Source organism: Triticum urartu, chromosome 7 (assembly GCF_003073215.2).
Source record: "Triticum urartu cultivar G1812 chromosome 7, Tu2.1, whole genome shotgun sequence".
NCBI lineage: Eukaryota > Viridiplantae > Streptophyta > Magnoliopsida > Poales > Poaceae > Triticum > Triticum urartu.
The window spans coordinates 111,770,107-111,841,754 of record NC_053028.1 but is presented as its reverse complement, the minus strand read 5'-3'; the positions used below and the strand labels follow the sequence as shown (position 1 = coordinate 111,841,754).

The window sequence follows — 71,648 nt, the reverse complement described above, 5'->3', positions numbered from 1 at the left end:
CCAACCCCCGCCCCTGCGCCCTCGACCGCTTGCAGGCGCGCCTTCCAGCGGCCCACTAGGCCTACTGAAATCGGCCCACCTTGCCAGTCAACACGCAGCGCCGCGAGAGGCCGCTCGCACGCGCGCCTTACAGCGGCCCACAGAAAATCAGCCCACCTAGGCGGTCCACGCGCAGCACCGTGACTGGCGAGCTCTACCTTTAGTCCCACCTCGTCTGCCGGAGCTCGCCCGCACCAGCTTAAATAGCGCGCCCCGCCCTACACCGACGTGATCCGAAGAAATAGACCGCCTACTTTCTTTCTACGCCGCCTGGTTGGGCCGGTGGGCCTTGCAGGGCCGAAAAGTGTTCCCTTTCGCCGATCGGCTTGATCAGGAGCGACTTACTAAGCCTCGCTCGACTGCGGGGAGGCGTTCTTTTTTAAAAAAAAATCTTCTAACTTGTTTTGCGAATATTATGTCAATTTTTTATTGTTTGGTTTTATATTTACTTTTCTAGTTTTCATAGGTTTTTTTCAATTCAAGTTTAATTCTTTTCTGTTTTTTATTTTTTACAATACAATTTTTCTTTTAAAAAAATCTTCTAACTTGTTTTGCGAATATTATGTCAATTTTTTATTGTTTGGTTTTATATTTACTTTTCTAGTTTTCATAGGTTTTTTCAATTCAAGTTTAATTCTTTTCTGATTTTTTATTTTTTACAATACAATTTTTCTTTTAAAAAAATCTTCTAACTTGTTTTGCGAATATTATGTCAATTTTTTATTGTTTGGTTTTATATTTACTTTTCTAGTTTCCATAGGTTTTTTTTCAATTCAAGTTTAATTCTTTTCTAATTTTTTATTTTTTACAATACAACTCTTTTTAAAACTAAAAATAACAGTATCGATTCAAACACTTGATTCTTCAACAACATTTAAAAACCAACCATTCAAACACTCGATATTTCATTATAGTTTTCATAGATATTTTACATAGTACTAGAAATAAAACTTAACTAAAGAACATTACGAAAATAATTAAACATTACTAAACGACATTTTAAAAGTAACCCTAAACTACTCGTCCTCCACGCCGCCGAAGTCTGCCTCGTCATAGAGCCCGTCGCCGTTGTCACTGTCGTCGCTGCTGCTGCTGTCGCCGAGGGGCACCACAGGCACGGCCGGCACAGCCATCGAGTCCTCGAGCGCGGCGTGATACCCGGGAAAGTCCTCCGGGTGGACGGCGCCCGGGGCGACCTGAATGTACTCCTGAACGAGCGGCGGCGGCTGCGGCATGTTCTCCGACTCCCGGAGCGCCGTCAGGTAGCCCGGCATGTCCTCCGGGTCGCCGGCCTCCGCCGCCAGCCGCCTGTACTCCGCCACCAATGCCGGCTCTGGCTGCTGCTGCGGCTCGGGCGGAGGGGCGCGGCTGGACCCGGTGCCGTTCCTGCCCGTGGTACGGCTGGACCCGGCGCCGTTCCTGCCCGCCGTACGGCGATCGCCGGGGCCGAGGCGGACATCGTCGCAGTCACTGCCTGGGCCTCCGCGGGGCGCGGGCGGGTGCATGGCGCCGAAGTCGACACGGGCGGGTCGAGCGCGCCTCGCCGCGGCGGTACAGCTCAAACCATACCCCGGTGGAGCTGGCACGGCGCCGGCGACCGCCTGCGCGCGGTACGGCGCGACCACCTCCTCGAAGGTGCGCCCATCCCAGAGCTGATGCCGCCGCGCGCGGTTGTGCTTCGTGGGCGGGCGCGGGCCGGCGTAGGCGTGGAGGCGGCGCAGGTGATCGTCGGCGAGGCGGTCCGCCCAGCCGGGGTTGTTGGGGGCGTACTGGGGGTCGGCCAGCTCCTCCGGCGACAGGCGAGCCCTGTACAGGCCGACGGCGCGGGCGAAGAGGTGGGTGCCGACCTCGGGCACCGGCGCCACAGGAATGCCGTCGACGCTCAGGCGCCACCTCGCCGGCAGGCGCACGTCGGGCGCGGCGGGGATGACGAAGTGGGCGAGCTCCTCCGCCTCCTCAAGCGTCAAGTTGGGGCATGCCATCGCCGGCGAGAGGGAAAGGTACGGCGCGCGAGGGGGGAAGGGCGCAAGAGGGCGACGCCGGCGACAGGGGGAGAAGGAGAGGCGAGGCGAGAGTGGTGTGCGAGCCGACGGAGGGCGCGAGGCGCTCTTTATAGGGCTTAGTGGTGGGTGGGTGGGGTGCCGGCGATCAATGCCCGGGGGCAGCCGAGCGGGCGGTCAAGGGCGCAGAATGGCAGGCGGCGGCGTGTGAATCGGCGCCGGCGATTAATGCCTGGTACGCGAGGGGGCGGCGTGCGCGGGCGGTCAAGCGGTGGCGTGCGCAGGCGCGCGGCAGGCTGCGGCGTGTGAATCCACGCCGCCCGCGGACCGACGCCGGCGACGGGACGTCTCACTACGCCGGTGTTAATGGATTCGCCTAATCCGCGCCGAATTAATGGATTAGGGTTTAGTACGTGTGGGCCCGCCCTCCTCCTCATGCGGCGTACACCGCCCATGTACAGGCGTACAGCGGGCCGTACGGACACGCGCCTCGCTACGCCGCGGTACGCCTCCCCCACCTGAATTTCCCATCCTACCCCTACTCACTTATTCTCATGAAAGGGTATCTTTTAATCTGGATCGTTAATGTGTTCAGGGGAGGTTGTACCAAAGAAGAAGTGATCCGCGTTATGATTGGTGCCAATTACATACATAAGGCAGGCTGTGGCAACTACTATGCATCAGATCTTCGTCTCAGTTTGCCTCTCCTGAGCAGAGCAGAGCAGAGGACGGTGTGGAGAAGCGGAGACAGTGGTGGAACCACCGGGTGTGCCGTGGCACACCCAGAAAATCTGGGATTTTTTTTTATATATAGAAATTTTGGCTGTTGACTATTGAGCCCAGGCGGCCAGGCCCACCTCATCTTCTCGGGCTCCACTGTGAGCGAGCGAGAGAGAGGCACAGGCGCAGGCGCACGACCGCATCTCGCTCGGCCGCCGCCGCCGCTCCCCGCCTCCGCCCAGTCGCTCCCCGCTCGCGCTCGGCCACCGCCGCTGGGCTCTCGCGCGTGGCGGCCGCCGCTGGAGCTCCTTCGGTCCTTCCCGTCGCGGCCATCGACCGTCGCGCCTCCCCTGCCGAGGCGCCGTCGAGCCGACCCGGACCAGACGGCCGCCGCCGCTCCGGTCTCCGGAGGATCTGCTCCCGCCTCCCGACGCTCTCCGCTCCTCCGGACCTTCCCGCTCCACCGCTCCCTGCCCCGGTCGTGGCCTCGTGGGTGAGTTTTGACGGCGGCCTCCCCTACAGCTCTGAACATATGCTCAATTTTTGTCTGAACAACAAGCATAGTGCGCTCTGAACAACAAGCATACTAGCATAGTGCGCTCGGCGGCCTCCCCTACAGCTCTCTCAAATTGAATCTTGCATATATAGCAAACTGATGCTTGATTGCTTCTGCTCTGAACATATGCTTGTTGAAAATCTTATATAGCAAACTGATGCTTGCTTCTGCTCTAAAGTCTGAACATATGCTTGCTGAAAATCATATGTTTGCAAACTGATGTATTTCGGATGCTGCTCTGAAACATATGCTTGTTATTGCTCTGAATCGTATGCATACAAACTGATGCTTTTCTGAAACAAATGTATGTTTGAAAACTGGGACGTGTGCCATTTTTTGTTCTGTTGTCTTGCTGTCTTGCTGACATTATGTTCTAATTGTAGAACTGAAGATGAAGAGGAATGGGGACATTAAGTCTTTTTTCCGGAATTATGAGGCAAAAACAAGAAAGGTTGCAGCCGAAGAGCAACCTGAACCTGATATTGATCCACCTCCAGTCCATTCAGATGCAGAGATTGGCATTGATATTGATCCACCTCCAGTCTATTCCGATGCAGAGATTGACATTGATATTGATGATGAAGCGCCATGGCAACCATCACCCCAACATCCACATGCAAGGTCCTATAATATTCAAAGGCTTCCACCTGATCCAGGGGAAAGGATTCCTATTTCAGATTATGATGTTAATGATCAAGACGAAGTTCGGAGACGGTACATTGCAAAGAATGCAGTCCAACCATATGCACACAACTTTGAAGTCAAGAAAATGTATGGTAAAAATCGACACTTCAACTTTGTTTGGTTTGAGAACTACAAATGGCTAGAATATAGTGTCAAATATGAGGCTGCATTTTGCTTTGTGTGTTATTTGTTCAAAGGCAAATCGAATGGGGGGCCTAAGGGTGATGCATTTGTTAAAGGTGGTTGGAAAAATTGGTATAAGCCTGATGCATTAGACAAACATGAGGGTGGTATTAACAGCATTCACAACAAAGCTCAAGAGAAGTACAATTTATTTGTGGCACCCCAACCATCAATTGATAACATTATGGTGAGGGTTCTCATTTTAAAACCATTATGCACATTGTTAGCATGTATTCCACAATCCTTGAAGTACTTGATGCTATTGGAAAAGATCCTTCACAAAAACGTGAGTGGACAAGAATACGTGGAGTTGCTCAAGCCATTGAATCATTTGACTTTGTTTTCAATCTTCACTTGATGCTTGTTATTCTTGGCTATACAAATGAGTTGTCCAAATCTTTGCAAAAGAGAGATCAAGATATTGTTAATGCAATGGCACTTGTTAGTTTGGCAAAGAGTAGAATGCAGCACTTGAGGTCTCATGGTTGGGAAGAATTTCTTGCAAAGCTAACCTTATTTTGCAACAAACATGACATTCAAGTTCCTTTGTGGGAGGATACTTATGAGCATTATGGAAGATCACGTCGGTATTATGAAGTACAAACAAATGATGATCGTTATAGAAGAGAGGTATATCTTGGTGTCATTGACCAAACCATTCAAGAGCTTGACAATCGGTTTGATGAGGTTAATACGGAGTTGCTTATTTGCATGTCGGCTTTGAATCCAATCAACTCATTTGCTTCTTATGATGCACTCAAGGTAATGAGACTTGCTGAATTCTATCCCATGGACATGTCAAGCACAGATTTGATAAGGCTAGAATTTCAACTTACTACTTTCATTGATGATATGAGACAAGATGATAGGTTTAGAAATGCAAGTAATATTGGTGAGCTCTCTATTATGCTTGTTGCAACAAAGAAGCATGTTCTTTATGATTTGGTCTACTTACTCATCAAATTGATATTGATTTTACCGGTGGCGACGGCGAGTGTTGAAAGAGTATTTTCAGCAATGAATCTAGTGAAAAGTAAGTTGAGGACTACTATGAGTGATGATCGCTTGAATGATTGCTTGGTGACATTTATTGAACGAGATGTGTTCATGAAAGTAAGTGAGGATGACATAGTTGATGCTTTCATGGCAATGCAAAAACGTAGAGTTACCTAGTGATGTAATTTTCTACTTGTGCTTCTTTTGTGTAAGACTATTCGTATTGTAATTTCGCATATTTGAGATATATTTTGTGAACTAAATTGTTGTGAAATTTGAATTGAGCTATTCATGTTATTATTTTGCCATATTTTGTCTGACACTTGGATTAGTAGAATTTTTTTTTAGAGTGTGCACACCCTTCATTTCATTGCTGGGTACGCCACTGAGCGGAGACTCATCACTTCCAGCGAAGCAGTTAGTATGCAGACGTTCGATGAAGATCTGACAGCAGGAGCGAAGCTGGAGTTGGCGCGAAGCGTTTTTCTTCAGAAACGGAACAGTAAAATGGTCCATATCTTGAGGTTGCTGCCATGGCGCCACCCCGTCCCTGAGCTATAAGTGTGTGGAGGCACTCTCGCAGCTTGGTCTATAAGTGTTGGATCCGTAGCTACAAGCTAGGGTTGACTGTGATTGTCAACCAAGCTATCTTGAGGGGGAGGCAGCTTCTCCATCCGCCATTAGTGATCAGAAGGAGAAACATTGTCTTTCACGCCCCAAATCGAGTTGACCTGACGCGGGCTCAAAGCTCAAGCTACAGCCAAATGTTCAGAGTCCAGAAAACAGAGCAAAACCAGAGGAAGCTATTACAGGCAAATATTCAGACTTCAGAAGGCAGAGCAAAGCAGAGCAGAGCAGAGCTACAGGAAAGCACAATTGCAGTCTGTATCAGTTCTGATTGTCCACTGCCTTTTGCCTTCACAAAGATGAAGTCACTGGAGCATCGAGTTTGCAATGCATGCCCTGCGCCCACGAGATAGACCGAATTAACGGCATCATCGTCAAGGGATCTCCTCCTCTAGGTAAGCCTCACAACCAGGCACGAGAACAACAAGAGGGACAAGTAGCAACATGTTACTGATCGCCTGAAATGACAGGAGGAAGCCAGAAACATGTATGCAGAATATATCTGTAGTACAACTAAGATGGCAGCAGCACAGGATTATGTATCCAATCAAACTATATGGTAAATTCGCAAATTACTATCTACTACTCCCTCCGTTCCAAAATAGATGATCCAACTTTATACTAACTTTGTACTAAGGTTAGTATAATGTTGGGTCATCTATTTTGAAATGGAGGGACTATTTAACAAAGACAAAAAGCACTCATGACAGTATAGCATTTATTGCCTCATCAGCCAAACACAAATCAAACTCAGTTTACATTTGGTTCATCAATCTCTCTCACACACACCACGCAAGGTTTACAAATCTTGGCTGATGCACAGCCCGGCACAAGCAACCATTTAATTACAAAGGACCCAGCTTGATCGATCATGAACACCACCTACACCAAGCTGGAGCTTAACAAACCAAGCAAACAAGCAATCCAGTGTTGCTAGCTTGACACACCAATAAATACACAATAAAGAGTTTTTCATGCACAATGAATAATTTTTCATGCGTGATGAACATTTTTTAGATACACCATGCACATTTTTAAAATAAATGTTGAACATTTATTAATACACAGTCAATCTTTTATACGTACATGATGAGCATTTTATAATACACCTTGAATATTTATAAAATACATGATTAATATTTATGAATTAGTATGAACCCTTTTTAAGCACACGATGACATTTTTAAAAGACGCATTGAATTTTTTTTTCACATACACATTGTTTTTTTTTGATATATTATGAACATTTTTACATACAATGTTATATATTTTGAAAATCACGGATAACTGTTTTTAAATTACACACACATATTTTACATTCATGGAATTTTTTTGGGCATACGAGAACATTTTTTGTAAACTACAAGAATACATACTTTTAATTTGATAACTTTGTTGTTGTACAAAAATAATTTCCCAAAAGGACATCAACATTTTTTTATTCGTGAATACTTTTCGAAATACATGGATATTTGTTTTTGACAGAGTACAATCGAAGTTCCTCACATACACGAGCATACACTCACCTCAATAAACGCACACACATCCACCCTGCCCCTATGAGCACTTTCGAGAGACTGCGTCGATTCATCATCTTGAGATTGATGAAGTCGCCATGGATGCCTTTGTACTTGACGGAAATGTCTTCCTCCATTGAACATACATTGTCAAAAGGCCTGAAATAAATTAGAAAAACGCGAGCACTAGTGTTCAAGTCTGAGATTTGAACTCTGATGGGCCGAGGATATCACTATCCTCCTAACCATACAACCACAAATTGGTTTGCACATGATTATTTTATTTTTAAAACAGGTGATATTTGTGTTATTTACCCCGAAAAAATATATAAAATCAAAACAAAATGTAATAAAAGAAGAAGAGTAGACTAGCGACTCCCCCCGCTGCCGCCGCCCTCGGCTGCTTTGCCCCGGTCTCCCACGCCCGCTGTTACAGAGGCGAGAAGCGGAGGCGGATATGGGAGGAGGTGGAGGGCAGAGGCGAGAAGCGAAGGCGGATGTGGGAGGAGGGAGGGCAGAGGCGAGAAGCAGAGGCAGAGGTGGGAGGAGGGAGGGCAGAGCCGAGAAGCGGAGGAGGAGGTGGGAGGAGGTGGAGGGCAGAGGCGTTGGTGGAGGGCAGAGCCGAGAAGCGGAGGAGGAGGTGGAGGGTAGAGGCGTTGGTGGAGGGCAGAGCCGAGAAACGGAGGAGTTGGGAGGAGGTGGAGGGCAGGGGTGAGAAAGTGGAGGCGGAGGTGGGGGGCGGGAGGTATGAGATGATCTGGGAGGGATTCAAACTAAGAGTTATTACATCATTTGTGTGCCTTTTCACCTGGTCGGAAAAAATCTTCAGCATCATATATTTCGACATGGAGGGAGTATATGGATATTTTATTTTTAAGACACCGTGATTTTTGTGTAATTTACATCAAAAATATATTTATTATAATATCTTTTTTAAGTTTGAAATATATACTATATATTAATCTCTCCCTAATTATATATATACTAGCAAAAAGGCCCGTGCGTTGCAACGGGTGAAAATCAATATCAAACATCCCTTTCCTTTTCGTACCTTATCCTCTTCCCCGCGCTTGTCTGAGATAGTTGTGATGTCTATGAGATCACAATGCACCCAAATGTGATCAATCTCAAGATGATGAGCTGATCCACAACATATAACACACTGTCTATGTAGGCTAGCATTAACTGACAAGCTCATGTGGAATCAGTTATCATACACGAACATCATTAATAGCTAATGAATAACATATGACAAGGTTAAAAATATCACCCTAAGGCCGGCTCCAATGCAAGAGCGTTTAAAATCTTGAGCAAATTACCATGCACAATCATACAGCCCTAGCAACTACATTGTGTATACTTTTTTTAGTGTTCGACTCTAGGTTATGTGTCAAGGCCGAAAGTAGCCGGGACGATGCAAAAGCTGCCAGGATTTTATTCCTAGCGCCCGCATTGTACGTGCCCTAACCAAGTTTTAGGTGACAAAAAACACTTTTAGTTTTTTAAAAAAATGAGATGTTTTTTCTAACTCTTCTTGATCATCTACTCCCTCCGTTTGGAATTACTTCTCGCGGAAATGAATGTATCTAGACGTATTTTAGTTCTAGATACATCCATTTCCGAGACAAGTAATTTCGAACGGAGGGAGTACATCCATATGGCAGAGGGCCTCCCAAAGCTCACAAGCAAAAGAGCAATTGCGGCGAGGCAACTTTCATTGTGGACATTTTATTGTGGAGATGAAGAAGCTCCTCGATCTGCATGGGTTGGTTCCATTCAAAATTGAGTGTAATAAAAATAAAGTTGCTCAGCTAATATTGATTGCTAGATAGCACCGCTAGTTGGTTGCGCCAGTTTCAACCAGCGTATCTAAGTTTGTATTAGCATCCCACGAATAAATTTGTTTCATATATGGAAGGCCTAATCCCCCGTTTACTTAGGAAATTAACATGATGATTATGTCACCCCATCTACAACGTGCAAGCATTGTTGCACGTATTATGCGGAGCGCATGTAGCGTGTATTGAAATCTCTCTTAATTTCCCCCGTTTAATTGCCCACCATATTTCTTGGAAATCCTTTTATTATGTAGCACGCATGCAAGCGTCAATAGTACTGAAGAAGCTCACAAGCAAAAGAGCAATTGCGGCGAGGCAACTTTCATTGTGGACATTTTATTGTGGAGATGAAGAAGCTCCTCGATCTGCATGGGTTGGTTCCATTCAAAATTGAGTGTAATAAAAATAAAGTTGCTCAGCTAATATTGATTGCTAGATAGCACCGCTAGTTGGTTGCGCCAGTTTCAACCAGCGTATCTAAGTTTGTATTAGCATCCCACGAATAAATTTGTTTCATATATGGAAGGCCTAATCCCCCGTTTACTTAGGAAATTAACATGATGATTATGTCACCCCATCTACAACGTGCAAGCATTGTTGCACGTATTATGCGGAGCGCATGTAGCGTGTATTGAAATCTCTCTTAATTTCCCCCGTTTAATTGCCCACCATATTTCTTGGAAATCCTTTTATTATGTAGCACGCATGCAAGCGTCAATAGTACTGAAGAAGCTCACAAGCAAAAGAGCAATTGCGGCGAGGCAACTTTCATTGTGGACATTTTATTGTGGAGATGAAGAAGCTCCTCGATCTGCATGGGTTGGTTCCATTCAAAATTGAGTGTAATAAAAATAAAGTTGCTCAGCTAATATTGATTGCTAGATAGCACCGCTAGTTGGTTGCGCCAGTTTCAACCAGCGTATCTAAGTTTGTATTAGCATCCCACGAATAAATTTGTTTCATATATGGAAGGCCTAATCCCCCGTTTACTTAGGAAATTAACATGATGATTATGTCACCCCATCTACAACGTGCAAGCATTGTTGCACGTATTATGCGGAGCGCATGTAGCGTGTATTGAAATCTCTCTTAATTTCCCCCGTTTAATTGCCCACCATATTTCTTGGAAATCCTTTTATTATGTAGCACGCATGCAAGCGTCAATAGTACTGATTCCTTTTTGCCCCCATCCGATGGCCCACAATTCCTTTCCTTTCTTTCTCGAGAATCCTTAGTTCCTTCAAATATTTCTTCCGTACACAATCCCCCGTTTACTTAGGAAATTAACATGATGATTATGTCACCCCATCTACAACGTGCAAGCATTGTTGCACGTATTATGCGGAGCGCATGTAGCGTGTATTGAAATCTCTCTTAATTTCCCCCGTTTAATTGCCCACCATATTTCTTGGAAATCCTTTTATTATGTAGCACGCATGCAAGCGTCAATAGTACTGATTCCTTTTTGCCCCCATCCGATGGCCCACAATTCCTTTCCTTTCTTTCTCGAGAATCCTTAGTTCCTTCAAATATTTCTTCCGTACACAATCCATCCTTTCCTTTTCTCGAGAATCCTTTCCTTCTTTTTTGGGCATCAAACTCCTCACCCTCCGATCACCAATTTTCGAGCCGGCTTATTAAGGTGATTGATGATAGGTAATTTGAACACGTATATAAGTTGATGGTTGTGCCTTTCAGAGGGCGAGGTGGTACTATTTGATAAGAATACTAACCGCAACCAATTAATGTAGGTTGGCCTAGTTCAGTTGGCTGGCATCCATCCTATGCGGTGGAAGGTCGCGAGTTCGATCATGCCGCATGTTTTTTTTCCTTCCTGTGTTACCTTTTTTTTTCCTTCCCGTGTTACCCTGAAGCTGGGCCTTTTTCCTTCCCTTGTTACCCTGAAGCTGGGCCAACGAGCCAGCCTGCAGGCCCAAGTCGGTAGGAACGCCTGCAGGCCCTCAGTCGAGTAGATAATATTGCAGAGCCAAAATTTAGTACCACCTTGAATATGTTTTAAATTCAAATTAAAAGCGTAAAATCACGGGAAGAAAGCGTATTGTGACGGTGAACCCACGGAGTCAATCCGTGCTTTATTATTAAGGATAGGCTCCGTGGGTTCACCGTCACAATACACTTTCTTCCCGTGATTTTAGCTTTCAATTTGAATTTAAAACATATACATGAGGTGGTACTAAAACCGTTTTGTTCGCGGGTGACAATTGTTTCCGAACGTAGTGATGTTGGGCTGGTATTGGTTCGCTTCTGTTTAGGGCCTCCGCCCGGGCCACGATACTGTCACTGCTGGGACTCCTCCCCCGTTCTGGTTTTCTTGGTTGGTTTCCAACTTTTTTTCACGTGTAGGTCATGTGTATAAGCTACGGAATCCTCGATTAGCCACGCTGACTTACAACTCTCGCTAATAAAAACAGAGCCAACGATATCGACTCAATCCGTCTCCAGGTTTGATGCAAGAAACCCTAAACTTAGCGACATCGTTGCCAAAGACGGGAGCAACATCCGTGCCGTCTGCCGTGATCGAAGTTGAAGCAACTGCGGCAATGGGAACAAGCTGCACAGCTATGGTGGCAACGGCAACATCAGCGACAAGAACAATCTCACGGGAGTAGGGCTACCTTCACGTAGGGCGCGGCCCCGCGTCGCTAACCGTGATGGGCGCCGGCATCATTCTTCTCGCCACCCGCGTCGTCGTCGTTGGGGCTGCTCTAACCGTGGTGGGCGCCGCCGCGCCGGCATCATTCTTCTCGCCACCCCGCGTCGTGGTCGTTGGGGCTGCTCTAACCGTGGTGGGCACCTCCGCGCTGGCATCATTCTCCTCGCCACCATTGTTGCGACCAGTGTCGTCGGTGCATGTGTTGCAGCCTTGCAGGCCGCTGTCGTGGATGGTTGGCTGCTGGAGGTTATGATCGGGGGAGACAACGAGCAGAAGGAGATTGGGAAAGAGAGGGCGGAGGAGAAGACAACGAGATCATAATCGATCGCAGAGATTGTGTGGCACGTCCGGTGTGTCGCGAGCCCGCGTCTACGAGTGGCCGTCGTCAAGTGCGTACTTGAGGAATACAGAGAGGGAAGGCGATCAGCTAACATGGTGCCGGAGTTCCTCCAAGATTTCGTTTTGCACACTTAGGACGGCCATAGCACTAGGCAGATTTCCCTTTTTCAAAAAATAGCACTAGGCAGATGCGGCACCAAATCATAGTCCTAGACTCCTAATGCACCTTCTAGCACATATAGGCGGTGCTTCTTAAGTACGTACTAATTCTGATTTGTATGGATAGTCTTCTCCTACACACAACTAGAGAACTGATAGGTTATTTCCTTTCCTAGCATGGCCTGCACCGCACTGCTTGCAGCAGTGGTGCCAAAAATTACTGCCCATACGTACTCATGTGCCAATTAATTCTCTAGGTGTCGTTGCTTCCTGGTACGTACTTAGTCTCATCATGTTTTGTTTGATATATGTTGGTGATTTTCCCAATGGATTTCCTAATAGTAGAGAGCATGCAGACTAGGATCTTTGTCAGGCCACCTCAAGGTTGCCGGCAGCAGCTACAAGTGTCCAGAAAAACTCTGCTATCCTCGAGTGCCACTTATTAGTGTAAACTACTAATGTTTTCTTACTATATTTTTGAGCATTTGTGTTCCAGACAATTATTCTTAGTCATGATATGCTGACATGAAGTTCCTCTTCTAGGACAAGCATGGGGGTGTGCCTTATTGCATAGTTGAAACAAGAGATGTATAATATTCCCTTTCTTTTTACAGTATTGACAGACAGTTCTTCACATTAAGTTGTCATTTGGTTTCACAAGTTTTTACACTAATTCAGTCTCATTGTTTTAGTAGGTTTTCCAAAAACATGTTACCCTGCTCCTCCCGTCCATAAATATCCCTCAAGGGTATCATGTTTGTTTTTTAGTTATCCAATTAATATTGTCTAGACTCACTGAAGCCTGTATTTTTCTGTCCTAAGGGGTATTGTTCCATTGATTCTTTTTGTTGGATTCGGCTGTAGTTCTCAGTCTTTGGCTCTTTGCAGACGGTGATCAATATTACAAGTGATTACATTTTCTTAATCGTATTTGTCATGATTATTTCCTTTCTTACTAGATTACTGTTGGTATACTTATGATTTCCTTCATGCATGCATCAACATTATCATAGTTCCCAGTAGAAGTTGATTGAAAGGTTTCTAATACACAATATTCACTAGCAAGTTCATCGATGGACTGCCCACCTAAGCTATATAGCAGAGGGTTTGCGTAATGCATGACATCTTTAATCTTATGGTTACTTCAGTAATAGTAAAGAATAGTCCTATATTTGCAACCAACTTTCCCTCCATGATACAATAGTCCAGTTTGTACATTTTTATTTTTACACAAGTCTTACCGGTTGACGGACTCTTTGCTTATTCTGAAAGTCGGAAGTCACATATAAAATGGTCTCCCTCAATTGTAACCCAAACCGAATCGCAAGTTCTTGTGCACGAATTGCACCGCCTCAAGCATCCATCTCATTAACTTCGCGAGAACTTTGCCTGTCTATGCTCCACCCATGGTACGCCGTTTATGCGCCTAAAAGTGTTGAATGACATAATCCATTCATTCATTATGTCGGCTCATCGAGGAGCTTGAGCAGAAGCATAGGGAGGCCCTCCAAGCCCAGGCAGTGGAGCATGCCGGAAAGCTCAAAGAGGCCCTCGATGTCATCAATGCCGCTGACACCGCCAGGGTGACATTGGAATCCAAGGTGGAGGAACTTGAAGACGATGCGATGTTTTTTTTTCTTTCTCAATTTTAATATCACTCTTTATGCATTCATGGTCGTGTGTGTGTATGTGTGTGTGTGTGTGTGTGTGGCCTGTGGGCTGGGGGGGGGGGGGCACATGTCAAACGGCGGTGATGTTCTTATTAGATGCTGCCCCGCACGTTGTTGCGGAAATATTTTGGAAGATATTTTAATGTGATTAGTTGTAAAATGTTTGAAGTAATAATATAAAAAGCTAAAACTAAAAATGCATAAAATTTATTATGTTTGATTACTATATAGTTGTAAAATGTTTATTAAATATATATAGGATAATAGAATGAAAATTCTCATGTATGTTTGCATGTACAGATGGGTCGGCAACAAAAAAGGGATTACAAGTTTACGAAACAACAAGTCAATGCAGGATGCGATTGATCACATTCCTCGAATAGGTGGACAACATGATAGCGATGGTGGTGAAGAGAAGTGGCATAAAGGACGAGCCGCTTGGGGCGTGCGAGGATCTATTTCCCGATCTGGTCTTCCTTGAGGCTGTGATGTTGGTGTCAAGGGAAGCATGGCTGCGTTGATGCAGTCGGTTTGCTCCTACTGTTGACGACAATGTTAACAAAAGAGCACCAATCATTGTAAACTCTTTATTTTCTAACCGGCCATCTTATCTTTGAAGTGGGCAAGTATAAAATATGAATTCATATTAAGACAATGAAGAATTTAACGGACTGAGAGATATAGCTCAATATTTCCCCACGACGGATAAACTCCTCAATATCACGTGAACTTTGAGATTTACTTTATACCCGTTGCAACGTACGAGCTCTTTTGCTAGTACTAGCAAAAGAGCCCGTGCGATGCTACGGGATGGAGGGGCAGTGGTTGGAGAGAGGGTGGTGCACGGAAGACTTCTGTCTAGTGCATTTTTTCGACTTTGAAGCACGTTCTTCAAGAGTTTAGTTACTAATTCAAAGGATTTTTGAAGTAAGAGCACACATCATGTTTTTCATCTGACTTCAATATGATGTTGTAGATTAGACCGTCAATATACAGTGACAACACATATCTCACCAGTAGATTAACCATCGTCCTGATGATAAAAAAATTATAATCTTAACACTTATGTTGAGTTACTGGTATCACCCAATAAAAATGTCCTATATTTCGCCTAGTGTCCAAGCATGTTGTGTGTGTGGTAACCATGAAGTCCTTGTCATATAGATGTATAACTTCCTATTCCGTCACGATATATGCAGGATTCTACATCGTAATTGAATCTTTGCTTAGTGTGGTGCGCCTCAATTCACGGTTAATTGTAATTTGCTCTATTCTAGCTTTCTTTTGTTCTGATTGCTTAAATAAATATGCAATTACTTATAAATAAATCTAATTACGCTGGACATAAGCATCAAAATATATGTGTTGTTTGCATGCTAGAGCATCATGTTTATTCCTTGAAGCAATTTAGATTACAGAAAAATGATATTAAAGCAAGAGCATTGTTATATACATCATGTTTTCCGTCTAAGTTCACAACGACATTGTAGATCAGTCTGTCAATGCCTAGTCACGAAGCATACCACACCAGCAAATTAACCATTGCACTAACATCAGCCAATAAAAATGTCGTATATGCAACACTTCTAAAGTAATTTTACCTGGATGAAATTGTTCTTGTTTCTCCATAGCATCAATATTTGTGTCAAAATGATGTATAAGGTGGTTGCCGCATTCCTCCGATGTAAATCCAATTTCAAAAAGAAAAAGAAAAAATGTATAAACAAACCTGGCAAGTGTGTGCATGTGGATTCGGAGGAGAAAATGCACAGCAAAAATCAAGCGATTTGATAGGTAAAACCGTAAAAGAGCGTGTCCCTCGTTATTTGTTCTTTCTTTAATCTACCGAGCTAATCTAATCCCTATTCGGTGAGTGCTCTGTGTCCAGCCCGCTCGGGTGTGCAAGTAAACTTATTCGTTTGTAAACAACGATTCCACGAGTCGTCTCGCGCGGGCGGTCCGTGTCGTCTGACACCATAAGCACCGCTGTCTTCTTGTCTCTTCCTTCTTCCCACATTCCTGATTCCCTTTCCTCTCCTCTCTCCTATTCTCTTCCCTTCTCTCTGTCCAGCACTCCAGTCCCTCAACGGCCACCGCTGCTTCAAGGCCTCCCCCGCAGATGTGGATCGAGGCCACTACCGAGTCTCCCTCGAGCGCCTCCTTCTTCCTCCCCCTTATCATTTTTCGTCTCTTCATCCTTTCCATGCCTTTGAGTTCCTTTTTTTCCCTTGGCCATGACGAGCAGGGAAGCCTCGCCACTGCCGCCGCCACCAGCACCACGGACGTCGTCACACCATCGCCGCCTCTGAGTTCGTCGGCCGCCGGCGCCCGTCCTCCTGTACGACCGGCGCAGCGCCACTCTCTGCCTCAAACCAGGACTCCTCTTTGCATTCGTTTTTAATCTCATCTCTGCATCACCTCGAATATGTTTTAAATTCAAACTGAAAGCGCAAAATCGCGGGAAGAAATGTATTGTGACGGTGTGCTTTATTATTAGATATATATATATACGATTGAGTCTTCGAGTTTACCGTCGTAGCCTTTTTTCAAAAAAAAAACCTTTTGCTTTTCAGTATTTGAACCCGCAATCCCTCTTTTACTGGATGTCAAAAAACATTTCGTTTAAAAAAAAAGACCCACGCCTCTTATCCAGATGTATCCGCTTCCTTTTTCCAGCTGCGGCGGAGCGGAAGAAGAGGGGCGGGCCGGGCAGGAGAAGTTGAGGGGTGGCGCCCTTGCCGGCGGACGGCTACAGCCGCGGCGGGGAGGCGAGGCCCTATGCGTCGGACGCGCGCGCTCGCCCGGAGTTAACGCCGACGCAGCGGCCGTCCATGGCGGAGTTATTTACCAGCAACCACCACATTATGGGTTAGGGTAACAAATCGGTACCACAATTGAGGCAGGGCACACAAAACCACCAACAATGGGGCTAATCTGTAATGCGGAGCACTGACGCTGCGTTTTAGCCCAGAAAACAGCGAATCCGACAGGTGGGTCCCGCCTGTCGGGCTGACGTGGCGCTTGTTGACGGACGCCGTTAGACGGCGAGAGACGGCCGTTTCGGCACGCCCGTTCAAGTGGCCCGTACCGGTCGGTGTTCGAACCAGACCAGCCATTTCCTCACTCTCTCTGTCCTCTCTCTCGACCCCGACCACCGCCGGCGCCGCCACTGTCGACTCGCCGCCTTTCGCCGCTCCGCCATGGTTTCTTGGAGCGACCAGTCCTCGAGCTCTTCTTCGGACGGCGAAGAATTCACTAGCCAGGTATGCGTGTTTGCCTCTCGCCTCCCCCACGGATTAGGGTTCATCCCGCTAGGGTTAGGGTTCATCATTTGGGGATTTTTTACCAGGCCGCTGATTTGTGCAATTTGTGTGCTGGTTAGCTTCCTAGGACTATCTCTTGCTATGAATGGAGTGGCATTGCTCACGACCTCTCGTCTCGTTGTCTGCATCAAGCACCTTGCGTCAGGCTTGTTGCATTTGAATCTGTGGACACAGGCAGACGTTTTCTTGCGTGTGCTGAGGAGAAGGTATGTTGCTTCTGTTGCTTCTGTTGATGTAATAGTTGTTGCCCATAATCTATGCATATACAATCTTATAGATGGAAAAAATTATATATGCTTTTATAATTGGTTCTGCCCATAATTTGTGCATACAATTTTGACAATATATCTATTAATTAAGAGTGATGTAATATTTGATTTAGGCACCAATTGATGCATAGAATATAATTCAGTGGATAGAACTAAACTAAAATTCAGTGGATATAACTGAACTACAATTCAGTGGATAGAACAAAGTAGAGAGTGTACAGAGTATTATAGAATTTGTGCACATTTCATACAATTTCTTATTGAGAACATATTTATTTAATTGTAGGTAGAACTAAAGTGCAATTATCTGGAGTGGATAGACCCAGAGTGGTCAGTGGCTATGCAGTTCACCCTCACTGAATTGTGGAGCATGTATAACAAAGAAATCGATGACAGGCTGAAAGAAAATGTTGAGCTTGGTGAAAGAAATTACAAACTAGTTGGAGAAAAGAGGAAGATGGAGGAAGATCTGAGGTTTTTCAAACTGGACTTTGCAAAAATGGTTGCTGACAAGGAGGATGCTATCACAGAGCTGGGCAATGTTAGGTTGGTTCTAAGTGATCTCAAAGAGGAGATGGAGAAGAAGAAGCTGGCAGACCATGGTTGTACCAATCTTCATCAGGTACTTAGGGCAAAGGCAGAGAAAGAGAGGGACCAGCTAGTGGCAGAGAGAGACCAAGTTGTGACAGAGAGGGACCAACTAAAACAAGAGAAGAAAAAACTGGAGTACATGATTGCAGATCTGCTCAAACAGAAACATGGGTACAAGGACAAGATCAAGAAGTTGAAGGACATATGTGATGATTTTTAAGTATGTATTGTGGTGTGGTTTAGGGTAGCACTGTAGTTGATATGAATGTGCTCTTATGCACTTCCAAAGCTGTGATGCTTTATGTATCTTTATGTCCAATACTTGTGTTGTGTACTCCGAAGACTTGTGTTGTGTACTCCCAAGAACTAATTAATGTTCTACTTATTATCAATGTATCCTTGGATCAATGGCCTACTTATTAATGTATTTTGTTTGTATCAAATGAAATGTTTGTAGTTGTCCATACTATTTGCACAGAACATATATTGCACAGATCTTTTTTGCTCAAAATTTATTTTGCACACAACATATATTTGCACAAAACATATATTGCACAGATCTTTTTTGCTCAAAATTTATTTTGCACAGAACATATATTGCAAAGATCTTTTTTGCTCAAAATTTATTTTGCACACAACATATATTTGCACAGAACATATATTGCACAGATCTTTTTTGCTCAAAATTTATTTTGCACACAACATATATTTGCACAGAACATATATTGCACAGATCTTTTTTGCTCAAAATTTATTTTACACACAACATATATTTGCACAGAACATCTATTTGCATAGAATTTTAACAGCAGGAGATAAACATAGGTAACTTCAAAGTGCCATACATAGGTTCACAACTCCATACATAGGTTTTAACAAACATAGGTTCTGAGTGCCATACATAGGTTCATAATGTCATAAATAAAGTGATGTAATGCCTGATTTAGCACACAAGAGGTGTATTTTTGCACGATGATATATGGATAAGGGATTTTTTTTATGCTCAGAAGGTATTTTGCACACATATTAGGATCTGCCCGAACATATATTGCCAGATCTTTGCATCAAATTTTTTCTGCACACAATATGTGCACGACGAATATTTTGCGAGAGGAAGATTTTGTTTTGCTCCAAATTGTTTTTGCAGCACAAATTGTGTTCTCTAGAATGATATGGCCACTGCTTTTTTGATGCCAGGAATGATATTTGGGATCGCTCAATATATTTGAGACGAGATATTTGTATAGATTTTATATAGGATAAACATAGTGACTTAAAGGCCATATATAAGGTTTCTTATACATAGTTTTAAAAATTCCATAGTCTGAGTGCGGTAATTCATGAGTATATGTCATAACTAAGTGATGTATATGCGATGATGTGGCACAACTTATTAGCGTTGAACTTCAAATTTGAGGGGGGGTTTAGTTTTGGGGCATAGAAGTCCCTCCTTGCCTCTTGCTCCCTTTACTTGTTCTTTGGAGCGTGAGGCTGGTCTAGTAAGTAGTTATGCAGGAATTCTGTCTTGGAGGGTTGAAATTTGGCAGACCGCTCCACAGAAAGTGGGAAGGATCTTGCCTATCCGACAGCAGTTAGCAGATAGAAAAAGCACTGTGTGCCAGCAGCAGGAGTGTAGCAGTGGCTTGCTCCGTCCAGAGCAGCAGGGGAGATAGCAGAGCCTTGCCCCTTTTCCGAGCAGTTCAGGGAGTTGGGTCGTTGCGGTCTCCTTCCAGGGTATCTAGCTAGGAGGAGGGAGGTTTTGTAGTGAGTGGTGTGAAGATGGTGTGCAGTCCCCGTGAGCACTGTCCATGAGGGTGATGGATGCTGCAGTAGATGGTGGTCATTTTTGGGTAAATGTTGGTTGGTGAAAGTGAAAAGATTGACGACTGTTATAAAGATTGGCTGGGGGCAGTTCATAGAAGAATATTCAGGGTGATTTCAAGAGAATGCCATGGTTCTTGTGGTCTTGCGTGTGGCGAGCATGCGCTCATGGCTATGGAACCAACTTGTTGTATTGTGTCTTGCGGCTGTGCAGTTCCACTTGTATGATATCTGGTAGCAGTCTAGGATGTTTCTTGGTTATGCTTGATGTGGTCAAACTTTTCTTTCCTTCTCTTCTGCGGCCTCCTTCTTGTGTATCTTTGAACTGTGGTGGTTCAATGTCAGGTGTTGGAGTTTTCACCCAGCTATCTGGACCAGGAACAGGGTAAATCACTGGCTTATATGCCTCCAAGTACATAGATTTCTTGAAAAACACATTGATATGATCCTCTGGCAGCTGTTTAGACCTATAGATGGCAGAACAAGCATGGTTGCAAGGAACTCCAGTGATGTCCCATTTCTTGCACCCACATGTCTGTAGGTTTGTGTCAACACCATAGGTCTTGTCTCCACTAGTGACTTGGAAAAGTCCTTGGCCAGCTATCAGTGCTTTGCAATCCCTTGCATACTTCTTGTTCATCTCCAACCTCTCTGCATAGGTTGGTGCAATCTCCCATCTAGCACATTTTCCACCCTCTCTCTTCTGGTGGAACCTCACTAGAACTTGTCCTTGATCCCATTGATCATTGTGACAATTGGCTTGTTCCTTACATCTAGAATGTACTTATTAAAAACTTCACTTAAGTTATTCACCACTAAATCAGTTTTGCAATTAGTGTCCATTGCATGCCTAGACCAAGCTTTCAGGAATTCTTGACATCCACTCCCAAGCAGCAGTGCACTCAGCCTTCATGCTTTCCATGGCCAAATTGAAGTCATGTTCAGTGTAAGCATAGGCAGCTGCATCCATGCATCTCTTCAAATCCTCTCCTCCAAATCCTGCTCTCTGAAAGTTTGCATAGATGTGCCTCAAACAGTACCTATGATGGCAGTTTGGGAATACTGATGTCACTGCATTGAGTAGACCCTGCATGAAAGTGAATTGAAATGATTTTAAATGATTTTAAATGATTTTAATTTTATTTTAATATGATTTATATGATTTTAATTGATTAATATGATTTTATATTGATTTAAAATATTTGTATATGAGTTAATATGGGTTAATATGATTTTATATGAGTTAATATGATGTATATGGGTTATTATGATTTGAAATATGGGTTAATATCATTGTGATAGTGAGTTATATATGATTTATAGATGAATTATTGATGAGTGTAAATGATTGCATTATGGATTTCATATAGTTAATTGTTGTAATGGATTATATGATTTTTTTATGGAGTTAGTTGAGTTAGATGATTTTATATTGGAGTTTAAGTTAAGTGTTTAAAATGTGATTTTATAGTGGGGTTCATCTAGATTCACCTAAGGCTTCTATGATAAGTGGTCGATAAGAGAAGGGTTATACGACTCGATAGTGCTGTCGTGTTTCACCAATATCATGGATGGATGTGCTACTCTGATGATGGGAATAGTGTGTTATGTTTGATTCAATGGGTCACCGCTAGCTATCTATGCTATAGTGTCGTAGCAAGTGTAAGGGTTTCGACTGACGTCTATGGCTCACTAGTAGGATCGGCGATGGATACTTTGTATGTTATGGATAGTCTTGTTCACATGGGTCCTAGGCTTAGTTGTTGCTAAGTAGGTATGGGTCAGTATGGGTTATAGATCGGACACCGGGATTTTTACTACTAGTATATGCATGATTGTTGATTGGGATGGGTTTTTGATACTCAAGTGGGGAGCGCATACCGGAGGCGAGTATGAGCTAGGGGGCGGCAAAAGGGTTAGTAGTACCAGACACTATGAAGTAGTCATGAACAGTAAATGTAACTAAATGAGCATTGTAAATGGCAAGTAGATGAACTAAGTGAACAACCTAAATGAACAAATGAACTAACCTTCTGTCTATCAGACATGAATGTGTACTTTCCAAATTTGCCCTCTTCACTTCCTCCTAGAGCATACTTGAGTTGTGTCAAGAACCAGGACAGTTCACTGTATCTTCAACTCCAACCACTCCAAATGCAATGGGGTACATATTGTTGTTTGCATCCCTTCCAGTAGCTGCTAGTATCTGTGCACCACTTGTCAATTTGATGAAGCAGCCATCTAGACCTATGAATGGCCTACATCCATTCAAGAAGCCCTCACAACATGCATTCAACTGAAAAATAGACCATGGAACCTTGGTCCAGCAGTAGGATTTTCTCTGGTCCACTAACAGTAGTGACAATGCACCTAGATCCAGGATTTGTAAGCTTCACAGTCTCCAAATAGTCTCTCAGCCTCTTATATTGCTTCTTGTGATCACCAAGCACAATCTCCTTTGCTTTCTTCTTAGCCCTCCATGCCATCATCCTAGGAATCTCAAGCCCAAATTGCCTCTTTGCCTTGTCAACAATAGCAGGTACAGTAGTGTTGGGATCTGATCTGATGTTCAAGCATTTTGTTGCCAAGCCACCTTGAACTAATCCTAGTTTTCTCAGACTGGGTGGGACATGTGTGCTCCAACCTCATCTTCTTAATGCAGAAAGTGGGCTCATTTCTTATCTGTGCTGCTACCATGTAGAACTGACATCCATCTCCATCACAGCAAACTATTATCCTATCACTGCAGTTTCTGTGATATTTGTATCTTCTAAGTTGTTTCACATGCAAGTTGCAAGGGCCTCTCTGAATTGGTAAACATCTTTGAAACAGAGCTTCAGCTGAATTGTTGTTCTGGATGCATCCTGTCCTCATCATACCAGACCCTAGGTGGTCTTTTCTTAGCTCTACTCCTTCTGCCAGAGCTGATAACAAAGGACATTGGTTCATTCATCATCATCTGCTTCAAAGTCTGTATCTTCCTCTTCTGAAGATGGAAACCAATCAGGATTAATGCTTGACCAGCACTAGGGACCTACTAGTAGGACCTGGCCTCTTTGCCTTCTTCTTAACAGGCTCAGGAACTGGATCTCGGGCCTCCTCATCATCTTCTCCTCCTCCATGTCATATATATCTTGATCTGTGTCCCGCTAACAGTGTGTACGATATATATAGCTCTCTCTGATGGAAGAAAGGAGTTTCATCTGTTTCAGTGTCTTCCTCCTCTTTGCACTCTGTTCTTCCACATACTGCACTGAATCTGAGTCATCTTCTTCTTCTCTGCATGCCTAAGAGGTCCACATCAACTACAAATTCTTCATCACTGCTTGAATCACATCTGAGTCATCTTCTTCTTCTCCTACAGGAATTTCTTCCTCACTAACTGCATTGTCCTCCTCATCTGAATCAAACTGAAAATCAGCATAATTGACACTTACTTCAGTGTTAAGCTGTGTCCCAAGATGTAACTGACAGTTAGGAGGAACTGATTTGAGTGGCAAAAAATTTACACTTTCCTGTGTCCCAAGATGTAACTGACAGTTAGGAGGAACTGATTTGTGCACAACACCTGATTCAGCAACAGCAAAAGACAACAGGTCTCTTCTTCTATTTGCTGTGCATGTTGATCTTCTCCAACTGTGGTTCAATAACTACCTTTCCCTTTCTAACTGTCAGTGACAATGTCTGGGTGCTCTCAAATTCTCTCAGCATGCGAACTACTTCAATGTTGCCTTTAATGACACAAACACCTTGCAGCCCTATATCTTCCTCTTTCAAGTAGCAAAGACTGTCATCCTTACAGTATCCATTGGTGACCATTACATTGACCAAACTACCATAAGTGATTTCTCTTTCAGACATCTTAACAACAGCATACTTCTTCCCAGGAAACTGGAAATAGATTGACCATAAATCTTCAGGCCTAAAATAGACATACAAATGAATATTAACAAGTCAATTGTATAAACATAACTGACCATTATATCTGACAATTAATGCACTATTAAATTATACTAACAGTTACAGTACTAACATTACTATCAGTGTAAGCAAAATTTTTAAATTACAGTAACATGACAATGCAGTGTAAGCAATTCAGGCCTAAAATAGACATATATTAACAAGACAATATCTACAAGCCTAATATAGCTCAGACTGGTTACAATGCAGTGTAAAGCATTACAATGCAGTGTATGCATAAGTGTAGGTGCAATAGCATAAGATGAACTACAGTGTGGATTTTCTCAAAAATTCAAGACCAGTACAGTACGGACGAGGATATGAACCTCAATAAAGAGTGTGGTGTCGGCGAAGGAATACCAGGACTACAATCATTCATAATGAATATCCATAAATGGATTAAAGATGCTGAGTAGCGGAGAATGATTGAAGCCCGGGGACAGGGAGAAATCGGTAGTCGATAAACATGGCCAAATGATCCTGCAGTAAGAACAGATTTTGAAAGATTCAGATTACCTAGCTGAAGATGGGACGAACGGGAGCACATCCGCGGGACCAATCTGCGAAGCTGCTTCCTCGGTACCATGCTCCGGCGACAGGCCCGCCGCCGCGGCAGACTCTGGATCTAGGTCGCAGCCGCCATCGGTGTGGGGGCCGATGACCCCGCATTGCGAGCGCAACAGCTTCTGCCCTGAAGTAGTACCAAGGCCCTCGCCGCTGAGTGCGGCGTCACCGCTTCCGTCGACTCCGTGTGCGCCGTCGCCGCCGGAGCTGGTCGCCATCGGAGCGGAGCGGGGAAGGACTGAATCGACTGGATTGAATCGAGCGGGGGAAGGGAACGGCTTGACCTCGTAGACGGGCGCGCCGAAACGGCCGTCTCTCGCCGTCTAACGGCGTCCGTCAACACGCGCCACGTCAGCCCGACATGCGGGACCAACCTGTCGGATTCGCTGTTTTCGGGGCTAAAACGCAGCGTCAGTGCTCCGCGTTACAAATTAGACCCAGTGTTGGTTTGTGTGACCTGCCTGAAATGTGGTACCGATCTGTTACCCTAGCCCATAATGTGGTGGTTTTGGGTAAATAACTCTCCATCGGATTCGGCCGATCAGCCGAGGACGAGGGCAAGGGCTGCGCGAGGGCCGGCACGGGAATGGAGGTGGAGGCGGGTGGATCTGGCGATTCCGAGGGAGCTGCGGCGACGAGCGGCTCCGTGGGCGGACCTGCGAGGTTCAAGCGACGGCTGCCATGAAGGTTGGCGGCGGTCTGCTTCCATATGTTCCTAGTGTTTACAACTCTCAGTTCTGATACATGGCACTCGCAGGCGCACCCTGGCCGGTTTTACTGTTCACGGCCCTGCCGTTTGCTCTTGCCTGCATTGATGGCGCCTTAGCTGTGCTGGGTCGGCGTTGCCCGAGGACGACTCATGGCGTCGATTCTGAGTTCCCGGCGCCGGTGCGAGCCGAGCACTTGCTCGCACCAGCCTTGCCTCAGCCTGCTTCCGACGCATACATGCTAAAAGTCCATGCGGGACGCAGCGCTCGGTCTCTAGCCGCAGTCGGCGTCGCCGATGTAATGGTTGGCTCGCTCGGCGAGCACACTAAATGAGCGGCTGTATGTGCGTTTGTAGGGCAGGCCGCTCTTGCATGAAGTCACATTAGTTGAAGAATGCTAGACATGGCAGTTGCTTACAGACGACGACGAGCGTTTGGTTCGTGCATTTTTTGCTGGTCTCCGAATACAGTGGATCCTGATTACGTAACTAGCTGTTTTTTTGCCAGGCGTTCGGTTTCAGCTTCCGTGTAATCGTAAACGGTGCTTGTTGTCCCAATCGAAAAACACGAGTACAGCGTCTGGTGATGGAATAATGACGCCGTTTCTGGATCGTTTCTTCGCTGTGAGGAACAGGGTAAGTCAGGATTGCGTACCACTGCCGGGATTAATTATGCTGCTGAGCGTTGCGATTCCAGGTCAGCTCGCTCGCTGACGCGACGATCTCATCAGTCGGCTCCACCGCAGCGCCGCGAGTCTCGCGTCAGGTTTCCTGGCTGGTGGTCGCTCGTGGATGTCTCCAGTTCGCGAAGGTCTGTCGTTGGGTAGCCGCGCGTTGATCTCGTCTGTCGAGCCTGATGTCATGGGCATGCCTCGCTGAGTGTCGTTCGCATGCGGTGAGCAGCGTTGCGTTGTTCTGAACGGGCTGGTGTTATTTTCGCAATCAAGGGCCAGCCGCACCGTCCGGTACGCCGGTCTGGTCCTTCCTCGTGTATAGTCTCAAGGGAGAGCGGAGCGGTAAGTTCATCCACGGTCTTCCTTATTATTTGCGTGGAACGATAACACATTCATGTATGATGGAGTAGGATTCCAATTCTATGACAGTTAGTTCAGTATACAGTGAATACATGCCTGGAGCTCAACCATAACGCGTCGTTAAGGTGGTAGAGGGATCGAATCGCCCAGTGGCTACTTATTTTTTGCTTCTGCGTTTTTTTGCGTTCGCCGGTTGTGTCAAGTAGGCAAATTTTTATTTGATGCAAAGTACCCAGAAGTATTGATAATACAAGAAGTATAAACCAATAACTATCACAGGATTCGGCTGGGGATCAACGTGAAGAAACTCACTTTTCTGATTTGGTCGCCGCAAGACAACCCTTTTTATGAATCGTGGCGATTATAAAACGTACATGTGTGAAAACTGCGTTGAGTCGCTTTGTCGGTAGAACCCGAATGTGACTACGCGAGGCTCCACATATAAGCGGGCGAAAGAGTCAATGGGTGCCCTAGTTGGTCTTCAAAGCAAATCGTTGGCATAGCCTGCACCGTCCTCCAGTACAAGCTCGGCTTTTCGAGCGACTACAGAGACGGGGCGCCGTCGTCGTGGGACCTGGGGCACGCCGAGCGGGCCTTCTCGGCAGTCCTCTCTGCAGTCGGCGGCGCCCCCGGAAAGCGCAGTAGCGCGGCTGGCCGGCGGCGAGCGTCGCAGGGCAGGCTCTGGGGCCCCGTCGCGCGGGAGGTGGCGCAGGCCGACGTCAAGTCGACAACCCCTCTTCGAGCAGCGTACCCGGCCGCGTGCTCATGCTCGTCCGACTTCTACTTACCATGGAGTGGTCGCAGGACGGGCCGGGCTGATGCGGGCGCTCAGGTCGCACGCCGTCTATCGTGGCGCTCGGAGGTGGTGCCGGGAGGGGAGTACGCGATGAAGGTGGAACTTGTGCGGCGCCGGGGGTGATGCCCGGCAGTAGGAGCTGTCAGCGGCGAGCAGGGCGAGAACGTGGAAGGAGTATGCTCGGATGAATAAGAGGATGTGGCGACAGCTCAATAGTTCAGATAATTTATCAATTGGGATGGTACTGATCAGTCTAGAATCTGTAGTTTGCGCTCTGAGACGTTGGAAACTGTGAAAGTAGAGGGAATATGGCTTTATGTTACCTGTTTTTTAAGGGCGGTAAGGTGCTTATGGCGCTGGGAGGCGTGCTTAAATCGGCCGAGGTGCGACTCTAAGCGTTGAAGCGGGCATTCATTTTGTAGGACGTGGGGGGGGGGGCGCCTTATGCCCAAGCGTCCAAGGCGGGACGCTTAAAGAACAATGATGTTTTACACTTGGAATGGCCTTTTATGTGTTTGCTTTACACACAAACTCTGCTCAATTTAGTTTTCTTGTAGAGTTAAATTTAGGTGAATTAAATTCTAAGTGACACGCCTGGCAAGATTCTATATTAGAATAGATTTTCTGATGTTGGCTTCAACATTTCATGAAAAATTCACATTCTTGAACACACAAATTCACATTCTCAAAAGAAAAGGTAACAATAACAAAGTAGTTATTACTTTTTACAATATGTTTTTATACAATCCACATATTTTATCTTTAGGTGATTCTACAAGTGTCTTAAGCTCACTATGAGCTAGGGTTACAATTCACATTTTGATCTTGTAGAAATATAAGTTTTCTTTATAAGGTTTAGTAGGTGCTTCATGTTGTACTGATTAGTTTCCATAATTTGAAGATTAGCTTCACATGTCTCTTTAGCTGCCAATTTGCACTTGAAGGATATATCGAGCAGGAGGTTGAGGAAGTGTGATCGGGCTGCGAGATAGGTTATGGGGTTGTGTGGGCCTTGAGATGCGATGGCCTGCCGGTTGTCCTGCCTGGCTGGCTGGTTGCTTGCTCAAGAACAAATTCGTGTATAATGGCGGTTTCCTTGCGATGCTCGATTTGGTTTTCATTGTCTATGGCTATATAAGGAAGTGCTGCAGGATTCAAGGTATAGTTCCATGATTCAGTACTGGGTACAGCCTAGCAACATTCCCCGACAGTTCTGGTTTGTGTTGGAAATATGCCCTAGAGGCAATAATAAAAGTATTATTATTATATTTCCTTGTTCATGATAATTGTCTTTATTCATGCTATAATTGTATTATCCGGAAATCGTAATACATGTGTGAATACATAGACACCAACATGTCCCTAGTAAGCCTCTAGTTGACTAGCTCGTTGATCAACAGATAGTCATTGGTTTCCTGACTATGGACATTGGATGTCATTGATAACGAGATCACATCATTAGGAGAATGATGTGATGGACGAAGACCCAATCCTAAACATAGCACAAGATCGTATAGTTCGTTTGCTAGAGTTTTCCAATGTCAAGTACTTTTCCTTTGACCATGAGATCGTGTAACTCCCGGATACCGTAGGAGTGCTTTGGGTGTACCAAACGTCACAACGTAACTGGGTGACTATAAAGGTGCATTACAGGTATCTCCGAAAGTGTCTGTTGGGTTGACATGGATCGAGACTGGGATTTGTCACTCCGTATGACGGAGAGGTATCACTGGGCCCACTCGGTAATGCATCATCATAATGAGCTCAAAGTGACCAAGTGTCTGGTCACGGGATCATGCATTACGGTACGAGTAAAGTGACTTGCCGGTAACGAGATTGAACGAGGTATTGGGATACCGACGATCGAATCTCGGGCAAGTAACATATCGATTGACAAAGGGAATTGCATACGGGGTTGATTGAATCCTCGACATCGTGGTTCATCCGATGAAATCATCGTGGAGCATGTGGGAGCCAACATGGGTATCCAGATCCCGCTGTTGGTTATTGACCGGAGAGTCGTCTCGGTCATGTCTGCTTGTCTCCCGAACCCGTAGGGTCTACACACTTAAGGTTCGGTGACGCTAGGGTTGTGAAGATATGTATATGCAGTAACCCGAATGTTGTTCGGAGTCTCGGATGAGATCCCGGATGTCACGAGGAGTTCCGAAATGGTCCGGAGGTAAAGAATTATATATAGGAAGTGCTGTTTCGGCCATCGGGACAAGTTTCGGGGTTATCGGTATTGTACCGGGACCACCGGAGGGGTCCCGGGGGCCCACCGGGTGGGGCCACCGGTCCCGGGGGGGCACATGGGCTGTAGGGGGTGCGCCTTGGCCTAGATGGGCCAAGGGCACCAGCCCCAAAAGCCCATGCGCCTAGGGTTCCACATAAGGGAAGAGTCCCAATGGTGGAAGGCACCTCTAGGTGCCTTGGGGGGGAGGGAAACCTCCCCTTGGCTGCCGCACCTAGGAGATTGGATCTCCTAGGCTGGCGCACCACCCCCCCTTGGCCCTCCTATATATAGTGGGGGAGAGGAGGGACTTCATACACCAGCCCCTGGCGCCTCCCTCTCTCCCCGTTACGTCTCTCTCTCTCGTAGTATAGGCGAAGCCCTGCTACTGTGACGCCCTGCATCCACCACCACGCCGTCGTGCTACTGGATCTTCATCAACCTCTCCTTTCCCCTTGCTGGATCAAGAAGGAGGAGACGTCTCCCGTCCCGTACGTGTGTTGAACGCGGAGGTGCCGTCCGTTCGGCGCTTGGTCATCGGTGATTTGGATCACGTCGTGTTCGACTACATCATCCCCATTCTTTGAACGCTTCCGCTCGCGATCTAAAAAGGTATGTAGATGCATCCGATGACTCGTTGCTAGATGAACTCATAGATGGATCTTGGTGAAACCGTAGGAAATTTTTTGTTTTCTGCAACGTTCTCCAACAGTGGTATCAGAGCTAGGTCTATGCGTAGTTCTTCTTGCACGAGTAGAACACAATTTGTTGTGGGCGTAGATGTTGTCAACTTTCTTGCCGCTACTAGTCTTATCTTGCTTCAACGGTATTGTGGGATGAAGCGGCCCGGACCAACCTTACACGTATTCTTACGTGAGACCGGTTCCACCGACTAACATGCACTAGATGCATAAGGTGGCTGGCGGGTGTCTGTCTCTCCTATTTTAGTTGGAGCGGATTCGATGAAAAGGGTCCTTATGAAGGGTAAATAGAAGTTGACAAATCACGTTGTGGCTATAACGTAGGGAAGAAAACGTTCTTGCTAGAACCCTAATTCAGCCACGTAAAACTTGCAACAACAATTAGAGGACGTCTAACTTGTTTTTGCAGCAAGTGGTTTGTGATATGATATGGTCAAAGTTGTGATAAATGATGAATGATCTATATGTGATGTATGAGATGTTCATGCTATTGTAATAGGAATCACGACTTGCATGTCGATGAGTATGACAACCGGCAGGAGCCATAGGAGTTGTCATTATTTTTATATGACCTGCGTGTCATTGTGAAACGCCATGTAAATTACTTTACTTTATTGCTAAACGCGTTAGCCATAGTAGTAGAAGTAATAGTTGGCAAGCAACTTCATGGAGACACGATGATGGAGATCATGATGATGGAGATCATGGTGTCAAGCCGGTGACAAGATGATCATGGAGCCCCAAGATGGAGATCAAAGGAGCTATGTGATATTGGCCATATCATGTCACGTTTATTGTTTGATTGCATGTGATGTTTATCATGTTTTACATCTTATTTGCTTAAAACGACGGTAGTAAATAAGATGATCCCTCATTAAAATTTCAAGAAGTGTTCTCCCCTAACTGTGCACCGTTGCTACAGTTCGTCGTTTCGAAGCACGCCGTGATGATCGGGTGTGATAGATCCTTACGTTCACATACAACGGGTGTAAGACAGTTTTACACATGCAAAACACTTAGGGTTAACTTGACGAGCCTAGCATGTACAGACATGGCCTCGGAACACAGAAGACCGAAAGGTCGAGCATGAGTCGTATAGAAGATACGATCAACATAAAGATGTTCACCGACGTTGACTAGTCCGTCTCACGTGATGATCGGACACGGCCTAGTTAACTCGGATCATGTAATACTTAGATGACTAGAGGGATGTCTAATCTAAGTGGGAGTTCATTAATAATTTGATTAGATGAGCTTAATTATCATGAACTTAGTCTAAAATCTTTGCAATATGTCTTGTAGATCAAATGGCCAACGTTGTATTCAATTTCAACGCGTTCCTAGAGAAAACCAAGCTGAAAGACGATGGCAGCAACTATACGGACTGGGTCCGGAACCTGAGGATTATCCTCATAGCTGCCAAGAAAGATTATGTCCTACAAGCACCGCTAGGTGATCCACCCGTCCCACAGAACCAAGACGCTATGAACGCTTGGCAGACACGTACTGATGACTACTCCCTCGTTCAGTGCGGCATGCTTTACAGCTTAGAGCCGGGGCTCCAAAAGCGTTTTGAGAGACATGGAGCATATGAGATGTTCGAAGAGCTGAAAATGGTTTTTTAAGCTCATGCCCGGATCGAGAGATATGAAGTCTCCGATAAGTTCTTCAGCTGTAAGATGGAGGAAAATAGTTCTGTCAGTGAGCACATACTCACTATGCCTGGGTTACATAACCGCTTGACTCAGCTGGGAGTTAATCTCCCGGATGACGCGGTCATTGACAGAATCCTCCAGTCGCTTCCACCAAGCTACAAGAGCTTTGTGATGAACTTCAATATGCAGGGAATGGTAAAGACCATTCCTGAAGTATTTGCTATGCTGAAATCAGCAGAGGTAGAAGTCAAGAAGGAACATCAAGTGTTGATGGTGAATAAAACCACTAAGTTCAAGAAGGGCAAGGGTAAAAAGAACTTCAAGAAGGACGGCAAGGAAGTTGCCGCGCCCGGCAAGCAAGCTGCCGGGAAGAAGCCAAAGAATGGACCCAAGCCTGAGACAGAGTGCTTTTATTGCAAAGGGAAGGGTCACTGGAAGCGGAACTGCCCCAAATACTTAGTGGACAAGAAGGCCGGCAACACCAAAGGTATATTTGATATATACGTAATTGATGTGTACCTTACCAGTACTCGTAGTAACTCCTGGGTATTTGATACCGGTGCCGTTACTCATATTTGTAACACACAACAGGAGCTGCGGAATAAACGGAGACTGGCGAAGGACGAGGTGACGATGCGCGTCGGGAATGGTTCCAAGGTCGATGTGATCGCCGTCGGCACGCTATCTCTACATTTACCTACGGGATTAGTTATAAACCTCAATAATTGTTATTTAGTGCCAAGTTTGAGCATGAACATTATATCAGGATCTCGTTTAATACGAGATGGCTACTCATTTAAATCCGAGAATAATGGTTGTTCTATTTATATGAGAGATATGTTTTATGGTCATGCTCTGATGGTCAATGGTTTATTCTTAATGAATCTCGAGCGTATTGCTACACATATTCATAGTGTGAGTACCAAAAGATGTAAGGTTGATAATGATAGTCCCACATACTTGTGGCACTGCCGCCTTGGTCACATAGGTGTCAAACGCATGAAGAAGCTCCATGCAGATGGACTTTTAGAGTCTCTTGATTATGAATCATTTGACACGTGCGAACCATGCCTCATGGGTAAAATGACCAAGACTCCATTCTCAGGAACAATGGAGCGAGCAACCAACTTATTGGAAATCATACATACTGATGTGTGCGGTCCAATGAGTGTTGAGGCTCGCGGTGGCTATCGTTATGTTCTCACCCTCACTGATGACTTAAGTAGATATGGGTATATCTACTTAATGAAACACAAGTCTGAAACCTTTGAAAAGTTCAAGGAATTTCAGAGTGAGGTTGAGAATCAACGAGACAGGAAAATCAAGTTTCTGCGATCAGATCGTGGAGGAGAATACTTGAGTCATGAATTTGGCACACACTTAAGAAAATGTGGAATAGTTTCACAACTCACGCCACCTGGAACACCTCAGCGTAATGGTGTGTCCGAACGTCGTAATCGCACTCTATTAGATATGGTGCGATCTATGATGTCTCTTACCGATTTACCGCTATCTTTTTGGGGCTATGCTTTAGAGACTGCCGCATTCACTTTAAATAGGGCTCCGTCGAAATCCGTTGAGACGACACCGTATGAATTATGGTTTGGGAAGAAACCTAAGCTGTCGTTTCTAAAAGTTTGGGGATGCGATGCTTATGTCAAGAAACTTCAACCTGAGAAGCTCGAACCCAAGTCGGAAAAATGCGTCTTCATAGGATACCCTAAAGAAACTATTGGGTATACCTTCTACCTCAGATCCGAAGGCAAGATCTTTGTTGCCAAGAACAGAATCTTTCTAGAGAAAGAGTTTCTCTTGAAAGAAGTAAGTGGGAGGAAAGTAGAACTGATGAAGTATTACCTCTTGAACCGGCAAATGGCGCAACTCAAGAAAATGTTCCTGAGGTGCCTGCACCGACTAGAGAGGAAGTTATTAATGATGATCAAGATACTTCTGATCAAGCTCCTACTGAAATTCGAAGGTCCACAAGGACACGTTCCACACCAGAGTGGTACGGCAACCCTGTCTTGGAAATCATGTTGTTAGACAATGGTGAACCTTCGAACTATGAAGAAGCGATGGCGGGCCCGGATTCCGACAAATGGCTAGAAGCCATGAAATCCGAGATAGGATCCATGTATGAAAATGAAGTATGGACTTTGACTGACTTGCCCGTTGAACGGCGAGCCATAGAAAATAAATGGATCTTTAAGAAGAAGACAGACGCGGATGGTAATGTGACCATCTATAAAGCTCGGCTTGTCGCTAAAGGTTATCGACAAGTTCAAGGGGTTGACTACGATGAGACTTTCTCACCGGTAGAGAAGCTAAAGTCCGTCCGAATCATGTTAGCAATTGCCGCATTCTACGATTATGAAATATGGCAAATGGACGTCAAAACGGCATTCCTTAATGGTTTCCTTAAGGAAGAATTGTATATGATGCAGCCGGAAGGTTTTGTCGATCCTAAGAATGCTGATAAAGTGTGCAAGCTCCAACGCTCGATTTATGGGCTGGTGCAAGCATCTCAGAGTTGGAACATTCGCTTTGATGAGATGATCAAAGCGTTTGGGTTTACGCAGACTTATGGAGAAGCCTGCGTTTACAAGAAAGTGAGTGGGAGCTCTGTAGCATTTCTCATACTATATGTAGATGACATACTTTTGATGGGAAATGATATAGAACTCTTGGACAGCATCAAGGCCTACTTGAATAAGAGTTTTTCAATGAAGGACCTTGGAGAAGCTGCTTATATATTAGGCATCAAGATCTATAGGGATAGATCGAGACGCCTCATAGGTCTTTCACAAAGCACATACCTTGATAAGATTTTGAAGAAGTTCAAAATGGATCAGTCCAAGAAAGGGTTCTTGCCTGTTTTACAAGGTATGAAATTGAGCTCAGCTCAATGTCCGACCACGGCAGAAGAGATAGAAGAGATGAGTGTCATCCCCTATGCCTCAGCCATAGGTTCTATTATGTATGCCATGCTGTGTACCAGACCTGATGCAAACCTTGCCGTAAGTTTGGTAGGAAGATACCAAAGTAATCCCGGCAAGGAACACTGGACAGCGGTCAAGAATATCCTGAAGTACCTGAAAAGGACTAAGGAAATGTTTCTCGTTTATGGAGGTGACGAAGAGCTCGTCGTAAAGGGTTACGTCGACGCTAGCTTCGACACAGATCTGGATGACTCTAAGTCACAAACCAAATGGTGGAGCAGTAAGCTGGTGCAGCTGCAAGCAAAGCGTCGTGGCGGGATCTACATGTGAAGCGGAGTACATGGCAGCCTCAGAGGCAGCACATGAAGCAATATGGGTGAAGGAGTTCATCACCGACCTAGGAGTCATACCCAATGCGTCGGGGCCAATCAAACTTTTCTGTGACAACACTGGAGCTATTGCACTTGCTAAGGAGCCCAGGTTTCACAAGAAGACAAGGCACATCAAGCGTCGCTTCAACTCCATTCATGAAAATGTTCAAGATGGAGACATAGATATTTGTAAAGTGCATACGGACCTGAATATAGCAGATCCGTTGACTAAACCTCTCCCTAGGGCAAAACATGATCAACACCAAAATTCCATGGGTGTTTGATTCATCACAATGTAACTAGATTATTGACTCTAGTGCAAGTGGGAGATGTTGGAAATATGCCCTAGAGGCAATAATAAAATAGTATTATTATATTTCTTTGTTCATGATAATTGTCTTTATTCATGCTATAACTGTATTATCCGGAAATCGTAATACACGTGTGAATACATAGACCATAATATGTCCCTAGTAAGCCTCTAGTTGACTAGCTCGTTGATCAACAGATAGTCATGGTTTCCTGGCTATGGACATTGGATGTCATTGATAACGGGATCACATCATTAGGAGAATGATGTGATGGACAAGACCCAATCCTAAGCATAGCACAAGATCGTGTAGTTCGTTTGCTAGAGCTTTTCCAATGTCAAGTATCTTTTCCTTTGACCATGAGATCGTGTAACTCCCGGATACCGTAGGAGTGCTTTGGGTGTACCAAACGTCACAACGTAACTGGGTGACTATAAAGGTGCATTACAGGTATCTCCGAAAGTGTCTGTTGGGTTGACACTGGATCGAGACTGGGATTTGTCACTCCGTATGACGGAGAGGTATCACTGGGCCCACTCGGTAATGCATCATCATAATGAGCTCAAAGTGACCAAGTGTCTGGTCACGGGATCATGCATTACGGTACGAGTAAAGTGACTTGCCGGTAACGAGATTGAACGAGGTATTGGGATACCGACGATCGAATCTCGGGCAAGTAACATATCGATTGACAAAGGGAATTGCATACGGGGTTGATTGAATCCTCGACATCGTGGTTCATCCGATGAGATCATCGTGGAGCATGTGGGAGCCAACATGGGTATCCAGATCCCGCTGTTGGTTATTGACCGGAGAGTCGTCTCGGTCATGTCTGCTTGTCTCCCGAACCCGTAGGGTCTACACACTTAAGGTTCGATGACGCTAGGGTTGTGAAGATATGTATATGCAGTAACCCGAATGTTGTTCGGAGTCCCGGATGAGATCCCGGATGTCACTAGGAGTTCCGGAATGGTCCGGAGGTAAAGAATTATATATAGGAAGTGCTGTTTCGGCCATCGGGACAAGTTTCGGGGTTATCGGTATTGTACCGGGACCACCGGAGGGGTCCCGGGGGCCCACCGGGTGGGTCCACCTGTCCCGGGGGGCCACATGGGCTGTAGGGGGTGCGCCTTGGCCTAGATGGGCCAAGGGCACCAGCCCCAAAAGCCCATGCGCCTAGGGTTCCACATAAGGGAAGAGTCCCAATGATGGAAGGCACCTCTAGGTGCCTTGGGGGGGGAGGGAAACCTCCCCTTGGCTGCCGCACCTAGGAGATTGGATCTCCCAGGCTGGCGCCCCCCCCCTTGGCCCTCCTATATATAGTGGGGGAGAGGAGGGACTTCATACACCAGCCCCTGGCGCCTCCCTCTCTCCCCGTTACGTCTCTCTCTCGTAGTATAGGCGAAGCCCTGCTACTGTGACGCCCTGCATCCACCACCATGCCGTCGTGCTGCTGGATCTTCATCAACCTCTCCTTTCCCCTTGCTGGATCAAGAAGGAGGAGACGTCTCCCGTCCCGTACGTGTGTTGAACGCGGAGGTGCCGTCCGTTCGGCGCTTGGTCATCGGTGATTTGGATCACGTCGTGTTCGACTACATCATCCCTATTCTTTGAACGCTTCCGCTCGCGATCTACAAAGGTATGTAGATGCATCCGATGACTCGTTGCTAGATGAACTCATAGATGGATCTTGGTGAAACCATAGGAAAATTTTTGTTTTCTGCAACGTTCTCCAACAAGTTGTAGTGTAAGAAAATCAAAGAAAACATGTAGTGTGAAATATGAATGAGATGACATACCTTCTAGATGTCCTTCGACAATTTTTGCTCTACTCTTTATTTATTAGGTGAAAAATAATTGCCTATAGTAGTGCTATATACGGTTTTAGCAAGCACATGTGTTCGCGTTTTTATTATTTCCTTTTTTAAACATAGTACAAACGCAAGCGCTCGTACGTATAAACATATATTCATTCTTATGAACGCACGCACGCACATTCTATCGCTATGAGCACTTTTGATACACTGAACCGGCACATCATTTTTAAGATTGAGGAAGTCACTATAGACGCCTATGTAGCCGATGGAAATTCTAGCTCCGACTGAACACACATTGCCAAAAGGCCTGAAATAAATCCAGAAAAATACGAACACCAATGTCAAGTCTAAAATTTGAAATTCCTCAATCTTAAGGTTGCAGCCCATATTTTTATTACTCCCTCTGTTCCTAAATAATTGTTTTTATAGAGATTTCAATAAGCGACTACATACGGACCAAAATGAATGAATCTACACTCTAAAACATGTCTACATACATCCGTATATTGTAGTCCATTTGAGATGGCTAGAAAGACAAATATTTCATACTCGTTGCAAGGCACGGACCCTTTTGCTAGTGATAATAAAAAATGTAATTAAAGAAGAAGATTAGGCGGTGCTGGGCCTAGTGAAGTGCCACGCACTGTAGGCGAATGGCCCCCCATCGGAACTCCCATGGCGACTCCCCCCGCCGCCACCGCTCGCCGCCGCCGCCGCCGCCCTCGGCTACTGCGCGGCCCTGGTCTCCCGTGCCGCTCTCCTGCGAGGCCGCGCGCTGCGCCACGCCCGCCAAGGACGAGGCCCGCGTGGCCGCCGACCTAACCGGGTCCTCCAATCTTGCTGCCGGAGCTGGAGGAGGCGCCTCCCTGCACGGGCCGTGATGGCGAATGTGCTGGGCGAGCTCAACGCTCCCGTCAGGCTGAGGAAGTGGGACGCCGCTGCCGCTGAAACCGGCAAGAGGAAGGAGGAGGAGGAGGCTTTGATGGGGCTGGCCACAAGCCTCGTGCGGTCAGCGCACTTGATGTGCAAGCTGAGCTTCCCCCGGTGGAGGCTCTGCGCGAGGACCATTGCTGACGCTGAGCTATGGGAGAAGCTCGCAGCCAGCAGCAGCTCATCGGATAAATCGTGTGGATTCTTCAGTGGCTGCGGATTGGGGAAAACAAAGCTGCCGCTCTTGTTTGATCCCATTCACCGGTGTCCCAAATTGGAGGTTGTTGATAAAGTGAAGGAAGCTATCTTGAACAAATAGCGAGGAGGAGATTGCCGAAAGTTCCCAAGGTATGAATCAATGAACCACTGCGCACGGTTTTTTTGTTACTTATATTCAGTAGATTTCAGAAGCATTTTGAACGAATAGCCAGTCAATTCTCTGCATAAATGTTTATCCTTACTCCTACTACGGAACACGTGACTTTGGTCTTTGGGGAAGATCAAATGGCCATAAGGCGGCGTGCGCTTTTGATAATAACAAGTGTATTTGAGATGCACGGTGCTGTTGAACTTGATACTGAAGAGTTTGGTTGCTGAACATCCTAAATTCTGTGTGATTTGTCATGTGCTGGTTCTGCATATAAATTATTATTCAGACAAGGTTAATTCCGGAACTCCTAGAACCGCGGCATTCAGCAACTCTGTCAATCCTTTTGTTGCATTATACACATTCCTAGTAGATGTTTGAACTTTCAAATCTTACCATCAAGTAACCTGCAGGCTGCCTGAGCTTTGCTCTCTGCGGTATGATCTCACCATTCCATTTGCCCGGTATCTTGCCATGAATAACATATATAATGCACTGAGGAGGTACCAGATAGCAAAACTATACAGGAGATATATAACCCATCAAAGGGAAGACACCGAGAATTCTACCAGTGTGACTTTGACATTGCTCTGGAGTATATGAGCCAATGGAGTTCTGACAGAATTGCTGGGTAGGCTAGATATTGGCATGCATGATAAAACTATATCACAGAAAGTTGCTTGATGTCATGCTGGAGTTCTGCGGTGTGCCTCCTGAGAAGTTCAGAATGGTCTGCTCAAGCATCAACAAGCTTGACAAACGGACATTTGAAGAGGTGTAGTAACTACTCTGTTTCTTGGCAGCAGATCATATTGACACTTTGCATCATTCTTTCGCTCTGTCGGCCGAGATGACTAGATGAGGTACCCTGTTTTCTCCCCCCTGCTCCTGGTTTGTTTTTCAGATTAGCATCCTTTTCTGTGATAAATGACTATGTGTAGGATCTGCTCTCCTGAGCTCTCTGAAACCTTACATTTTGGATGTATAAGCAGCCAAAATTTCAAAAATTGTCACTGGTAGTATTGAACTTATATGCATTCGAGAATTCATATGATAAAATATATGACATTTTTGCCAAAGTCCAAACACAAAAATTGGCTGTTTCCAAACACGAAACATGGCGTAGTTTGCTACAGTATGGTCGCAAAGAAGAAATCTTCGAGCATTGATATACAAAACTGGGGTTCCTTCTTTGCTTCCCTAAGACAACCAAACATGTACAAAGCGGGAGTTCCTGGTGAAATAGGTTAACTCAAACTCTACATTGCCTGCATGCATTTGAAGGCAATCTACCTTTCTAAAACTCCAGCACTTTGGGCAAGAGACCTCCATACACCAACTGAACCATGTGACTGCTATTTAGTTAAATATAGGGTACAGAAATCTCAGTCAAACACATACTGTGGGATATATAAATACCATAACCGAACACGAGGTAAGTTAAAAAAGATCAATAATGGAAGTAACATTACAATAGAAGTAAAAATTACAAGAATCAGTGACGGATTCAACAGTACCACATACATATGCATTACAAGAATCAATAGTGGATGCAGTCTGTTTATTTAGCCCTCGAGAAGGCGACGCAGACTTAATGAAACAACCCCCACTTAATTATACAACACATACCAGATGATTTGTTGGTCAACCGAAAGATAATGTCACATATTCCAATCTCTTCACTCAGTGATTATCTTTGGCCACTTGCTGGCGTACTTTTGATCCAAGTAATTGGGTGTGTCCTTCAAATCATCTACCAAGAACTTGGTTATTTCATCTGCTTGATTACCAACACTGAGATGCACCTCTTGGAGGCTTTTGAGAGTCTCGATGCCGTAAATCCCTTCAAAGGCTTCGAACCGCATATCAATCCTCTCCAGTGCTGGCATTACCTCTTTTCCTGTAACTGCAAAGCTCAGTCTTGGAACCAGAGTTGCAAAGAAGCGAAGCAGCTTTAGACTCTTGAATCCTCCAGGTGGAATAATGATCTCCCTGTCGGTAAGCTGTTTATTTTCCTCAAGGATGTCCACTATGTCCCAATCATCCTTGGCTGCACTGAGTGTAAAGGTGAGCGTAAACAATTTGGGTAGGTCCTGGATGAGCTTGAAAGTATCAGTCCGAAGAACTGTCACAGAAAGGGTCAGCTTATAGAGGTTATTGAGTTCTTTGATCCACTGTGGGGGCCTTTCCATCTTGCCAGACAACTCTAGGCCGATGATGTATCTTGGAGAAGTGGTCATGGTGTCTAGTGAGTTGATAAAATTAGAGCTCTCGTCATTGATTGCCAATGTCTGCAGACCGCAGCTACAGAGGTACTCAATGGAGGAGCGTAATTGTTTGAAGGTCTGACCGCCCTCCCTTATATTGAGCTTGTAAATGGCAAGTTTCCTTAGCCCTGTCAGCTGATGAAGGCTTGCTACAGCTGATGATTCCTCATCGATCTCAATCCCTGACAAGATACGAAGTGCCTTCATCGGCTCCTTGTTCTTCTCATGTGGCAACTTCAAAGCCTTCTTTGTGTTTTTGTTCACTCCAAGCATGCTACGGAGTTGTTTGAGCTGCCCAAAAGCTTTGGGCAGCACACCGACATTTGTCTCCCTTATGTCAAGAGTTTCTAGATACTGGAGCTTCTCGATCTTTGATGGGATCTCAGAAACCTCTGTTCGTCTGAGGCTCAAATACTTCAGCACAAGCATTTTACATATGTCATTCAGATGCTTATCTGTCAAACCCTTCCAGCCCTCAAGATCTAGCACTTGTATTATTCCATTATTGAACGAATGGAAAGGGAGTCGTCGGTTTTGGCTTCCAAATGCTGTCAGTGACCGCACTTGAGACAAGTTCATGCCTTTTGTTGAATTCCCATGCTTGGAACCACTGCTTTGCATGGAGAGTCGACGGACTTTGTTGCTAGGAGTTGGCATCAGCCAATGTCCACCAACAACAGTAATAAAATTCTCTTCGCTTGACTTGGACACGATATATTCCAGGATCATGTCATTAACTTTAAATGATTTGACCTTTCCATTGCTGCTGTGATCCACAGGACGTATTATCTTCCTTCTTACAAGCTGATTGAAGTATGTTTCTGCGACTTCCTCTGCACTCAGCCCTTCCTTCTCAGAAACAAAACATTCTGATATCCACCTCCGGGTCAGACGCTTCTTACTAATTTTTGAGCCCTTGGGGAATATGCTCAAGTACAATGAGCAGGTCTTGAGATCTGCTGGCAAATCATTGTAGCAATAATCAAGTATCCTTGTGACCCCCTCCAATGTAAGGGGAGCCACTTGCTCTGGAAATAATGACTTGCAAACTTTACTCCAATGATCACTCTTTTTTTTGGGGTTGCAGGCAACAAGGCCAGCCATGGTGACTATGGCCAATGGCAGCCCCCCACAGTATTTCCATATCTCCTCATGGACCTCTTCTTTCTCCCCAACCTTCCTGCTTTGTGGATTAGAAAAAGTAGGAACATCCGCTGAACGCAAATGATCAGTTCCATCTCCTTTGGAGGACTCAGTACCAACAACTTGAGATATTTTATCCATTCCTTTACCTTCTTTCCTGCTTGGGGATTCAGAAATACTCTGACGAAATAGGCTTTTGGAGTCGGCATCACTGAGAACATTAACTGTATGGACATAATCAGTTCCATCTCTTTCTGAGCACGCTGCACCAACAGCTTGAAATCTTGTAGTTACTATTACTCTACTACCATTTGTATTATCATGTGGTAACCAATTTCTAATGGTCTCCCATGTTTCTACGGACCATATATCATCAATCAACATGAGATACCTGCCAAGAAAAAGGTAACAAAGTACAAGTGAGATGAAATGTGCTAGCTTATTTAAATTCATGCCACTGAGAAAAAAAGTAATCCTCTGAACAGTCGAAGAGTAACCCCATAAGTATTCATATTTTTGCTTCTAGATTGTAGGTCCAGTTTTAGTACGTTTTAGAAAATTTTACTTATAAATTTATAGTCGTACGAAATTTTCTATTTGTAACTAGTTGGAGGTCAGTTATTAAATTTGCACAAATATTCCTTGTGCAACTTCTTTGATGAAACCTCCATGTGCAGCTTTAACTATTAATCTTTTGGTCTTTAATTATCAAGGCTCCACTAGCTACATTTTTCAGTCACCATTGTACAAACTTCAGAATGAAATTGCTGTGGTAAACAACACAATTTTATCACCGATTTACTACAATTCAGACACTTGATGCATATATGCACAGTCGTTACTATATGTAATTTCGAAAAAAAACAAAAGAAATGATTTTGAGGTACCTCCTTCCAAGAAGGCGTTTTTTGAGTTCTTCGATAAGTTGGCCACGATTCATTGTTTCTATCTTACTCTGCATGCTGCCATTATTGCTTTGCGGCCTGTGACCAAAGAGCAGTGGCACAACTTGCTTCACTGAGCTTTTCATGTCTACCAGTAGGTTTTTCTTCTTCAACTTCCCTATGTTGTTGCCCTCCTGCCCCTCCTCCTTTGGCTTAATTTGACTGTTTGCTGGTTTGATTTGCCCAAGAACATCCCGGAGGATTTCATCTTCATCGAAGTTCTGAGACACCGTGACTGACGCCCGGCAATCAAATTCATTCCTGAAATCTCGGTACAGTGCCATGGCAATGGTGGTCTTTCCCACACCACCGAATCCAATCAAGGACACAACAGCTCGATGAGAGCCTTTATCACGTTTGGTTAGCCAACCCCCGAGCTTCTCCATGTCCACCTTCACTCCCACGGGGTTCTCTGTGCGGATGAGCTGACGGCTTGCAACCAAATGCTCAGCAATGCCATATGTAACAGCATGGGTTGCTCCGGCTCCAGAGCTTGTTCTTGGGTTTGGGTTGTTTACTCCATATCTGTTGCGTCGCTCAGCAATGTATTGTGCCCAGACCTTGAGCTCGGCAATCTTGGAAGCAATGTCTCGGCGAGGCCAGAATGTCCATACCTCGTAGATTGCCGTCACGATGAAAGAGCATCTTGCATCGCTGAGGGAGTCTTGAGGGAGCCGATGAGCAAAATCATCGATGCAGTCTTCCATGTCATATGCCATGTCACGGATCTGCTTCATCCAGTTCTTGAGCCGGCGATCATGGTCGTCCAGGGCAGAACCGAGGTCCCCAAGAAAGGCCTGCATGCAGGCGAGCTCGTCGTTGATGTACTGGATGTCACCGCGGACACCCCGGATCAAAGTGTACTCTTGGGCAAGGAGGCCGCCCAGCTTGCCAAGGAGAGATCTCATGGTGGCTTCCGAAGCACCCACTACAAACTCCATCTTCTCCTCTGCTTTCAATAAAGGTCTTCTTTTTTCTGTGCAAGACTTCACCAATACAATCTGTCCCCTGTTGTTGTTGCTCTATGAAAGATGAAAAAAGATAGATAAGGGTACGGTCACCATCGAAAATAATTAAATAGGAAAAAGGCTCCACATGTCTATATAGGATAAGGGTGCGGGACAGATCATTGATAGCAAGCAAGAGAGTAAAGTTGACCGAAAATGGGAAAGTGGGGGCAGATGCCGATGTCCATCGTGAATATATAGTATATCTGAAACAACACACCCATGCAATTGCCATTATATTGATGACCTTTCCGTTCCGTAGCATGGCTCGGGCAGCCTTGCTATAGCTACAAAGAAGCTGGGGGGCTGTGGCATGTTAACGTGCGCATGTTCTCATGCAGTCAATTGATTGGCCACAACTATATATATATACGATGTAGAATGTGAACTAATCAAGAACAAATTTATAGCCTCATGCGGCGTCTGACGTCTACTAACTATCGTATTCTTGTGCAACCAACTTGCGTAGGTACATAGTAATAATTGATGACATATGGCATCGTGGAGAATGGGATGTCATCAGCAAGTCTTTTCCAGAAAATAATCTGGGCAGCAGAATTGTCATGACAACTCGTATTCATTCTGTACCAAGAGATGACTTCATTACTAACAAGCTCTACATCAGAATGAATCCTGAACGGAATCGCAGAAACAGAAAATGGCTCTACGCATTTGGTGAGAAAGATCTTGCTGCTTGGATGAAGCTTCACATGGTTGGCGAAGGTTTTGACTGTGACCATCCTATTGTGCACATGTGTGGTGGTGTGCCGTTAGCACTGCTTTGCATGTTTTCAGCAATGAGAATAGTCCGAGAGGAACAAGAACAGCTAGGTGTGCATGTAAATGCATGTGATGTGCAAGATATGATTGAGAAGCAAGTTAAGCGAAGTGGAATTCAGAACACTCCAGGGTTTGAACCGTTGGTAGAGAGTTTGCAGCTTGGCTACGCCGATCTTCCTCACCATATGTTGAAGACTTGCTTGCTATACTGTAGTATATACCCTGAGAATTACCAATTTTACAGGGATCAACTGGTGATGCGATGGGTCGCTGAAGGATTTACTTATAAAGTGGATGAAGCAGAAGGATATTTTGAAGAGCTTTGCGACAGAGGTTTATTGATGCAGCAGAATCATGCCAGTATCTACCAATTGAATTCGATGATGCGAAATTTCCTTAGATGGAAATCACATGAAGATAATTTCGTTACTTACAGTTCCGACATCACATCGTCATATCCCTGTCGAATCCATCGGCTATGTATTGACAAGCATTCAGGTGATGATGGTGCACTGGAGGGGGTGGAACCCTTCTCTGGATTGGACTGGTCTCAGATTCGATCTCTTGTTGTTTTTCAAGCTCCTCCGGGACTCCCCTTTGAGAAGTTGGAACGCGTGCGAGTGTTGGATCTTCAGTTTGAAAAGGCTCTTGGGAATCATCATGTGAAGGATATTTGTGGACTGCTCCGTGTGAAGCACCTATTTGGTCTAAAGGGATTGGGAATTAGTGAGCTACCACTAGAAATAGTGAGGCTACACTATCTCGAGACTCTAAACGTAAGAGGTATGTGGATCAGAGAGCTACCCCGTGAGATTGGGAGACTCAAGAAGTTGAAGAATCTATATGTGAGTTTTCACCCAAGGATCACGGAGTTGCCCATAGAGATCGGAGACCTGCAGAATTTAGAGATATTGTGCATGAGTGGAACAGATATCACAGAGCTGCCTAGGGAGATCATCGGGAGACTGAAGAAGTTGAAGACTCTAGACGTGATGTGCCCAGGGCTCAGGGAGCTGCCCAGGGAGATCGGGGACCTGCAGCATTTAGAGACTCTGGACCTTGGTGGTAGCGAAGGGATGACCACTCTACCACGGGAGATTGGGAAATTGCAGCATTTGAAAACCCTGAAGGCATGTTGGACATGGATCACAAAGCTGCCAAGTGAGATCGGTAACCTCCAGAATTTGGAGACTCTTGACCTGATTTACAGCCCCAGGCTCACAGAGCTGCCTCGTGAGATTGGGAATCTGCAGAATCTGGAACGACTGCTCTTGAGTGCTACAGGGGTGGTAAAGCTACCAAGAGAAATCGGGGGGCTAAAGAAGCTGAAAATTTTGGATTTGAATGAGACCATCGGTGTACTACCGTGGGAAGCAGGTCAGCTTTCAAAATTGGAGGGAGTGCCCGAGTGCGTCCGCCAAGCTTGGAAGAATAGTGATCTTGTGTCTTGTGTGCTAGCCACGGAGATCCTGTTCATTAAAATGCTTCGTTTTGAAGGTGATACGGGGGGCCTAATTGTTGGCACAAAACACATGCACATTCCCCAGTGGATCAAGGATCACTTCAACGACCTTCGCTCCTTGGATATCAGGATATGCAAACTAGAGGAGGAGCAGGATCTCAAGATTCTGCGGGAGATGCCTCACCTGGGTGACCTTACGCTAAGGCTGGAGGTCGTCCCGAGAGATCCCATAACCATCAGCGGTGAAGGTTTCCCAAGGCTCTACGGACTCGTTGTTGACAGCCGCGTGCCACCGGTTGTCACCTTCCAGGAAGGAGCGATGCCTATGCTGGATATGCTTGTGTTCGAGTTCCAGTTCTACGGTGGCCCACCACCAGCTGCAAATAAAGTAGACCCTCAGCTGGGTATCAAGCACCTCGGGTGCCTCCGGTGGGTCGAATTTAGATGCAACGAGGAATGGTATGGAGGAGCAGCAGAGAGCAGGAGCCCGTGCATGAGCGACATGATTGACATGGCCAGGAAAGAAGCCCAGGAGCATCCCAACAAGATCTACTTTCTTGTCACTGGCCGCGAGAAAGAGGAATTTGCAGCAATCAAGGAGAGCGCACAGGCTTCCAGCAGCGGGACAAGCAAGATCGACGACACTCCAAATAGTGGGAGTGGCGAGATCCAGGAGGAGGAAGAGACTTTTCCAAGGAACGAGAGCGGAAAGGTTTCCGGCAGTGGGACGACTGGCGAGATCCAGGAAGAAGCGTGATTGGGTTTCTTGACGAGTATTGCTGAGGTAATACTCTTGGCTCTTAATTTCCTTGTTTTCCATTTATTACGGCCACTAGCTAACTATATATCTTCCTAATTTGCAGGTTGGCTGGCTGGTTATTTCATCATCGTAATTAACGACTGCCTCAATATAATCTATCTGCAACCATCTTCAACTATATATCTATGCATGGCTCTTCTTCTTCAGGCTTTCTCCATCTGATGCTAGCTGTTGTTTAATTTCCGTTGTCATATGCAACAAAAGCTTCCAAGTTGAGTTGGCCCTTCAAAGCCACATGTATCTGTATATGTATGCCACTTCAAAGGAGCGTCTGCCTTGCAGCGTGGAACACTTTGAATTAGGGCCCGGCCCGGTATTGTCATGTAATTTAATTGTAATCCCTTCGAAGGGAGCCAACAATTTGCTCCTCTTATCTACTCCCTCCGTTCTAAAATAGATGACCCAACTTTATACTAAAGTTAGTATAAAATTGAGTCATCTATTTTGGAACGGAGGGAGTAGTAGACTAGGTTTTATCATGCACTTAATTGCTACCAAAACTCTCTTGTTATTATTATGTAAAAATAAATGTAATGTTTTTTGTTTTTCGTTTGTAATCGAAAGCAGAGATTATATATAGATTGGCTCAAGCACAGATTATATTATAATAGTATTTTGTAGGTACTCAGAAATATAAGATCATTTAGATCACTAAGTAGCTGGGGTGTGTATGTACTGATAAGCGTAAGCAGGTTGAATTACAGGTTGGTTGCCCCCTCCCGCTCCTCTCCCGCGACTAGGCAGCTAGGGTTCCCCCTCCTCCCCTCCCCCCGCCCCCGGCCGCCCGCCTCGCGCCCCGCCTCCGTTCCCTTCAGCCCTCCCCCCTTCCCCCATCCAGATCCGTCTCCCGCCGCCTCCCCGGGAGGTGGCCGGGGCGGAGCTCGAGCTCCTCACCCGCGGGCCCCCTTCTCCCCAGTCTCCCCCCGCCGCCGCCGGCAGACGCCCCCGGCGCTGGCTCGGGTGGTGCCAGCGGCGGCGGGCCTTCTCGTCCCCGCGTGCGCGTGCTCCCTTCCCGGGGCAGGGAGGCGGTGACGGTGCAGCCCAGCTTGGCTGCGGTCCGACGGCCGGCGGCAGGCGTGGTGTCGGCGCTGCTCCTTGGCGGCGAGGCGGCGTGGTGGTGCTGGGTGGCCGGCGTCACGCCCCCGACCCAGATCTGGGCCCGGCTGGCCCCATCTGGGTCCTAGCGGGCCGCCCCCCCGGCGTGGCATCGTTGTCTGCGGCGCGGTGAGGAGGAGGAGTGGCTCGGATATGGGGCAGCTGCGCCGACGGCGTGCTGGCAGTAGCGCGATGGCGGGAGCTTTACGGGCCCACGAGGGCTCGGCCGGGCCTGTGGGCCCACTGGCCTGGTGTGCTCCTACTATTGCGTCCAGACGGCTACCGTCGCTGACGGTGGAGGTGGGGCCCTCCCGCGTGCCGACGGTGCCGATGCCCTAGTCCCGGCTCTGATTCTTCGCCGTGTTGTCCTCACTTTGCAGTGTCGTGGTGAGACGGCGTGGGGGCCTCATGACCACGTTGGCGCAGGGTGGTGGTTGGTTTGGTGGCAGGCTCCGGAACGCCCGAGGTGCGGGTTGGGATTGGGGAAAACCCCTGTCGGCATGGCCGACACCGACGCGGTGGCGCCTGTGGGTGCCACCTGATCTTCCGGAAGGGTGTCGAGGGCTACCCTTACTCTCGCCTCTTTGTGTACCAGGGGAAATCCTTGGCAGCAGCATCGTCATCATCACGATACTTCTTGGAGGTGTTGATAGGTACCGGCGCTTCGGAGTCTTGGAGCCTGGTGGAAGATCCTGGTGGGCGCAGCGATCGCGAGGCTTCTTCGTTTTTGTTGATCCGCTGTTGTCGGCATTTGTTTCTTTTGCCCTGTATGAAAAAGGGTTTCCCCCGCTTTATATTATAAAGCACGAACCACAACAACAAAGCATCCGATACAAACGCACACCACACACCCAAGGCAAGATACATGAATGCCTGGCACCGACACACAACAACAATGACTACAAAGCACCTACAAGATGAGCAAAACGAATCCGCTTAGAGCCGACGGAGAACACCACCGAGGGGCGATCGTCCGGGAGGATGTGTAACGGATATGCCGGACCGAGGACTCCAAGACAGTGCCTCCAGGAAGGGCACGACCACGAATGCTGCCACCGTCCGATCCGAGGATCGAGTTTTCACCCGGAGTAAGATGAAAGGGGTAGAAGCACCACGACGGAGCCTGCAAGGAGGACACGACGTCCACGGACGCCGTCACCGTCTACCAGTACACAGACTTGGTAGATGATGTACCCCGGTGCTTCATCACTTCCGTCGCCCCGGTCCGCCAACACCCGCAGCCATGCCGCCCAAGCCGCCATGGATGCCTGCCCTCATTCGAGCCACGCAGCCCGCCCACGACCAACGTACGACTCCCACCGCCAGGGCCGCCGCCCCGCCATGAGACCACCCTGTAGCAACCAAAGGCCATGACTTTGCTCAGATTGCAACCCCAACAACCTCCAGAATCGCCGGCGGCCAGCTGCCACGGGAGGGGCCGCGAGCATACATCGACCGGGGGAAGGGGAAGGTGGAGAAGTGGCTCATGGCCACGACCGACGCCTTGCCGGCTCCAGCTCCCCCCCTGAAACTGAGTTCCGCCCCCCGCGTCGAAGGCCTAAGGCACCGGGAGGCATCGGCCGCCGCCAGACGCCGGAGAGGGAGCGTGGCCGAGCTGTCGCCGTCGCCGCCCAGAGACGCCACCAGGGGGACCCGCCCAAGTCGAGCGCCGCCACCTAGCCGCGAGGGCCCGACTGGGAGGGAGCAGCTCACCACCTCCGCTGCCGCGCCGCCCCCCACCAGAGACCACGGCGAGAGGTCGCCCGTGACCCGGTCAGCCACAACCCACAGCGCGTGACGCGACGCCGAGGCGCTGCCGGAGCACCGCCGCTGTCGCCACACCAGCCCGCACCGCCACCATGCCATCCGCCGCCCGACGCCACGCCACCATCGCCGGCCTGCTCCGGGGCGCCGCCGTGCTGCCACGCCTGACACCGAGCGCAGCGCCCCGCCCGCGGGATCGGGTTCGCGCGAACCCCCACGCGCGGGGGACGAGAAGGCACCGCCGTCGGCAGCGACGACCGGGCTTAGCCCGGCCGCGCCCTTTGGCGGCGGCGAGGGAGGAGGGGGAGGCGGAGGGGTGTTCGGCGGCGGGGATTTGGGGCCCTCCCCGGCGCTTCGCGGGTGGCGGCGGGGGAGAGAGGGAGGGAGGGAGACGAGCAAGGTTTGTCTCCATAACTCTAACTTGCTATTTACCCCTGTCCGACTATCATCAACTAGCACCACATCATCCGCAAAGAGTATACACCAAACGAAGTATTAGGAGTAAAATGCAACATTCTATTATTATTATTTTCTTGCTAAGATTAGCACGCATAAATTGAACACAAACATCATCAAGTTGTTTATTTATGCAGAAGCACTCGAAACAAAACAAGGATAATAGTCATGTAACTTATGAGTGATGATACTGTTCATGCTAACAAATGTATACTAACATGTGAAATAAATTATAAAAGGGGAAGCTGGTCTTGTGTCGGTGTGAAGGACGATGATTAAGTTTTGCGAAGTAGATGCCAAACTCGAACGGGACGAAATATATGTCCAACAACATACATGGCGAACTCTGTCGCAGGACAGCAGAAAGCCACCAAATCTGAATTCATAAACACAAACTCATGTGCATTCAAGGACAAACTTATCAGAAGCACTTCATAATCTTCGGGCGACTAGTCCCCGTATCCATACTTGTCTGGCACACCCAGCACCTGAGAATCCACCATTAGCGCATCAGAAAACTAATAACACAATATCCAAAGGCTCAATAAGACAACCTAGCTATCAAAGCAACAGAAGCTACAGCTACTTAAAATGCCCAGCTACTTAAAATGCCAACCTGATACTCGAAACACATCCCAGCCCTGTCCCAAGCAAGATTAATCCAGCCGATGCACCAACCGCCCCTGTCGACTTGTGTGACGAAAGACACCAATTTTCACCAGCGACAACAACATTGCGTGCAGGCGCTGTTTGTTTTTTAGGCCTTGTTTCTGCAAAGCAGTCCAAGTAATGAGAAATTTGACAATTGAAAACCATGGTAGTAGTAGGAAACATATGGTCGAAACTAAAAGAACTGCTCTAACAATCATCAAATTTCTAACATCTCCAGTGAACTCCACAAGTCCAACTACATAAATCATAACGGCGAGGAACCCCATTTCCCTGCTTTTTCCCTTCCCCCACCACGAGATCCCATTGCCTGACACCGCATCTGTGTGTCGGCTTGATCTGCCGCTGGGCCTTCTGCTGCCGGACGCGGGCTCGCAGGGCTCGCCCCCTGTTGTGCGCTCTCTTGCGTCGCCCATCTGCTGCCGAACACGGGCTCGAAGGGCTCGGTCCCCTGCCTCGACAATGGCGGCTGAACTTCTTCGCCCAATGGAATCCTGCAGATTCTATGCGATCCGGCCTAGGCGGTGGGCGCGAGGATTCTGCATCGCGGGATGGAGGCCTGGAGGTGCTAAGCCAGCGCAACAGGGGCGGCCGGCAAGGTGCAGGGCGCGGTTTCCATTGATCTGGAACCTCGAGATCCGGCGATTGCAGGTCCCTATACCGTCAGGCATGGACTCGATTAAGGAGGCTCTAGTGCTCTTCTCCCGCAAGGCGTCGTTCTGCTGATCTCGGCCTTCATCGATCTAGCCATCGACGAGTTCCGGAATTCTCCGCTGGAGATGTTCACGGATTGGCGCATATGATGCCCCTGGATATCTGGATCGGGTGAGATCCGGTCGTGCACGTCCATATAATTGGCCCAGTGGCTTCATGAGGGCGTGATGCGAAGCTCCGCTGTCTGTTGACACCATGGGACATATTGATATCTCGATTTCCATGTTGTCGATAGAGGCAGAGAATGTCATAATGGCTGCGATCTGAGGATTGAAAGGAATGGCAAAGGTGGCCTTGGTTGGGATGAAGATTTTGCTTCACAGGCCGCTGTCCGGACATGAATGCGGGGCAATGTTCCTGGCCATTCCGAACACATAGTACTTGTGAGCCTGGTGTTCGTTGACTTGTAGAAGTGGCCTCGGCAAGTGGGGGCAGCAGCACTGGAGGAATTCATTTTTGGTGGTGCTCCCGAAGTACCGAGTCTCGACTTTCAAGGTGAAAACCTAAGGGTTGGCCTTTATTGGTTTTACTTGGCAATGACCTGAAGGCATTGTTTTGAAAGCGCGTGGCTCCGGTGGTGCGTGCCCGGCGGCTCCGGTGCTTGGAGGTCGTCGGGCGACGCGGGTACGGCAGCGGCCGGGCGTGGCCGCTGCTCCGGTCGTGGATGGCGGCATGTCGTGGGGAGGTCTCGGTGGTGACCTCCCGGTGTCGTGACGGCTTCACGATGGCTCGACGGATCTGTCCGCGGCAGCGGCCGCTTCTCCGGCGTCGGCTTGTCTGCGGTCGGGCCGTCTCGACCTTCACCCCATCTCTTCGGTGCCCGGGCGCTACTCCCATCAATGGGCTAGTCCTCTCCCAGCTGCGGTCCACCGCTCGTCTCGCGTCCCGGTGCTGCAGGACCCAGCTCGTCCTGCGCCCGATGCGGCCGGACCGAGATCGCCTCGCGCACGGTGTAGCAGGACTGACCTCGTCTCCCTATCGATGCTGCAGGACTGAGCTCGTCTCGCGCTCGGGACATCAGGACGGGTCGGTGGATGCCAGTTTTGGCCGACCTATCGGGTCTCGACGCTGGGGGCGCCCAGGGGTGTGAAAGGTGGGACCTTTCCGCTCGTCTCTTTCGTTGGGGTGCGACGGATCTCGGGTGAGGTGGTGTCGTGGTCTTGGATGCTGGGGCGGCGGCCCTGGTGGTGGTAGCGTGGTGCTCGTGGGCAGAGCCCGTGCCTTGGTGCTGCCCGGTCACCATGGCCGTGTGGGCGGCGTGGTTGCCGGGGTGTGGCGTTCGGTGGCGATGAGTGTTGGCCAAGGTGAAAACCTGCTCTATCTCTGAACGGACCAACGGACCAGCGGCGGCGAGGATCGTTCCCTTCTTGAAGGCATCGTCGCGGTTCTCATTGCCCATCATGCGGCTTCGGAGGAAACTCTGATCTTTGGATCAGGCGGTGGCGGCGCTCCGACGTCGTTCCCTTCCTGAAGGCGCCGCCTTGGAGCGCATGGTTCGTCATATGTAGCTTCATCTCTACGTGATCGTAGTGCTAGGGGTGGTGTTGCTGCGCTCAGCGCCTATGTATCCTGCCCTGGGTGTGTGCGTGTGTTGCGGTGGCGTGGCGTGTGTTTGTACTGGATGCTTGTTGATTGGTGCTTTATATATAAAGCGGGGTGGAAGCCTTTTTCGGTAAAGCTCAGACTTTCTCCAAGGTGAAAACCTAAGATCTTTGATCGGGCGACAACGGCGTTTGTACACCGTTACCTTCTTGAAGGCGTTGCTTTTGGAGAACCTTTTATGTTTTCGGGTGTTGTCTTTGGCGGTGGTTGGAGTGTTGCTGCTGCGAGTGATTGATCATTGTGGCTGGGCCTTTTTTTCCCTCTTTTTTCTTCTTTTTTTTTCTTTTGGCTGTGTGCATTCTTGATGTCTTTTGGACATTTTGTTGGTGCAGAGGCCGGGTGTAATTGGTATCTCCGCGATATTAATATATTCCCTTTGTCGAAAAAAAACATTAATCATAAAAAGAAACAGGAACAACCTGAATATCTCTAATCACTGTCAGACTTCTCTTTGCTAGCTATGAAAACACATATTTGAAAAGAATTTCCCGATGGTATAATTTTTGTAGCATACGTTTCATATATTATTGGTCTTATCGATGGTCGGAGAGTAAATCTTGAAATACGAAATAGGCCCTATATATCTGGATAGAGGGTGTACATCACCTCACCAAGAGAAGAATTGGAAGAATTTAAAGCAAGTGTTATGTGTAAATTACCTGGGTGCCATCTTTCATATGCAGATCCTCTAAACATGCCACTCCTTCAATGTCCACTTTATAACTTTCCTTGCTCATGTGATCTATCACCTGAGTGCCCAGACCATTTTCCGTAGCAAAATCTTTTGGGTCCTCAATGTTATCCGGATCTTTCCCATCGTCAATCCGTTGGCAACCACCACTAAGTTGTACTGCACAATAAAAAATGTAACATGTGTGCGTGAAGAGGGAGTATATATAACTTAACATAACGACACCAATAACTAACAGAAGTACAAGTAAGCAAAATAAGATGTGCAGACGTTTAATGGAAGTCCGGCTGTCTCAGCAGCCAGATCTGTTACATTGGAAACTTACTAAGAACGGTGTGTTCTCGGTCAAATCAATGTATCTGGATGTAATTAACTCTAGCGTCATCCCGACCACGTTGCACGTTTGGAAAGTTAGGGTTCCCTTACGAATCAAAGTGTTTATGTGGTACGTGCATAAACAAGTCATTTTGATTAAGGATAACCTTGTAAAACGCAATTGGGTGGGCTCGTCTAGATGTAGCTTTTGCGATCATAACGAAAACATCAAACACCTCTTTCTTGATTGTCCGTTGGCTAAGATTTTGTGGCGGTCGATTCATATTGCGTTTAATATTAATCAGCCCACTTCTATCAATATGCTATTTGGAACATGGCTTGATGGGGTTGATTCTGATACTGCAAGACACATTCGGGTTGGCGTTTGTGCTTTATTGTGGGCAGTATGAAACTGCAGAAATGATTTAGTCTTTAACAGATCAACAAACATTCACTTTTTGCAGGTTATCTTCAGGGCCGCGGCGTTCATCCATATGTGGTCGCTACTCACTCCGACGGAGGCCAGGGAGCGTTTGGTTACTACGTCTACCCGATGAGAGATGGTAGCTCAGGATATTTTCAACCGGTTTGGATGGCGGTCATGTAATAGGATAGGCATGTAGTGCTCCTATTTTTTGCCAGCCGGTTGTGCTTTGGGTCTTACGTCTTTTGAGCTTTTGTTTATGTTTGCACTATGACATTTCGAGACTTTGTTACTGGATCATCTTTTTAATAATATGAGCCGTATGCATCTCTCTGATGCAGAGGCTGGGGTACACCCCCTTTTTGAAAAAAAAAGAAAAAAAAAGATGTGCAGACTTAATTACCAGACTCTCCAGTAGAAATGGTATCGGGTGGCATTGTCATTGACAACATCATATCAGTAGGTGGTGCCAATAGATTCTCAGAATTCAACGCATGCTCACTTTCCACATCAATATTTTCGGTCGTATCAGTACTTGTTGCCACAGGACTAGTTTCCATTGCAGACTCAGTTCCCATCAGATCCTGGGCATCAACCATCTCAGAAGTAACAACTTGTACTGCACACAGAAAATGTCACATGCATGCATGAAGAGAGAGTATGTACAACTCAACACAACGAAGGAATTAACCAAAGTAGTAATTAAGCTAAATAAGAGGCACGCCAGTTATTAGTTATTACCAGACTCTTGAGTAGACATAGTGGTGGGCTGCGTTGTAACCAATAATGCGGTGTCAGTAGGTGGTGCCCCAGAGCTCTCAGAATTCTCTATAGGCTCACTTCCCACAACCATCGCGTCAACAGCTGTTGCTTCAGGGCTAATTTCCGGAGCAACCTCAGTCCCCATCGGTTTAAAATGATCGTCGACCATTTGTTTCGTGACAAACAAGAGCTTGGGACGTCTGGAGTGGTTCTTTGTTGCTCCTTTCCACTCCTCTTTTGTTCCTTCGCTCACTCCATCATGAAGGGCGACCTCCGTAAGACGTGGCAGGGACTGGATCCTCGTGCTGCTAAAGCCATCCAGATCCTTGCATAGAAGCTGGAGGGACTCGAGGTCCGGCAGAGCCCCCTCTTCATTACCAGCCCAGTGATGAGTTCCACCACTATGCATAGGCGTTTCAAGCTTCCGAGTGCATCCTCTTCGATGACGAGATTGTCCAGTCGAGTTGCATTCAGCTTGAGGTACTTCAGGCCGCTCACGCTGTTCAGGGCTTCAAGAATGCCACTGCTCAGCTGAAGATGAGAGAATGAAAGACAAAGCTTAGTGAGACCACCTATCTTGGTGACAAAGAGAGGTAGGCTGGATATGTTGTTCCCTTGCAGCTTGAGCGAGCTAAGATAGCAGGATGAAGCATTTTCCAGGTCGAAATTCAGGATCTCTTGAGACCATGCGTCATTCATATTCAGTGAGAGTGAACGAGCTTTATTCTCATTGGTGCATCTCTCGATGAACTCCTTGATGGCCTCTGAGAGATAACATATGTTTTCAGAAGAATCGGCGCCCCTCCTGATGAACCCCTTGATGGTCTTTGTGACACGACTTAAGTAGCTGCTGGCATTGCTGGTAGACTCGCACCATATTTTTACCTTTGTCAGTTTATTCATTTCACCCATTAGCTGTGCAAATCCTTGGCTCTTGTGGTCCACAACAAATCCTGCTGCCGTTTGTAGTTTACTGGTCTGTTCATCTTCCAACCAAGCTTGTAGCTTACGCATTTTCTGGCCTCCGACACCTTGTGGGAGCTTGAACTTTCCAAACAGATGAAGTAAACATGGTAGCTGCATAACTCTTGTGGGCAGAATCTCTATATTCGTTCCTCTTACATCCAATGTCACCAAAAGTTGAAGCTTCTTGACCTCTTTAGGGAGAACTGTAATTTTAGAAGCACCCTGGAGGCTTAGATACCTGAGTAGCAACAGGTTGCTGCATATCTCCTTGAGGTGCTTGTCCTCCAAGTGTTCATGTCACTCTTCTAGATTCAAAACTCTCACCAACTTATACTTGGAAAAATTCAAGACAGATTTGTGTGCCTTGCCGAAGATTGTCAGAAAACGGTCAATGGTATATCATTTGGGTTAATTCTGAAGCTTGCAGCACTTCTGTTATGTAGAGAGAGCCAACGGACTTTACTGGGTAGAGGAACATCATCGTACAATAAGGTAACAACAGTTGCAAGGGTATCTCATGGGGTCCCTCTCCCGAGAAGTCCTCGCTCAGGTTGTCACCCTCCAGAAGCCGGCTGAGGTCTGGGCGGCCATCCACGTTCACCGCTCAAACCCAAGCCCAATCGATCAATACTCGAATTGCGCTACATAATCGGAAGAAGGGCAACTCAAGCATGGCGGACTTATCATGGCGCAAATTGGAAGACTTCAAGAGCAATCTCAACTTGATGAGTTATGATTGAGGGGGAGTGTTTAGACAATGTAACGTGTACGTGGTGCAAGTATAAACTGTGTACACATATAGATTGGGTTAGCGTTGTGTGCGTTGTACTCTAGGTGGTTTACGGTTTGTTGAGATCGATCCTTATCTGTATAGATCGTTAGCTTGAGGATCAATCCGGTAACAACCTAAACTACCTCCCTTGTAATCTATTCCCCTATATATACACGCAACGCGTCCCTACGAAAGCATACGCTTCAACCAACTTTTACACCGTGAACACTATGTAATGTGTTTGATCCCTTGCTCGAATCTCAGCGTAGTGACATCGAGGCAGTCCCCATGGGTGCACCGTTCGCTCCATGCACCCCCCGGCCCCGAGTGAAGGACGCAAGACGTTCGCTCCATTCTTCTTTTTTCTTTTGAGCGAAGGACACCTGCATCCGCGAAGTAGGCAGACAGTAGGAAGTGGGCAACCAGTAGAGCCACTCATCGGTCTCCCATTCGATAGGACTCTGCCAAGTTTCTAACTAGGCAAATGGTTTGCCGAGTGCCGACAAAAGGGACTTGGCAATACGAAGTGCCATGCGGCAAGGTCTTATTCGTCGCCTGTTGAGTTTATCAGCCAAAACTCGGCAGAGCCATGTGCCATGTGGTATCTTTGTTAACTGACTGTTTCGTCTGACGGTGTTGTTTGCCGAGTTCTCTTTCTGTCAAAACTTGGCAGTACGTACTTAAATGTTCGTCAAGTTCCTGATAATAAGATGTCAACAGTTTTAATGATTGGCGATCCGTGTCCAGCCGAGTCCTGTTAGCCGAGAACATAACTCGGCGAACATATCGCCGAGTTGATTCTGGGCTCTGCCGCGTTCCCTCAAAACTTAGCAAATATAGTGGTAGGTCTAGGATTGTTTCTGCGAAAGGTGTACACTTGTGCATATGATGTAATTATTTGGTATTATACTCGTTCCTATTGGACTGCCTGTACTTTGCAGATAGTTTCTTTACAAGGTGAACTAGTCGCACGAGTCTTTATGTCTACCTTGGTGCGAGCTCTGTGATGGAGGAATGAGTCTCCGAAGACATCTGCTCAATGATTAGCTCAGTAGTCTCTGAGTAGCTCCTGCTTCTATCCAAGACATAGGCTGGCCTGTAGGGAGCTTCTAGAGAGACGGTGTCGCTGCCGAGCATGACGACGATCGATGACATGGATGGCCGGTCAGTGGGTTTCTGCTGGACACACAGCAGCCCAATGTTGATGCATTTCAGAACCTCACCCCTGGGGTAGTGCCTGCCTAAACTGGGGTCTGCTATTTCTGCGATAGTTCCCTCCACCCAGTGCTTCCAAACCTGCATGCAATTCATATCGCTCATCAGCATGAGCTAGTCTAGCTAAAAGATGAAAAAGAAACTTGTCGAAGCTAATTGTACTTACAAGACAGAAGAGGTCTTGAAAACGCTCAGAGTTGACGGCGAAGTTGTTCCTTTGCCCCGTTACCATCTCCAGAACTAGAACGCCGAAGCTAAATACATCTAGCTTGGTAGAGTAGTGCCCGCGCATGGCATACTCTGGAGACATGTAGCCACTGCAGAGACAAGATTATTTTTCAGTCATTTGGCACGTCGATAATAATAGTAGCACATATTAAATTTGCATATTCGGATCTTACAGTGTTCCGATGGCACGGCTTGTGACTTTTCTAGTTTCATCGTCAGTAAAGATCTTGGCCAAACCAAAATCTGAGATCTTAGGTTTCATATCTGCGTCAAGTAAAATGTTGCTGGCTTTCAAATCCCGGTGAACTATCTTCAGTTGGGAATGCTCATGGAGATACTGCAGGCCTCTGGCAATACCATTCAGTATTCTGCATCGTGCTCCCCAGTCAAGTTGTTTGCCACTTTCAGGATCTAGCATGAAAAAAGGACACTTATTTTAGTTAAGAAGAAGTTCTAAATGACTTCCCCTCCACTCACTTTCCAGGAAGTAAATTATGCTGTGCCCCAAGAATTAACTCTGATATCTAACGAAGCAGAGGATGAGAAGTACCGAACAAAAAGATATCTAGGCTTCTGTTTGGCATGTACTCGTACACAAGCAAATGTTCTCCTCCTTCCAAGCATACACCGACAAGCCTAACTAGATTCTTGTGCTGCAGCTTAGCTATTAAAGCTAGCTCATTCTTCATTTGTCCTACACCTTGTTTTGAGATCTGACAAAGCTTCTTCACTGCCACTTCTTGTCCATTTGGGAGGGCACCCTGAGCAAGCAACAAAAATCTGTTCTCAAGAAGATCATTGTACTTGGCCAGCAACCACAAGTGCTGCCCCGCTTATTAAGTTCAATATTTGATTGTAGTTTTAAAATTAAAATTCCAATCTCAACACGTGTTTGGTTAGATATATACAAGCAGAACAACCTATAAAATTTTCAAAAACAAGAACACTATACCTTATAAACAGCACCAAATCCTCCTTCACCAAGTTTGTTCTTTTCATCAAAGTTGCTTGTTGCCGATTGTAGTGTGGACAGACTAATAAAGATGGACTCAAAACTTTCCATGTCATCTACATTTACTGCAGCCATCAGAGAACAATAAGTACCACAAGTAGATTTTTTTTAAAGGATATGATAATAAGTATAAGACATTTATGGTTGTATTGTCGCTACATCATATGGGCTTACCAAAGAGTGATGCTTTTCTTTGTGACCTCTTCTTCCGCCAGAAAAAAAGGCCAATTAGTGTGACTACGACTAGTCCACCCAATATTGCAAGTACAATTACGACAGCTAGAGTGGCCTTCGTTTTTCCTGAAATTTATTAAAAGAGATCCAAGTAAATATAATGCGCTAAATAGTGCGTGTTTGGTTCTTTGCCTTTGTATCACCAAATTCAGTGCAGGCAGTAATTTTGGTTAGGTTCCCGCAAAAAATAAGTAATTTTGGCTAGGAACTTTGGATACTGTTTGGTTCGTGACTAAAAGTTTCTCCCAATTTCATTTCCAAGCAGAAGTGTAGGAATACCAAAATTTAAAGAATAAGTCAGTCGAATGCTGAACTTTATTCACTTCTGCTTCACGACACCCCCCTAAGTGAATCAAGGATGAAGATTAAACGTACCCCTTCAACTGGGAGGTTATGATGGTCAAATTTGTGAGTAAAAGACAAAATTGCCCTTTTTAATTTGTGGAAGTGGGGAGGGGGCTGTACTTCCGCATGCCTCAACTTTATTTGGCTGTCGAAATTTTGGGATGGAAAATATTGGAAGAAACCAATCAGGCTTGTAAACCTAAAGATTGCTATTTTTTGTATCAGGTTTGGTACCATTTTGAGTTTCGGTGAAAGGGCATGCAGTTATGCTACTGCTTCTATTAATTTAACCTAGGTACAGGTTTTGTAAATGGACATTTTTTTAGTTGTAAATGGACATAATTAGTTGAGAGACAGCAGGAGTATATATAAAGCACCCATTTTAAGTTCTTCTATTTGACTAATAAAATATGTATAATATGCCACAAGAAATTTATTGTTAGAAACTAAATTTGACGATGAATCTCATTTGTTTTTATAAAATACATAATACATGTTTCCCTAGTTAAACCAAAGACCTAAATACTAGTGCCCGTCTTATAAACACAAGCGGAGGGAGTACTAAATTTGACGATGAATCTCATTTGTTTTTATACAATATAGTTCTCTCTTGAGAATTTATAGTCGTTTCTTGTGACCTTAATTTGTGCAGCGTACATGAATACTAATAAAAAAAAGTGAGGTGTTCTATGCCACCTCCTTTCATATATAGATGTCATTTACGAAATTAAAATAGCAATCACACAGTACTTTGTTTATATATCAGTAGAGTTATTTTTATAAAAATGATAATTATAAAAAAAATATTTATAATAAGCGCACCATACCTACTTCCCACTTACATGATTACTACTCCCTCCTTCCCAAAATATAAGGCGTGGTTTGACTTTTCGGGTCTTCATTGCACAACTTTGACTATGATTTTCATGTATATTGTATGTCTATAAAATAGTATACATACATACATATGAAATAAAATTGTTTTGCAAGACAAATACGACGATGCCATTTATACATGTTCAATCCATATACTTTGATATATATTAGTGGTCAAAGTCATGCATCAAAGACCGTAAAAAGTCAATCGCGCCTTATATTTTAGGAAGGAGGGAGTAGTAAAACTAGAAAGCTACCTGTGCACATATACATATAGTGTTTTAGACAAGGCCCTACTTTCACATGTATATATAAATTATGCTAAAATTCGAAAATATTTCATGAAAAACATTAATTATTCATAAAAAAATGGTGTGACAGAGTATTCACTTCAAATATGTATATACTCCACTAAAACCACGACACTTATTTTATTTTAGAATGGAGGGAGTACTACTTACACTTTCTAGAATGTCGGTGTATCTACGAACCAAAAAAAAGTGTATCTACGAACAAGTGAAAAGCCAATTTTTCGTTTACCGAAATTAGTCAACAAATGGGTACAACAAGACATGAGTGTTGCACGTGCAACTCACCTCCTGGTCCCCCAACTTGCAACCGCACCATGGGTTTGCCGTCATAGAAGGGAAATACGTCGAAACGCAAGCCGCAGCGCTCGCCAACCACCCTCGCTCCCGTGCGGTTGGAAGGGAATACCAGCCGGGGCATCCCCGACATGGCCGCCGCCAGGCATGCACGGCACTGCGCCGACGTCAGGTCCGGCGTGCACTGTGCCAACGAAGAGATCTTGTCGAATTGTCCGCCGAAGTAGTCCCTGTCAACGTCCATCTCACCGGTGGCGAACTTTCTGGTCGAGTTGGCCACCACTGCGTAATCAGCGGTGGCGTTGAGGAGCTTGGTGACGAAAGTCTTGAAGCGGGCGGCGACTGAGGAGGCAAGGGAGGGGGAGCTACTGAAGAAGGCATGCTGCTGCGAGTTGTTGGTGGACGCGAGGAAGTTCCGGTTGGAATAACGGACGTGGCAGTTGTCGTAGAACATGGTGACGTCCATGTCGGAATCACAGAGCACCTGCCCGTCCTTGAAGCCCGACTTGAGGCATACGAGACAGCCAAAGCTGGCGTCAAAGTCGCCGCGGCAGAGCGCGAGGGCGTACACCGTTTGGTTGGGGCCGGCGCCCATGGCGCCGGTGGCGAAGAGGGTGGGCAAGGAGGAGGCGTTGTCCGGGAGAGTGTCGGCCATTCGGTTGAGGCTGGCTTGGTATGCGCTATCGGTCGTGTAGGTGCCGCTGTTCCCGCAGACCTGCCAAGGGCTGGCATCGGCCGGTGGCGCGAACAAGGCGAGGATCAGGACGGTAACGAGTGTCCGGCCGCCGCCGTGCATGGTCGGCGTGTGCTATCTAAGTCGGGGAAGCTAGCGAAGGGATGGCAAAGAAGAGGTGGACGGATAGGTATGGAGTGGCGGGTGTCTGTGCAATGAAGGAGGTGGTGGCGATTTGTAGAGCTGCCAATTAAGTTTTGTGGACTTGTGTGTGTGGAGGGTGCGCGCATTGGAAGGACATTTGAAGGCGACACCGGGGAAAAATATCCCATGATACAAGAGGTTTTCCTACCTCAGATGATGACCTATTTGCTCTTATCTTAATCTATGTATATGGCCAAATTTATATATATATAAATAAATCAACATCTAAACATAAACCTTTTTTGCGGAAAATTTACAACATAAACTTAGACAAGTTTGACTTATTCCAAATCAAAGCTAAAACTACAATTATTTTTCAATGGAGGGAGTATTTATAACAGTGCAAGCTCAAACAGTTGTTGCTTGGAACTTTTTCTCCAAGCGTTTTCTCCCCTACCCCTCAGTGGCTAGGGCAAACTCTCCCATCCAAGCCTCGCTGGCGAGCCCATGGATTCACCTCCCCTTTGTCGGCCGCTCCGGCTGCCAATGGCGGGGAGGGGATCCCGGTACCTTTGCTTCGGCTAGTAGTTTATGTTAGGGTTTTAGTCCTCAGAGGTGCTGCGACATATCGGTTGCTTCATATCTATTCATGGAATGAATGACAATGTCTGTAGCTCCAGGGCACGTGTCCTTGCGGACACGTGCACGAAGCGGCTCGTTTTGGCGGCGGTAGTGGTCATTCGGTGGTCTAAAACCCTCGATGTAACTTTTATTACGTTGGAGGTGTTGTGTACTCTTGATTAACTTTTATAATAGATCGATCTAGAACACAATAAAACAAATACTCCCTTCGTTTTCGAAATATAAGTCATTTTAGAGATTTCAATACAAACTACATACGGATGTATATAGACATATTTTAGACTGTAGATTCACTCATTTTGCTCTATATGTAGTCTTTTATTGGAATTTTTAAAAAAGACTTAAATTTATGAATGGAGGGACTAGTTCCTTGAAACCAAATTAAGAAAAAGGAAACATGTTCTCACATAACATGGGGTTCATCTGGTTCTACACATGCGTTTGTGCTTGATCTATTGTAAAGTAGTTCTTGGTGCTTAGTTGTTCAGAAATTATTGAGTCCTACCTAAATCCATTTATCTTGTTTCAAAATATCTGATCCAAGGGTTATGATAGGCTTCACCACGAGCACACAGCGGCGGTCGATCAGGGCTGCCGCGACCCTGTGAGGCCATCCGACGCTGGAAGGACGGCAACGACATCGACGACGACAACGGAGGTGCCAGCGGCCTCGCAGGCCATGCCTACGAGGTCACCACTAGGTAACTCGCGTAATTTAATTTAGTTTTTTTAATTTTAGTTGAACTTGTTAGATAGCGTCTGATTTGCATGTACTATATGAAACTTGCTTAAGTTTAATCATGTTTGCATAAATTTGGTTTGTTTGTGAAATATCCATTTAAAATATGGATGGATATTTTTTTGCGAAAAAACTTCCAATCTATTCATCTTCAATCATGGCAGTACAACGAACACCAGAAATAAAAATTACATCCAGATCCGTAGACCACCTAGCGATGACTACAAGCACTGAAGCGAGCCGAAGGCGCGCCGCCGTCATCACCCCTCCATCGCCGGAGTTGGGCACAACTTGTTGTAGTAGACAGTCGGGAAGTCGTCGTGTTAAGGCCCCATAGGACCAGCGCACCAGAACAGCAACCGCCGCCGATGAAGAATAACGTAGGTCGGAAGGATTCAACTCGAAGACACACGAACGTAGACGAACAACGACGAGATCCGAGCAAATCCACCAAAGATAGATCCGCCGGAGACACACCTCCACACGCCCACCAACGATGCTAGATGCACCGCCGGAACGGGGGCTAGACGGGGAGACCTTTATTCCATCTTCAGGGAGCCGCCGCCGTCTCGCCTTCCTGAGCATGACACAAACGCTAACAAGACAGAAAAAAACGACTGGAAACGGAACCCTCCGAGCCCTCCCACCGGCCCTTGGCAGGATCCACCGCGCCCCCATGGCCCTAGGACCACCGGAGACGAGGCAGACCTGCGGCGGCGCCGGCGAGAGGCAGAAACCCTAACTTTCTTTCTTGAAGGAGGAGGATATGGATGGATATTTTGAGCACATGGTTGGATGGCCGCTCCCCTACCCGCTATGCGCGGACGTTTGAAGCGTACGTTTTGATGCATGACGTTTGAGATGCCCTAAGCATGGAGCAACTATTGACTGAAGCGTAGTCCTACATGGTGCTTTTTGTGGCAATACTATTCATAAGACGGTCAAACGTAAGCGGACGAAGGAGCTTTGGAAGTGTACATAGGCCGTAGGCTAAGGAAAATACCCAATGGTTCCTGAGTACATATGTACCCTATATGGGGATTTGCTTTTAATAGTTAAACAAAAAGTCAAAATAGTTAACAAACTATTTTAAAATAAACTTGACTTACTTGCACACTAGTATATAAATTTTCATAAAAAAGAACTACGTTGACTTCATAGCGAAAAAAACAAAATTTATTTACTATTATAGGTCACTATTCACGCTATATTGAGGAAAATTTTTGTTTTTTCTAAAAGAAGTCAAAGAGGAACTTTATGTTTTTTAACTTTTCTAACTAGTACAATAGAAAGTCAAGCTTTTATCTAAAATATTTTTAGAAATTTTGACTTTTTACTGAATTACTATTTCTTTTTGCATATAAGGTACATATATACCCAGGAACCAAATGTTCCCCTCCGCTAAGCGAAATACACAATGGTTCCTGGGTCCGTAGGCTAAACCCTACCACTTTAGCTGTCTCAGTCATTGCATACTATGCAACTAAAAAGTTAACCTTTTTTTTTGCGGGGAACTGAGTATATGGCTTTGTGGCGGAGAAGATTCAACGATCTGAGGATAAAACGATTATTAAACCTCAAATTTGGTTTAATGACATGACATGTCATGGATCCCGCCTGCAAGTGACATGACATGTACCGCACCTGTTTATGGGCATAACTGAGCATAGTCAAAATTGGATGTATTTTTCAATATTCTGTAAAGGTGTTTTTTAAAGGTTTATGCTACTTAATATATGGCATTTGTTCTTTTTGCAAAAAGAAAGTAGTGGAAAAATCAGCTAGTGGGCACCAATTTAGGGCATTTCCAATGGCGACCCGCAAACCGCCCGCATACGTCCGGATCGCGCTGTCCGGACGACGCAAGCCATCCAACGCGGGCCCGTATCGGTCAGCAGCGCTTCTAGACGTGTTTTCTCCCGCAAACCAGAGACAAACGTGGGAAACTTTACGGGTGTCCGGACCGCTCCCAAGCCCGCTTCTGATCACACTGGCCCACCCAAAACCCCTCTCCCTAGGTCGTGCGCGTTCCCGCCCTGCGCCAGCTGCCCGCATTCATGCCGCTGCAGAGCGCGCCGGTGCACATTGAAGACGACTCAGAGCGGACACGACCTCTCACTACCTCCGCCATTGAAACGTTGCATCGGCCGAGGGCGCCAACCGCTATACGCCCGGCTAAACACGCCTCCTCGCCGTGTTTCAGACACCTCCATTAAAGCCACGTGGAAGCCGAGAAACCTACTCCGGCCACACTTTTGTTCATGAGCGGGTGGCATTGAACACAACACCGGGCAAGCTCCTCCCGTCCGCCCGCTATTTAAAGGAGGCCAGACGCCCAGCAAGAATCGCACCACTCCACCGCTCCCCATCTCCTCATTCCACCATTTTATCCGCCCTTTCGATGGCATCCAACAAGCAGAAAGAGCTGTTCTTCGACATAAAAGCCGGCTGGGTGGCCCGCCGGATACGAATGAGGCAGCTCGGCGCTCCGTCTCCCTCGCCTAGTCCGGCGGAGCAAGTTGCCGCCCCAAGCCGGCGCGTGGTTCAGCAACTCGCCGCTCCAAGCCAGCTCACGGAGGAGTGGCGAGTTGCTCCAGGCCGGCACGGGCATCGTTGCTGTCGTGGGCGACGCTGTGTCATACCGTGCCTGCGACCGCGCCATCCGCCGTCAACGCTCATGTAGCTGCGCCATGCCGGCAGAGAAAGAAGTTGGTTGTGCGAAGATCGAAGAGTCTGCGGCCAACGCGTCCACGCCCGCCGCTATCATCGAGGAGAAGTAGAACACGGGAGGCCGCTGCCGCTTGGGTCCCATGAAGGCCACCGCTGAGGCGACACTGGCGTACACAGACGGTGTCTTGCCCTCTCGCAGTCAACCGCCGTCCCCTAACTCAAAAACCAACTTTCATCCATGCAGCTTGGGGACCCTTCCCCTCCGGCTGAAGTATCAGCCGGCGGTTCCACTCTGATGAGCAGTGGAGAAGCAAGCCGTCCTTTGCACTGAAGCATATACCTCCGGGGCTCACAGCTGCCGCACATGGGGACGACAATGGAGACCCGCCGCGACCGACAGTAGACTAGTAAGGGTATCCATGTCTTCGGAATGGATATCCGCCGGCACGGCCGTAGACTAGTTTATTCTTTAGTCTGGTATCGTTTTTAGTTAAAAATGTGTCCAAAATGTAAACATTTTCGTCCAGTTATATGAAATATGTCATGTTTATATGAAATCCGTCATGTTTATATGAAATCCGACCGTCTTCGCATGAATTTCATCCGGTTTGTTGAAAAAGAGTTTGAGATGTATGCGGCACGGTTGGATTGCGGCCCCTCGCATCTGTGTCGCCGGCCGGATGCGGGAGAAAATTTACGGGTTGCCAATGGAGATGCCCTAAGGTCACATATGCAAAATAATAAAACTTAAATAAAATGGTCATCACTTTAAACATTGGTTCTTATAATTTTCTTGATGAACCATGTTTTTTTAATGCTACGGTATTTTTGTCCACCAGCACACATCCACCATAATATAACTCAAACGGTGTTGAGTGCCCGGAAAAACATACGACATACTCGTTGTCAAGTGTGTAGAAAAACACTTTGGGAAAGCTCGAAATGATGGTTTGTCCAGTACAACACACATCGAAACCTTTGTTGATTGTTTTTGGCATAAGTCAAGTGTTTCTGGCACTTAAAGAAGTATAGAACTCAGTAGTGGGTTCCAGGGAATTGAGTCTAATCATCATCAGTTTACGAAGAATAAAATAAAAACGGCAAACAATATGTAAAGCTTTGGCTAGCTCCGACAAATCAAACCACCACGCGCAAGCTAGCAAAAAACTTTTCCTACGTCAAGCGAACCATCTACCCGACACCGGGATAAGATGTGGCCACATACACCAAAACACCGCCTTCAAAAAGGACATGATCAGGAAGAACCATAGAATTTGCATGTGAGACATTGACTTGGCCAAGATATTTTTTTCACAGATACCATGGTCCCTAGCTGTCTCTATAGCTTGTCGATTCTGTGACCCCACATGGAAATTAACCCTTGCTTGATTCCCTTCCAAATAGTACACTAGTAATGCCGTAGTCACTAGCCAACAACTCAAGTCAATTTTCTCCAAATGTAATTTGTAAAATAGCAATGATTACATTACTATTTTGTATCTCTCTCTTGTCGATGTTAGAAAGAACCCAACTCTTTCTAGACTGCAAAAATTAGTTCTCGGCAAAAATTCTTAGCGACTGATAGAAGACATGATAATGGACACTTGAAAACAAGCAACACAGATATATTCCTGTCGATAATTTTAATAATAGACATTGTTAAATTCAAGAAGTGTAGTCATGTTTTTAGATTTATACTCTTAGTAAGTCGGCGTAAGTATCATTATCTGCCCTCTAAATCTCCAGCTGTTTAGCTTACAGTTTACTTACGGGCTAGTGGCATGTTTTCAGGCATATTTTAGTAATTGGATCCAAAGAAGAATAAAATAGAGTAAGTGGGATGCAAACTTGAATATATCGCAACAGTACCTCTGAAGAGATAAGGCTTATGGGAAGGAAAGTAGGAATCCAAAAGTCAGGAATTGGATGAGCATACCACTTCATCATTGTAGAATATGATAAGATTGACGATTTGATGAAAGTAGCTCTAAAATAGGCTATAGACATGAGACAGAGCCAACAGTTGGGTATTATTAGCTATGCTCTTATGCAGCCATATTGCAAGTGGCCCCATGAAGCATTGTCTTGGCAAAGACTTCCAATTGCGAAGCTCACTATGGTCCTGCGGCCGCCCATATTGATCTTGTCATTATTGTACCCTCAATGTAATTAACCCTGCATGTTTTCCTTCTAAACGATACTACTAGACAATGCAAGGTAGGAGCTTTGTCGGTTTCATTAAGTTAGAAAAGGAAGAAATATAGAGTGGCCCAGTTTATAAGAAAACTAGGCTGAAAACCACAAACCCCGATAAAAAATCAAGAGAAACCCAAAGAACAAAAGCCAAAAACGAAGAAGACACTAGAACTTGGGGATAGTGACCAGAGGAACATGACATCAAGGAACCTCATCTGAGCTTGCACAAGAGTGCCAAGCCAAAGCCAATGAGACGAAGATCATGATCAACCTATCTGACCACCACACATTCGAACAGACTCATCCAAACCGAGATTGGCCACAGCCTATGCATTCAAGCCCCAATGACTAACAATATTTTGTGGGAAACATCCTGCAAGAACCCCCTTCAATTTTCCGATGCCCGCAGAACAAGCAAAGAATTTGAGAATGGGCTAGGAATCTATTTGTCTAGTAACATTATTTTCCAACATAAATAATGGTGTTTTTTTTGTAATTCAGCATTCTCTAGATTGCAAGATTAAAGAAAATAGTTGATCAAGTGATAGCCTATCACACCTGTTGCCATAGAAAGATTAATTAAAGTGTGGGTGTAAAGGGAACTAGGGTTGCATGATTCGTCGATTGAAGCTCACATGGAAAAGAAGGGAGAGAGAAAGAGAGAGAGAGAGAGAGGGAGAGAGGTACTTAATTCTTACTCATGCATTTATTGTGGTTCTCTTTGTTCGAGTATGTGTAGCCATTTCCCAATATTAATGCTGATGAACTGTTCAATTATACTCCCTTCGTACGCTGGTCACAATGGGTAGGAACTTAGGAGTAACATCACACACTCCAATACAAGTTTGCTTATGTGGCACATATTTAATGAAGAGAGAGGTTCTTGTGGTAACTAGTTAAGTTACCGGAACATCACACACTCAAAAAAACAATGAGTCTATATCCTAATAAATACATCGCTGCATGACATTATATACATGTTCCTACCCACTATGGAGGTAGTAACATAGTCTAGGAAACTATGTAGGTTACTAGCTTATGTTCCTGCCCATTGTGACCAGCCTTAGGCACATTATAAACACCAAATTTCACAAAACGCTTAGGCACGGTGCATTAATTCACACCTCGTTTCTTGTTTCTTGACATGAATAAAAAAATAAACCAATAAGAGATGTGTGGCGTGCAAGCTTTCAATGACTTGAGACTATCTAGCACGGCATGCAGCTGTCAGTTTATTGCATGCAATACTATTAATTAACAAATAAAAATTAAGTTTCTAGTTTTCTCCTCCACTTTGGTCGCGGTGCACAATCTAAGATGACTAATGTACCGTTAAGGTGAGAGTTGTATTTTCCCTTAGATATATCGCCTTAAAAAGTTTACTTTTTGACGTAAAATACCGAAAATCCATCTCTGCACCCGAGCTCATCTGCACCCGTGCTGACAAAAAAAATCAAAACAAATACTAGAAAAAAATCAAAAAATTCCAAATTTATTTTGTATGGTAGACAATTTGATGCGTGATACCCGCTCCAAATATCAAGTCATTTGGACACCTGAGCAGCTCTCAACAAAAAAGACAAATTGGGGTTATGTAAAAATGTTTACTGTTCATGTATTGTTTTGACCCGATTTGTCTTTTTTGCTAAGAGCTGCTCAGATGTCCAAATGACATGAAATTTGGAGTGGGTCTCACGCATCAAATTGTCTACCACACAAAAAAAATTGGAATTTTTTGAATTTGTTTTGAATTTTTTACTTTTTTTTCTAACCAGGTGCAGATGAGCCTGGGCACCGAAACGCCTTACTCCTTTAGTAAGTTTGTGCATGTTACTTTGTAACTTTACTTCTCTATAACAAAAATATTGGTAATTTAGCTAAGAATTTTCACTAAGTTAGAACATCCTTTCTGTTCACGTGGAGCTCGATGTGGGCACGCGTCGACTTTAGCCAAATAAATAAAGACTTTTCTGTTCACGTGGAGCTCGATGTGGGCATGTGGCCGTCAATATGGGTTTTGTCGACATTGTGGCCCCACGGTAATTAACCTTCCTTGACTGCTTCTAAACAGTACGCAGCAGCCATTGGCCAGCATGTCAATTATCTTCCGGTAGTCCGTCAAAATTGTTGACCAGGTGATAGCTGACATGACAATGGAGCATATATTTTCTACTTCTTATTAGTCCCTCTTGTATTTATGAGTCCATTGTTCACTGTTCACCCTAAAGACTATTCCCTGGTGGTGACCATCGTTTGCCGTTTCCCTGCATTAGTCTGCCAATTGTACGCACGACGATTTTTCCTACAATTTTGGTGGACTAGACTGTTAGGCTAGTCATAGTGGAGAGTAACTTAGACTAGTAACATGCATATGTTACTAGTTTTTGGTACTACTTTCATAGTGGGTAGTGTCATATATGTGGTAACATAGATGTTTTTATTTATTATTTTGTGGACTCATTTTGCATTGGGAATCGCTATGTGATGGTAACATATTATGTTACTTTATTTACATCTCTCCTCATTAACTGCTTGCCACCTCATCATTTTTACTTATGTGGCATTTATGTTACTACCTATATTACTCCCACTATGACCAGCCTTGTTGATTTGACATAGCGGGGTCCACATGTTGAATTGCTCGCGCCCGATCCTATAGGTTGTTATATGTGTCGGAGATCTCTCAGCACTAAACACATTTTTCTACATGTTGGGTTTTTTTATTATTTGCGATGATATTGGTTAGTAATATCTTTTGAAAAGAAGGTAAGTGCAAATACTAGCTTCAGTGGTAAGATTACCTCAGACACAAGGCACAAGGCTGGTGTGAAAGGGGAGCAAGAGTGCAAAAAAGCAACCAATTGGAGGGGCATAGTTTCTCTTCGGTTCTAGAATATGACTAAACTGATGATATGACGGAAGTGGCCCAAACTTTTGAAAGTTAAGGTGCCATTCCATTGTATGTGGACTGACTCATATCATATGAGAAGATTTCGATTCTTTGCGCTACTTGTCCATGCAGCCAT

General features: G+C 46.0%; 4 protein-coding genes and 1 pseudogene across 4 annotated transcripts; 2 read left to right on the top strand and 3 right to left on the bottom strand.

The window, feature by feature from the left end:
• Positions 1-2,925: 2,925 nt before the first annotated feature.
• LOC125520957 lies at positions 2,926-5,503 on the top strand. Its single transcript, XM_048685995.1, has 2 exons — positions 2,926-3,252; positions 3,699-5,503. The coding sequence occupies exon 2, from the start codon at positions 3,707-3,709 to the stop codon at positions 4,538-4,540; it is 834 nt and encodes a 277-aa protein (XP_048541952.1). The 5' UTR covers positions 2,926-3,252; positions 3,699-3,706; the 3' UTR covers positions 4,541-5,503.
• Positions 5,504-37,741: 32,238 nt separating this feature from the next.
• On the top strand, positions 37,742-47,173 carry LOC125520956 (disease resistance protein Pik-1-like). Its single transcript, XM_048685994.1, has 4 exons — positions 37,742-38,371; positions 38,804-39,253; positions 44,221-46,777; positions 46,857-47,173. The coding sequence occupies exons 2-3, from the start codon at positions 39,249-39,251 to the stop codon at positions 46,748-46,750; spliced, it is 2,535 nt and encodes an 844-aa protein (XP_048541951.1). The 5' UTR covers positions 37,742-38,371; positions 38,804-39,248; the 3' UTR covers positions 46,751-46,777; positions 46,857-47,173.
• LOC125520954 (disease resistance protein Pik-2-like) lies at positions 39,829-44,308 on the bottom strand. The gene is made up of 2 exons (XM_048685993.1): positions 42,688-44,308; positions 39,829-42,191 (listed from the first exon to the last, which is right to left on the bottom strand). The coding sequence occupies exons 1-2, from the start codon at positions 43,683-43,685 to the stop codon at positions 40,070-40,072; spliced, it is 3,120 nt and encodes a 1,039-aa protein (XP_048541950.1). The 5' UTR covers positions 43,686-44,308; the 3' UTR covers positions 39,829-40,069.
• Positions 47,174-50,330: 3,157 nt separating the features above from the next.
• LOC125518505 lies at positions 50,331-56,944 on the bottom strand (annotated as a pseudogene).
• Positions 56,945-57,929: 985 nt separating this feature from the next.
• Positions 57,930-62,472, bottom strand: LOC125520857 (cysteine-rich receptor-like protein kinase 6). The gene is made up of 7 exons (XM_048685892.1): positions 61,550-62,472; positions 59,673-59,798; positions 59,439-59,563; positions 59,037-59,247; positions 58,660-58,897; positions 58,425-58,575; positions 57,930-58,339 (listed from the first exon to the last, which is right to left on the bottom strand). The coding sequence occupies exons 1-7, from the start codon at positions 62,352-62,354 to the stop codon at positions 58,028-58,030; spliced, it is 1,968 nt and encodes a 655-aa protein (XP_048541849.1). The 5' UTR covers positions 62,355-62,472; the 3' UTR covers positions 57,930-58,027.
• Between the last annotated feature and the right edge of the window lie 9,176 nt (positions 62,473-71,648).

What these genes read in the sequence shown, in the direction of transcription:
- LOC125520957 (XM_048685995.1), top strand. Translation starts at nt 3,707, where the DNA reads ATGAAGAGGAATGGGGACATTAAGTCTTTTTTCCGGAATTATGAGGCA.
- LOC125520954 (XM_048685993.1), bottom strand. Translation starts at nt 43,685, where the DNA reads ATGGAGTTTGTAGTGGGTGCTTCGGAAGCCACCATGAGATCTCTCCTT. An exon ending in AAACGCCTTCTTGGAAGGAG is followed by an intron (nt 42,192 to 42,687) that starts GTACCTCAAAAT and finishes TTTTCTTGGCAG; the next exon opens with GTATCTCATGTTGATTGATG.
- LOC125520857 (XM_048685892.1), bottom strand. Translation starts at nt 62,354, where the DNA reads ATGCACGGCGGCGGCCGGACACTCGTTACCGTCCTGATCCTCGCCTTG. An exon ending in GATTTGGTGCTGTTTATAAG is followed by an intron (nt 59,248 to 59,438) that starts GTATAGTGTTCT and finishes TTGCTTGCTCAG; the next exon opens with GGTGCCCTCCCAAATGGACA. An exon ending in AGCCGTGCCATCGGAACACT is followed by an intron (nt 58,576 to 58,659) that starts GTAAGATCCGAA and finishes TTGTCTCTGCAG; the next exon opens with TGGCTACATGTCTCCAGAGT.